Source organism: Apium graveolens, chromosome 10, assembly GCF_009905375.1.
Source record: "Apium graveolens cultivar Ventura chromosome 10, ASM990537v1, whole genome shotgun sequence".
In the NCBI taxonomy this organism is placed as follows: Eukaryota; Viridiplantae; Streptophyta; class Magnoliopsida; order Apiales; family Apiaceae; genus Apium; species Apium graveolens.
The window spans coordinates 55,982,994-56,055,082 of record NC_133656.1 but is presented as its reverse complement, the minus strand read 5'-3'; positions in this window follow the sequence as shown (position 1 = coordinate 56,055,082).

Below are 72,089 nucleotides of genomic sequence, written 5' to 3'. Positions count from 1 at the left end.
AGCTTGAATCATTGTCAAAAATGTTTGAACTTGTTTCTGCCCTTTAAACTCTACTTTATTTCCTTGAGGGGACTTAAGAATCACTTGCTTCTTCTTACAATCTATTTGAGCACCATGTTCTACTAACCAATCCATTCCTAATATAACATCATGTCTACTAGTTGAAAAGGTATAAGAGAAGCAAGGAAACTATACCCTGAAATCTCTACCTTACATAGGGGAAAATAATTTTAACAGATACTTGTTCTTGATTAGCCAAAATGATAGATAAGGGTTCAACTAACAGTTCAATTTCACAATTCAACTTGCCAACTAAAGATTCAGATATGAAAGATCTAGTAGCTCCGGACTCAAATAGCACTTTAGCATTGGTGTTGTTGACAGAAAGCGTACCTGCCACAACTTCAGAATTCCGAACAACATCCTTGATATTCATGTTGAATGTCCTGGCCTGAGCAGGATAGAAGGGAGGGAACACTGGAGTTGCAGATTCAGAAGTTTGATTTGAAGGTAGTTGAAGAATTGGAACAGAAGATGTCATTGCTTGATTGTAAGGGGCAGCAGTTAATTGCATCAACTTGTTGTTTCCGGGGGTCTTGCAATCCCTCAACATGTGACCGGTATTTCCACACTTGAAGCATGTAACAGAAGGCTACGGGTTTCGGCACTCATTCGCATAATGACCTTTTGAAATGCACTTGAAACAAACAATGTCAGCCTTATTCCAGTTACCCGTGTGTCTCTTGCTGCAGAATTTACACTCCGGAATTATTGCTTGCTGGGATCTTTAAGCACTTGGCCCTTGAGTCCTATTCTTCTGACTCTTATTATCACCCTTCTTAAAGCTTCGGGGTCCTCCTTGATCTAGAATCCAAACTTCTTAAAATTCTTTCCACTTTGGCTCCCTCGAGCCGATCCTTCACCATTGCTTCCAAACTTTCTTTTCTTACTCTCTTTCTCCTTCAAGTTTTGATCACTTTCTCCTTCGATTACCATCGCCTTCTGGAACACTTCAGCATATATGGTCAATTCAAAAGTAGCCACTCTGATTCGTAGCTAAGGCTTCAATCCTTGTTGAAATCTCGTCGCTCGCTTTTCATTCGTGTCCACATAATCTCCAGCAAACCTAGCCAATTCAGTGAATTTCTTCTCGTACTCTCGCACAATCATTCCTTCTTGTTTCAATTCAAAGAACTTCAATTCCATTTGAGTCTGCATATACAATGGGAAATACTTGTCTAAGAAAATCTTCTTGAATCTATCCCAAGTGATAACTTCTTCTTCTTCTAAAGCACGGGTCGACTCCCACCAATAGTTAGCTTCATCTTTCAGAAAATAAGACACATAGTCGACCTTCTTTTCTTCACTTACAACAGCTAGCGTGAAAGATTTCTCCATCTCTTTAAGCCAAGATTGGGCTTTTACAGGGTCTTGAGTTCCACAGAACTCCGGTGGTTTCACAGCTTGGAATGATGTGAAAGTTGTAGGGGTTGGTGGTAGTGGAGGTGGTTGTTGTTGAAGTTGTTGCTGAAGGAGTTGTTGTTGTTGAGCAAGGGTAACAGATTGTTGGTGAAGTATTTGCATAAGTTGAGCCAAGTTGGGTGGTGGATCTTCATTATCCCCGGTATTGGTGTTGCGAGCTCTACGAGGAGGCATGATTCTAAATGTAGACAAGAAAGGTTTATTCACAGTTCAATATTTGCATACACATGTTATAACAAGAGTAAATGTTAAGTAATGAGGTCTTATTCAAGGCATGTTCAATAAGGCAAAGGTCTATTATTATTATTCCATGATGAGGTGCAACTTATTAAGGTACAAGGTATCACAACTGATAGATGCAATTATATAAGCAAAGGTATATTCACGGAATATCTTAAGGAAAGCTTAAACATGATTAAGTTCTAAAGGGGTTAACAACAAAATTCTATCTAAGCAAGCATATAACATGGTAATGAGATGGCAATAAAGATAATCGAAGTGCGAAATTAACATTAGTTCGAATGAAAAGTGCGAATAAGGTACGAACAGGAAATAAAGTGCAAATAAAGTCTTCCCGAAACAATCCGGTACAAGGTACAAATGAAATCACAGTACTAATCAACAACGATAATGAAGATAGGTAGACTATATGATAGTCTAAGAGGAAGGTGGTGGGGGAACAGGGGCACGAAGACAGCTAATCACTCGGTGAAGCTCGTCGGTAATGGAGGTAAGAGTGACCTGACTCTCTCTCACGGTGTGGAATCATCAATGCCAAATGGTACTCAGCCATCTAGATGATCTCCTCAAGCCTGTCTATCAGTCGGGGTTGGTTGGGCTCTTCATCAGAGTTCTCGCGGTGCAGCTGGTCCACTCTACGTTGAAGATTTGCGTTCTCGCCTTCCAGTCGATCAACCATCATTACCATCTGCTCGTAAAGAGGGAATGGCACAGTAGTAGGGAATCCGGGAGTCGATGAGGACGATGCCTGCCAAACAGTTATATGTATATATACGCGGTTATAAATATAAGGGTTAAAAACCTATAGATTCTAACGTCCCAAAACCCAAATGATCTAAGTTCAACATATCCTCTAAATTCATATCTTATATTCATTTATCATATGTTGTTCAGTGACTCAAACCCGTGGCTCTAATACCAAAACTGTGATGGACCCACATTACTAACTAGCAGAAATATGCATAATATTGATTAAATAGTAAAGTATTATAAATAGTTAGAATATTAGGCTACAAGCCTTAACCACGATCCCCGAATACACAAATGAGTTTGAACACCTTCTAACATCTTTTAATATTACAGACCAAAAATATCTTAAGTCAAATTACTACCAAGTTTTAAACCCAAAGTTTATAACCCTTAGGGAACTACTAGTTCCCTACCTGCTCCAACATCTGACGGTAGGCATACCTTGAGTCCCCAGAAGTCTTACGCACGGTTTGCTTGAAATGAAGCATCTTCGGGTTTCACTGAATGGATAACATTAATAACAAAATTAATGAGCAAAACGCTCATCAAGTGTAAAACAGTGTATAACAATTTATCATAAGCTCGATAAATCAATAATAGAAGGTAAATCAACAATGAGAAATTTCAAATAAAAGTTCAAGTCCTAAGTAAGTGCATAGAATTGGAAAATATGCACGGCGCTATGAGCAATGAGGGGTGATCAGCCCAAATCAAGCTCCGAACCACATAGAAAGTGATTCATAACTATTGAGGATCCTCGCCACACATTGGCCATATAAACCATCAGGCTCCCCGCTACTGAGGTTTGTTTTAAAATTTTAACAGTGGCTGGCGCCTCAGCCTTATTAGAAAAAAAATACCATCCAATTCCTTTTATCAATTCATTTTAATTAAAAGGGTTCTTGATCAAGGACAAGATAAGAAGTGTATGTATTGTCAAAGTTCAAATGAGGGAATGTTATTAAGATCAAGGTTCCAAAAAGAAAAAAATTCAAATTTATGAGGGGTTTAGGATTCATTTGATATATTAAGGGACTAATGTAGGGAATTCATATGGGTATGAGCTAATATGTGATGAAAAGGGATCAATTTAATTATGAAAGCGATTAACTAAATTCAAGATCTAATCATTGAGTGATGTCAGGGACTATTTAATCTTGTTATCACTGTTGTCATGCATTCACAGGGTATTTAGTCTTAAAAAAAATTATGGAGGTAAGTTGAGAGTTCACTTTCCTGGACTACGCTTACTGAGTACTTGAATGGAATCGTCTATGGGCTCCTTTCTTGGCCTCCTACTTGAACCTATAATAAATAGTATCCTCGTCACAACACTTGCTAACTATCCTTTTGCGTAATATATATATATATATATATATATATATATATATTCATATAGATATATATATATATATATCTACCCATATATATACATTTAAACACAAATAATATATGCTTCACATAATCCACATAACACTTAGCAAGAAATAGCATGGCAATAGTACACTTAGATTTTACTACCCTAGTCACTTAAGCAATTAACCATATAACATATAATTATCTCGACTAATACTCCTAATACTTCTTTACAGACCTCATCTCAACCTTAATTTAGTAAGGCACAATTGTGAGTCAATTCAAATGACTCACAATTGCAATGCACACTACTTAACTTACTCGAATGTACACCTTGGCACCACTTGTGTGCCTTGGCAAAATATGAATTTCTACCTTGGGCCTTTGCTATATTCTGACTCTTATGACTTTAAACTAATGTTTGAAATTGGTTTGACATCAAGGCCTCACTTTAAAGACTCACAAATGCAATGCACTCCCCTAGGGTTTTCCAAAGCAACTCTAATGGTGACTCTCGGGCGTTTTGGTGGAAATAGGGTATCTCCACCTTAGACCTTCACTCCAAACCAAATCTCAAGGGTTACTAAGACTCTAAACTAACTCTCAAAGTTGGAATGACTCAAAGGCCTCACTCAGGCCTCCTTAGGCCTTAAGTGGAAGTTTATACAAAACTGCCTCCCCTCATTTTTGAACTGCCTTGTTTTTACCAACTTAAAACTAATTTAACTAGTTCAATTATCGGTTTTTATGACTCGTTAAGCTTTCTAAGACTTCATTACATATATTTAGACTAAGGCCCCATGAAGGCCTAACCTAAAACATAGTTATTAATGACCAACAGCCAAATCTACCCAACAATGCTCTGTTCTGAGCTGCTCTCGAGTTTCTGTGTGTGTGCCTAGCCAAATGCAAGTTTTTATTCAATCTAAAGCTACTGGACTCAAGTATGAACCAAGTCCCAATTCTATTGAGATTAGACCTACCAAGGCCTTGCTAAAAACGCACTTAAAATGACCTAAACGACTAGTGCAAATATCTGTCCAGCTATGACCAATGTGACTCCTTCCACCTTAACTCCCTTCTTCACAAAAAAACCAAATAACAATCGACAACTGTAATATCCGGGATGTTGCTTGTAATTATTTTTATCGATAAATGATTATTATGTTATTTTGGTGAATTATTTGATGATTGGTGTTGTTATGTGGATGTTGATATATGGTAAAGTATGAGTATGTTAATTTTATTATGTCCAGAATAAAATTTAGATAATTAAGGTATTTTTCTGGTAATTTTTGGAGTCTTATATGATTTTATATTTATTTATAAATTTCTTATTTATTTTCTGAATAATTACAAAACTATTTTATAAAGTCGGGAATCGTCCGACTTCAACCATTTTTACGTTTTTACAACCCGAAACTCTACCGAAAACTCCTTCCTAACCTAATCTGGTAATTTCGGACATTTTCCGTGCGCGGCCCGACGCAAAAGTTTTGATATGATAATCATTTTGGTGAATCAACAAAACCCGTATTCTCGAAAGACGGGATATTATTACATTATTTTTGTATAAAGTATTTAATAAAAAGCCCGGTTTAGATAATTATCCCATACGGGTATCAAATCAGATCGTTTTTGTAGTTACTTAGCGGGTAAACAACTAATTTATCGATCCAAAACAATCCAACACGAACCAATATTCCATAAATATATATAGCCCTTTTATTATTTCATTTTATTCATGTAATCATAATCGATCAGTAAAATATAGAAAATACAGAGAAAACCCCCTAAAAACGTTACGTTCTTGAGAATCAAACGCATGAACGAAGGCGTTATCGAACTCCGATTCAAGCGTGCAATATATCAAATCGAAGCTCTCGAAAAGACCTTTCTTAATCAACCATCACTTTTGGTGCATAAATCAAGGTTAATTTCTTATTTATTTATTTTAATTCGAATTATTTAATGATTAAAATAGGAATTTTTGTTCTTGATGTTATTTATGTGATTTGACGATTCCATGATGTAGAGCATGTTGTGCCATCCATTTTCATATATATTACTTCAAATTTGGAGCTCAGTAACATGTGTAAATCGTAGTTTAATTATTGATAATCCGAATTAGGGTTTATAAGAGTTCTTGAAGCTTTTTAATTGAAATTGGGGTTTTGGTTTTTACAAATTCTGGGTAGATATAAAGCATACTAGTAGGTAGATCGTGAATTTTGGGACAGATTCTTATGCTGAGAAGCCGTGTTGGAGGCCGATTGTGCCTCTCCGGAAACTCGCCGGCTGTTCTTCATTGTTGGCCGGAGGAATTGATTCTGGGACTGTATATGGTTGTTGTGGTGTTTTCTGAATTCCTGGAAGGATTTAAAATGATTCTGCATCAACAAACCTGTTCAAACGACCTTGTTGAGGGTCGAATCAATGCCGCCGGAATCCGGAAAGGGTCGCCGGATTCTGGGTTCGTCCGGTGTTCTTGGTGACCCGGCAACCTGTTTCCCGACCCGGTTCCTGACCCAGTTTTGATTCACCCGATTTCAAAATCAATTCTGAAATAATGTTTTTACAGATTAGTACCCAAAACTTCGGATTTTTACAAATTCAGGATTTCTCTTTTAAAAACTTACAATTTGACCCCTAATGTTTAAAATTATTTTAAAAAAGATTTGTTTACTACTTTAAAAATCAGAAAAATGTTTATTTAATTATTTTATATTGAGAAAATTGTATTAACTATTTACTTATTCAAAAATAAATCAAAATTATTTTATTAATTAATTTTAATTAATTTTAGTTATTTAATTAATCGATTAATTTAATATTAATTGATTAATTAATTTAATTAATTAAAAATTGATTTTAATTGATTTAATAATTAGCTTTAATTATTTATTTTTGATTTAAAAATCCTGAAAAGTAGTTTCGAGCTTTAAAATATTATTTAAAATTATTTTCAAGGCTCGATAATTATTATAAAATTATTTTAAAGTCAGATTCGGGTGTTCGAACCCTATTTATAAAATGATTCGGAGTCCCGTTTTAATTCGGAAAAATATTCAAAAATTCGTATTAAATACCTGGAAAATCATTTTGACTCCGAATCTTCTTTGAAAAATTATTTTGATCGAATATCTTGCATGCTATGTGCTACGTGCTATCTGATTGAAGTGTTATATGCCCATGTGGTTATTGTTTGACTGTTTTAATCATAACTTTCAATCCGTAAATCGGATTTGGGTGAAACAAATGGTAGATAAAAGTTTATGATGTCTATGTGATGATTAGAATGATATGAGATTGAGTATTGATAGATACTTGTGATGCCTAGCAGAGTAAGCGAGGCAGAGAAAAGAAGGCCAGTGATCAATAAATATACTGTAGTGTAGAAAAAGAAAGCAAGTGATTGATGAATAGAGGCAAGGCATAAAAAAAGAAGGAAAGTGATGGAAAAGTAAAACTGTTAAATGGGTACAAGCAAAGTTTGAAATCATCGGTGATAAGGCAAGTACTTCTGAACCTTCTGCAAGATATATTGCACATATTTTCGAACTTTCTCATAACATGTTGCTATTATTTGAAATAACTCTTGTTTTATATTGCAAGCGTTTTAAACTATTCAACCTTGAATCCTGATTCTTATTAATCTTGAGCCATAAGCCTTGTTCTTCATAAACCATTAATTTTTGAATTCTCAGATACGAGCCAAACATATACGATACTACTCCACAAATACATATCTACCACATACTGATTATTAATATTGAATTGCTTGATATACCAACCCTTATTCCTTGTTAACCAGAAGACCAGTCCTTGGAACCCTTGAACCCTTGGTCTTCTACTTTATGATTCATTCCTTGATTGAAAGCCAAACTTTTTGAATTCCTTGTTATACCTTCATGGTATTGTGAATCACCCTATGCTTTAAGATAAATGTTGTTTATGATTCAGCTTATTGAATTACATTGGTTGTCATATTAAATTGTTTTAGAATTGGATGGTTTTATAAATGTGGACCAGATTCGTGGTCATAATAGGCCAATGTGTGCCTTGGATCCAGTATATAGAGCAAAGCTAGGAGCCTTGCTCGGGGTTAGTGCGTGATTGATCAACAACCTAACCTTAGTTTTTAAAATAAAAAGTGAATATCCAATTTTAATCATTGTTTATTCAGAAACTTGATTCGTCTGAATCATTTCAATTGGTTATTGTTTAACCTCAGTTATTGCTATTATGACTTGCTGAGCTAGTTAGCTCACTCTTGCAAACCTTTTTATGTTTTCAACAGTTGAAAAGGAAATTATTGGTAACGAGGATTCCCAGTCCAGTGTGCAAGTTAGGACTCCAGGTTAAGTTAGATCGAGCTAGCAGGAGCTTTATATTTTAGACTAGTTATGCAAGATTATAAGAACGATATCATTATCAATTGTAAGTTGAACTAGTTGGGATTTGGTATGATGTAATAAAAGTTAATGTTGTGGCTTAATTTCATACTTCAAACTGTTGCGATCCGTGGTTGTGTACAGAAGGGTCAATGCATATAATATTTTCTATACAGGTTTATATATTTTGGTGTGTGTGTGTTGTAAGCCCCAAACTTCTGACCCGGGTTTGGAGGGCGTTACAGTTTTGGTATCAGAGCTACAGGTTATAAGTCACTGAAACAAGCCTAGATTATCGGGAATGGATAGAGGGTTAGGATTAGGATTAGGAAATAGAAAAATAGAGCATCGAGAGGTTGAGTGCGACCAAGTAGTAGGTTTTAGTGCGATCCGTAATGAGATTCGAGATCCTTATCTAGCGACGCGATTTTCAGATATCGGCAATGGCAGATTCTTTTATTTCGGTATCATCTGATCAATCGGAGCATTCAGTCGGAGAACCATTGAAAGGCATATGTCATAGCCTATTTGTTTATTCGAGGATTTAACTCAACTCAAATAAGAATGTAACAAGTAAATAGTGGATCTACCGTCAAAGAGATCTCACAAAGTAACATCTGTCAAAGGATTCAGAAACAATGTTCATCTACAGACTTGAGGAATTAATTCTTTGGAAGAAGTTCAAGAAATTGATCAAGCCTTAGTGATATAAATCAAGATTGTGGATTTAATCAAGTGTTAGAGATCTTGTCAGGGTATCAGATAATTACAGGGTTTTAATCTGAAGAAAATCAAGTTATCAAAGCCAAGACATGAAGAAAAGTCACGGAAGTTAGTCACTCATGAACCAGATAGTACATCGAGTGTCAACATTGAAGTGGTGGAATTGATTCATAATTTTCAGAAGATTTTCAGAAGAATGGTTGTTGTTCAAGAGTAGTATTAATTCTCTATTAATTAATTAAGTCATATAATTTAATTAAGAAAATAAATTATATCTGCAAAAATTAATTTATTGATTAATTGAATTAATTGATTAATTAATTCTGAATTAATATTATGAATTTTCAGAATTGATTTTAAATTTATATTCAATATTAATTCAGTAAGACAATCATTTGAACTGGTATGACAATCAATTGTCATACCGAAAGTCATGCCAGTTCAATCAATTGTCATGCCAATTGTCTTTCCAGTTCAATCAATTGTCATGCCGATTGTCTTACCAGTATAATCAATTGTCATGCCGATTGTCTTGCTAGATCAACGGATTGTCTCACCGATTGTCTTTCTAATTCACAGATTGTCTTGCCAGCTCAATTCAGTTCTATTGAGTGAATTATAAATGACAGCAGAAGCAGATCATTAATAGACATCATTCAATACATTTCAACCAACTCAAGAACAAAAGAAGCAGCAGCCGCAAAATTATTTTATCTCTCACCTGCATTTCAAGTTCATTAATTTCTAGTCATTTAAGTTAAATCCAAACCACTATAAATCATTCTTTTATTCTTGTGTAACTATCTAGCGGATCAAAATCCCTAGAACTTAATCTCAAATTGCTTCTAGCATTTGATCTTTTTATTGCAAAAATAGAAAAAGTTCATGTCGAATTTATTCTAGATTTGTGATAATTTATTTGAGATTAATCCCTTGTAAACGATACCGTTGTTGTAACACCTTTCAAGTTTAATAATAGTTTTATTTAACTTGAATTTTGTTTCACTTTTTTATTCCGCATTTAATTCGATTAAATGGTAAAGTTTGTATTTAATCCCCCTTCTACAAACATATTGAGACCTAAGAATTGGTATCAGAGCCTTCTGATTAACGAACAAATCAAGATCCTAGACTTTTGTGATTTTTCAACTCCTTGAATTTTTACTTATTCAAAAATTCATAATGACTTCACAAAAAGTTGGAACTGTTAAAATTCCACTGTTCGATAAAGAAAATTATATTATGTGGAAGAAGAAGATGCTCTTGTTCTTACAAGTTGCAAATCCCAAATATCTGGACGTGTTAAAGAAGGGTCCAAAAATTCCGATGGTTATTGAACCAGAGGTAATAGAAGATGATGTTGTAAATACCAAAGCTAGAACCTATGTAAAAGATCCTGATGATTTTTCTCCTGCTGAAAAGGAAGAAGCCTCCTTGGATGCCAGCCTTCAATTAATTTTAGTTGATTCCCTTGATCCCTTGATGAACAGACATGTGATGAACCGTAAAAATTCCAAACACATCTGGGAAACTATTGAGGTGAATAATGAAGGCATAGAGGAAGTTAGGGAGAACAAGTTAGAGATCCTAACCTCTGAGTATGAACATTTTAAATCCAATTCAGGAGAAGGAATCACTGAAGTGTTTGAGAGCTACAATGCATTGATCAACAACTTGAACATAAATGGAACATATTATTCAATCAGAGAGGTCAACAAAAAGTTCCTTTTAACACTGCCAACTCATCTTGAATATAGAATCACTGCCATAAGAGAAGCAAGAGATATGAGTGAGATTTCTTTGGAAAGGTTCTATGGTGTGTTAAAAACCTATGAGTTGGAGCAGATTCAGCAGAAGGAAGTCTACGGGAAAGGTATAGTGGTCAGCACGTCTACTGCTCTAGTAGCTGAACAACCACAACAACAACAACAATCTCAACAGTCAGAAAGAATGGTACAGTCTTCCAAAGCTGAGGAAAATGTGATAGTAGCAGAATTTGATCCTCCTACTACAAATCAATCAGGTGATGATTTTTACTCCTTGGAAGAGCTGGAGCAATTGGAAGATGAGTCAATGGCCCTGATTTTCAAGAGATTCTCCAATGTCAGATTCAAGAGGAATCCCAAGTTCAAGTACAAGTCCAACTACAACAGATTCTAGAAAGGTGGATCTTCATCCTCTAACACCAGCAGTGGTGGATACAAAACAGGGATGGTTGATCATAGCACCATTCGATGCTTTAACTGCAATGAGTTGGGACACTTTGCCACATAATGCAGGAAGCCAAAGCAAGTAAGGAAGAACTCTTATGATTCAAATCAGAAGAGTAAATCTGAAAGGGCTTACCTGGCAAAGGGAAGAAGCTGGGATGATACCGATAGTGAAGATGAAGAAGTTGGGAATCTTGCTCTTATGGCTATTGATGGAAATACTTCATCGTCAAGAAAAGAGGTAAAATTTACTGATGCTAAATTAGTTTATCATCTAGGAGGTTCCTTAGATTGTGCTCGTCGTGATAATGAAATGTTAATTCAAAAGGTCAAAGACCTTGCGAAAGAGGTCAATGAATTAAAACTTGTGCACATTAATCAAGAAAATTTAAAAGAACAAGTATTTTTTCTAGAGAATAGAGTTAACTGTTATAGACAACTCGAAACTATTCTCAAAGACAAGATCACCGGTCTTGAGACTAAGGTTAAAGCTTACTTTAATTCTTGTTCGAAGGCTAAACAACTCTACAATAAGCAAGCTATTAATCAAACATCTGGAATATGCTTTGACTACAATGTTGCTATTGAAGAATTAGGCATAAACTCCCCTCCTTATGTATGTGCTAAAGGTAGGGAAGTACCACATGTGCTTAAGGGTGTTGATAAACCCCTCTATAAAGAATCAATTGTTGAACCATTTGATGAGACCTCCTTTATTATTCAAGAAGAAATACGTGCTGAAGATCTTGCTAATGAGAAGTTTGTTTCCAAGCCAAGTGTGTCAAAAGTTCCAGTCAAAGTTGTGAAAGCAACTGAGACTAACTCAGACACACATGAGTTGGATAACAAAAATGCCATGTCTACCATGCATAATTTTCCTGTTATTAATCCCTCTCATAAAGTATGTGGTGTTCCTAATTGCATGTCTTGTGCTTTTAATTTGATGTATGCTTATTTTAATGGTAAGCATGTTTCTAGTGATAAGACTACACCTTATCAGCATGTGAATAATATGAAGCATAATAGGTCTAAGACTGCTAGTCCTCCTAAAGATAGAAAGGAGACATTTGTGCCTAAGCCTTAACAGAAATTTGTTAAGGCTGTTTATAAAGTCAAATGTCCAGTCATTGACAAAGTTGAGAACATAAAAGTTAAGAATGTTGTTTTGCCTGATAAAGGCCAATTCTACAAGTATGCCGGACCCAACCAAGTTTGGTTTCCGAAGAAGGTCTAATCTATTTGTATTGCAGGGCATTAAACAGGTGGAACCGTTAGTGTGGATTCTTAACAACAGAGCGTCAAGACATATGACCGGAGATAGAGCCCTGCTATCAAATGTGGTTGAGAAAGCTGGCCCAGTGGTTTCCTTTGGAGATAATAGCAAAGGTTTAACTGAGGGATATGGTTGTTTGCAAGCTGGAAATGTTATCATTGATGATGTGTATATTATGCAAGGACTTGAAGATAATCTGCTTAGTATCAGTCAGTTCGGTGATAAAGGCTATTATATTTTATTCAACAAGCTGAAGTGTCAAATCCTGCATAAGAAAAGTGAACAACCCTCCTTGATGGGAATCCGGAAAGGAAATCTGTTCGTAGCTGACATGAACTCTGGAAGCAATCCTGAAGTCAATTATTTCTATGCAAAGGCATCGTCAAACAAGAGTTGGCTATGGCACAAGAGACTTTCCCATCTCAATTTCAAAATAATGAATTCTCTTGTCAAGAGAGAATTAGTCAGAGGTCTACCTCAACTGGAATTCTCCCCAGAAGGACTGTGTGAGGCATGCCAGAAAGGAAGGTCAAAGAAAGCAAGTCACAAAGGCACTGACACATCCTCCATAACTGGTGTTCTTCAGTTATTGCACATGGATTTGTTTGGACCAGGTAATGTTCTTTCGATGTCAAAGAAATGTTACTGTCTTGTGATAGTTGATGACTATTCAAAGTATACGTGGGGTTTATTCCTTCACTCTAAGGATGAAACACCACAAGTTGTGATTGATCATATCAAGTTGATCGAGTTAGATTCTAATATCCCCGTTAGAGGAATAAGGTCAGATAATGGAATAGAATTCAAGAATTCACTTCTCAATGGATTTTGTACAGACAAAGGGATTACCAGACAATATTCAGCTCCTAGAACCCCTCAGCAGAATGGAGTGGTAGAAAGGAAGAATCGTACATTGATTGAAGCTGCAAGAACTATGTTAAGTGAATCAGGTCTTCCAATGTACTTTTGGGCTGAAGCTGTCAATACTGCATGTTATACTCAAAATCGAACTCTAATCAACAAGGACCTCATGAAGACTCCTTATGAGATTATGAATGAATAGAAACCTTCTATCAAATACTTTCATGTATTTGGTGCCAGATGCTTCGTGCTCAAGGATGGAGATGATCGTCATGGAAAATTCGAGGCAAAGGCAAATGAGAGTATTTTTGTTAGTTATGGAAGAAGATCATACATGGTGTAAATCATTGATCAACACAAAGTAACTGAAAGTGTCAATGTTACATTTGATGACACTAAACTCCCAAGTATACAAACTGAAGATCCTTCTAAGAAACTGAAGTTTGATGATATGTCAGATTCAAAATCAGAAAATGATCAAGAACCTGAGGTTGCTGCTGGTGAAGAACCTGTTAATCATGATGATACTCAAGGTAATGGTGATGGAAATATTGGCAACAATGGAGATACCACTGCTACTGACGGAAAATCATCAAGTCAACCTGACAACAACTCAGGGGGAGATGCTGAAGGATCAACTAGTAGGACACAACATCCCAATGTATTTCAAGGTGAATCATCAAGATTAAATCTTCCAAGATAGACTGTCTGGAATAAAGCTCATCCTTTTGAGTTAATTATTGGTGATCCAAATGTTGGGGTCAGAACTAGACGTGCTACTCAAAATGAATGTCTGTTCTCAGGATTTCTTTCTGAGATGGAACCTAAGAGGATTGAGGAAGCACTGACTGATCCGAATTGGGTGATTGCTATGCAAGATGAACTCAATAAGTTTGAACATCAACAAGTCTGGAAACTGGTACCTAGACCTACACACAAGAAAGCTATTGGTACTCGGTTGGTATTTAGGAATAAACTAGATGAAGATGGTGTGGTTACAAGAAACAAAGAAAGACTGGTAGCTAAAGGGTATTCTCAATCTGAAGGCATTGATTATGATGAAACCTACGCTCCAGTGGCTAGACTTGAGGCCATCAGGATATTTCTGGCATTTGCAGCATTCATGAACTTTAAAGTTTATCAAATGGATGTCAAGAGTGACTTTCTGAATGGAAAGCTGAATAAAGAGGTATATGTAGAGCAACCTCCTAGTTTTGAAGATCCAGATCATTTGGATTTTGTCTACTTTCTTTTCAAGGCTATCTATGGTCTCAAACAGTCTCCGAGAAAATGGTATGACACACTTTCTGAATTTCTTATTGAAAATGACTTTATTAGAGGTGTCATAGACAAAACTCTCTTTTCTAAAAAGCATAAGAATGATACTATATTAGTCCAAGTCTATGGGGATGATATAATATTTGGGTCTACTAATGATAGTCTCTGTAAGAGATTTGCTAAGTTAATGCACATCAAATTTGAAATGAGCGTGATGGGAGAGCTGATGTTCTTTCTGTATTACAAGTAAATCAAGGGTTAGATGGAATATTTATTTGTCAATCCAAGTATCTCAAGGAACTCCTCAAAAAGTACAATCTAGAGGATTCTGCATCAGCAAGGACTCCGTCATCTACAGCTGTCAAGCTTGGACCATGTGAAAACTCCATTAAGGTAGATGTCACAAGCTACAGAGGTATGATTGGCTCATTACTCTATCTTATTACAAGTAGACCAGATATCATGTATGTTACATGCTTATGTGCAAGGTTCCAAGTGGATCCTAGAGATATTCATCTCGTTATTGTAAAATGAATCTTGAGATATCTTAAGGGAACACCAAATCTAGGTATTTGGTACCCTAAAGAATCTGGTTTTAACCTTGTTGGATATACAGATTCAGATTACGCAGGAAGTGTTGTTGATAGGAAAAGAACCTCTGGGAGTTGTCAATTCCTAGGTAGCAGACTAGTCTCATGGTACAGCAAGAAACAACAAACAATTTCCAACTCAATGGTCGAGGCTGAATATATCGCTGCTGTGCTCAGATCTTGTGGATTAGGAACCAGCTACGGGACTATGGCTTTGTATTGAACAAAATTCCTATTCTGTGTGACAATACAAGTGCAATAGCCATCACCAACAACCCTGTACAGCACACAAGGACCAAGCACATCGACATTATGTATCATTTTATTAGAGAGCACGTCATGAATGATACTGTTGAACTATTTTTTTGTTCCAACAGAAGAACAAATAGAAGATATTTTCACTAAACCTCTTGATGAATCCACATTTACCAGATTAATTGGTAAATTGGATATTTTGAATAGTTTTAGTGATTAATCTAGTTAATATCTGAGATCTGTTCTTGAATGAATTTACAAATGAATTTTTTCATGATTGAAAAATTCATTCGCAAATTTATTGTATCATTTATACCATATTTCTTGCTTATTATATGTAATTTTGTTATCTTATCTTATTTATTTATTCATCTTGTTAATTTTAATATCTCAGAATATTTTATTTTCTCTAAAAATATTTTTCTATGAATTTTATTTGCTAAAATTCAAAAGAAATCTATTTTTGGACTAAAATATAGTTATTTCTGAATATTTTAATTTTGTAAATATTATTTTAAGTTATTTTTTGCATTTTTATTTTATTTTTAAAATCGTTTTTATGTTTTTATGTATATAACTGCAATGACAATCGACAAGACTATTGAAATTATCTTGCTAAAAGTCATTCCAGTTTAACTTTGTTTATTTTTATTTTCAGTATAGTTTTATACTGGCAAGACAATCGGTATAACAATCAATTGTTTTTCCAGTTATAAAACTTATGTTATATATATTTCTATTTTCATTTTGTACTAGAATGACAATCGGTATGACTATCGATTATCTTTCCAGTTTATTCATTTTAAATTCCTAGTTTTGCCTAGTATGACAATCGATATGACAATCCCGAATTTTCATACCAGTTGTACTACTTAGGCGGTTGTAATTTTTTTTGTTGTTTTGTTTTCTATCATATCTTCTCCCTGTTATTCTCTCCCGTGTTTAATCTAAACAGTCATCTGCTTCGTTTTTATCAACCTTCAATCGCCATTTTTGCTCGAGTTCTTACTCAGCACTCTTAATCGTTACTTTTGAGTATATACATACACGTGTATACATACAGAAGTGCTGCCCATTTTTTTTTAAAAAAAAATCAGTTCTTTCATTTGAAATTAGGTGTGTTTTTCATTTTGATCTTATATTCAAAACCCCAATTCATTTTTGGTACTCCATCTGGTATTATTTCTTGGGTTTGCAAAATCTGTTACTTCTACTGAGTTTGTGGGATAAAAATCAACAAGATACATTTTTTTTCTAAATTTTTTAGATATAATTGAATTAATTCGAATTATTAATTATTTTTTAATTCGAATTTTCTTAATTTAATTCTTAAAATTCTGAAAGTGTGTGTCTTATTGAATTTTTAAAATGGCTCTCGATTTCCATATTGTCTCGCATAATCATGTTGGGTTTTTTAATCCAGAAAATTGTAATGTTGAGAAATTTAAGCCATGGATTCGATTTTTAAACGATCATTCGATCGTTAGCTCCGCTATTAAATCAAATGTTCTATTAAATGTCGACTTGCTTAGACTGATTTGCACAACCTCTACTGTGGCCGGTGATTCTAACTCTTTTTCATTCACCGTGGCAAACACACAGTATGTAGTTGATGAAACAGTTATCAATAGAGCATTAAATTCTCCAATGGACAATTTTTTTAATTTACCCACTGATAATGAGATTTCAAACTTTTTCCATGCTATTAACTATCAGGGGGTGATTAATTTGACTAAGATGTCTAAGTCCAGTTTGGTCTCTAAATGGGATATTTTTTTCGATACACTTTCTAAAGTGTTTGCCAACTACACTAAATCCAATTTTCACAACATCACTTCCACTTTGCAGTATAGTGGTCTTGCGGTTGTTTTCAATCAAAGGATCAATTTTGGTAAATTACTTTTACCCATTATTCTGAGACGTCTCACTACAGCCAAGCGCGATCATTCTACGAATCATAGGGTTTCTTGCTACTACGCTCGATTTTTAATGCTTATAGCACAACATCTTCTGACCCCTGAGCATAAGGCTCTTTTTGCAAACTAATCAGTAGCTGAACCACCTCCTGTAAACAAAAAGATCTACACACAACAAGACACAACTTTTAAATTCATGCAAGTTCCAGTACTTGTATCTGCTTTCATGGCCGACTTCATTCCTTTACCAGTTTTTGCTCTTCCCGGTCATGAACAACAACCTCAACCTCCAGTGATACAAGCCACCCAGGAATAGACTTCAGATGTTCTTCCACTGCAGGTAATACTTCCTGAATCTCAAACTATTCCTACTTCTGATGTAAGACCCCCAGTGGTTGACAGGGCTGACCATGAAGTTGTAGAACCACAGCTTCAATCCCAGGTCATAGAGCCAAACACAAAGTCACAACCTATCTCAAACTCTCCCTCACTGTCAAAAATGTTACTGAGAAGGTTAGTTGGAAGTAGTGTGTTTTTAGATATGGATGAACCCTCAGCTCTTCCTCCTCCCAAGAAGAGAAGAACATATATTGAGGCATCTGAAAGCCCATCCTTGTCCTCCCAACAGGACATGGACTTTGAAATGGCCACTGAACAGTTACTAGAGCATCCTCTCAACAGGATGAATCTATTGAAATTCATCATCGAGCCATGGCATCTTGTACTGAGTCAAGCACCCTTCCATTACTCACAATGGAAGTAAACATACCAATAGATGACACTCAGGACACAGAGAGAGGAGTGCACATTGAGTCTATTATAGTGCCTGCCATAGTTACGGCATAAGAGCAGTCACATGCTTCAGAGGGAAAATATGACTCTCAGCCACCTCTAATAGAGTCATTTTCTCCCCTCCCAGATCCAACACCTCTGGCTCCCTCATGGGATTCTCCACTCGCAGATTTATCTGGAGAAAGTGGAGGGCAACTCGGTCAGTTTATCCCTGAAGCAATTCAGACATCTATTTTCCATGAAAAGATAGATTTGGCTGAGGATCGGGACTCGCGAATTCCCATTGCACCACCATTGACCTCTCTTGAAGAGGCTTGGGTGATTTCAATTACAGGTACAGAAGACCAGCAACAGGATGGCTCCTCACGAGCAGTTATACTGAGAGAAACACAAGCACGTGAGTTGAGTGAACCAAAAATAAGAGATACTTAGGTGAGCGCACACACAGAAACAAACATTAAAAACCTATTAGCTCAAATTGCTGCTCTGAAGGAACAACTTGCTAAAAGTCAGGCTGAAGCTCGAACATTCAAAGCACAAGTGGTTGAACGGTCTTCTTCTTCCACCTCTGTCAACAATCAGTTGGCACTCATCGGGAATGATATCTTAGATTTGAAGACCACTGTTGTACCCAAGCTCAACTCCATTCAGACATCTCCAACTTTAACAGCCGAAGACATTTCAAACTTCTGCTCTCTCCATACTAGAATGAATTCTTTTGAAGACCTGATTGAAATGAACCATTCACTGGACTCTTCCAGATTCTTGAAGATAGAAAAGGGAATGGAACATCTCAATGAAGGGATGAAGCACTTGTATTTCATGATAAAAAATTCTCATTGTCCCACTAAAGAGAAAATGACCTTCTTTGAAGGGCCGTCTGGTGGAGGCTCGGGATCTGGATGTAATGGAGGTCATGGAGGGTCTAAAGGGAAATCTGTAGAGGATTCCTCAACTAAGGGGGAGAAGCAAGGGATAAGTGGAAAAGGAAAAGAAAAAGATTCTTCTGCTGGAGAGACAAGGAAGGCTGATGATGTCTACTATAGTGGAGAGCAAGATGACTTCGATATTATTGATGTTCCCACTGAAATAGTCTTGGAAGATAAAGCTGGTATCTTTGAAGCTAAAGAGGAAAGTAATTTTGAAGACTTGGAAGAGGAAGTTCCAGTGGATCCTGTTTTTGAGAAAGAGTTCCAGAAGCAGCAGTTAGAGTTGATGAGAAAAGAAGTTGAACTTAAAAAGATATCTCAGATCATTGACATGAAGAAAGAAATCCAAAGAACAGAAACTCTTGAAAAGCAACATCTTCATGACATTAAAGCTGAAGAAAGAAGAAGAGATGTCAATCTGAAGATTGGTGTAAAATGGGATGAAGCAAGAAGAGTACTTGATATACCTCAGCTGAGCACAAACAATGATAGGGAGTTTCTACATCTTCTCGACAGGCTGGAAATTTCTAATCCAAACAATGACGTGTACATGAATGCTATCAAGACTGAAATCTCAAGGATCTCAGCTGCTTTTGACAGAACATTAAATGAAATGAGCATCTTTGTATATTGTCAGAGTGAAGGATCTTTTAAGGTATCACTTCACCTGTTTGAGAATCGTTCTTTATCTGAGATTTGTTCTTCTCAACAAAGTCAAAAGAAGCTCAGAATTGAATGAAGTCCTTCGTGAAAGGCTAAAAGAGTTTGCTAATAGGGCTAGTCCTCAAGTGGTCAACTTACCCTTTCAAGTAAGATTCTTTAAGTTTGACTGTCTTCAAATCTACCATCTCGATTCATAATCTCTTAAAGACTACTCTGCTATGCATCTTGTCTGGATGGAACATCATTTAAGAATTGTTGGATACTCATCTGAGTTGAAAACTCAAGCTGCTGATTTGATTCAAGCTTATTGTGAAAAGAACATCAAAAGGTATAATCAGTTTAAGAATAAGCTAAAATCAGTTAGGGTTCAACCAGTTAGACCAATCAGTTTCTCTTCAGAAAGGGATCGTGTCTATGACAAGGAGTTGCTGCAAGATTTGGAAGAAGATGAATTCAGAAGTGAAGACAACTGAATTCAAATAGCTCAAAACTTAATGTAATATGCTTAGAGCTTAATGAATCAAGATAGACAAATGTATTCATATGTTCAGTCTAGAGGAACATCTATCTTATATTCATTTGCTAATTTCTTTTGGAATCTGGAAAATGTTAAATATAATCCAGAACTTTTCTGCTATTTACTTTGCATTTCTGTTTACATCTTTTTCTTATTTGTTAGTTGAGTTATCCTCTAGGTATTTGTTGTTATTGTCTAACAAACAAATAGGGGGAGATTGAAAGGCATATGTCATAGCCTATTTGTTTATTCGAGTATTTAACTCAACTCAAGTAAGAATGTAACAAGTAAATAGTGGAACTACCGTCAAAGAGATCTCCCAAAGTAATATCTGTCAAAGGATTCAGAAACAATGTTCATCTACAGACTTGAGGAATTAATTCACTGGAAGAAGTTCAAGAAATTGATCAAGCCTCAGTGATATAATTCAAGATTGTGGATTTAATCAAGTGTCAGAGATCTTGTCAGGGTATCAGATAATTACAGGGTTTTAATCTGAAGAAAATCAAGTTATCAAAGCCAAGACATGAAGAAACGTCACGGAAGTTAGTCACTCATGAACCAGACAGTACATCGAGTGTCAACATTGAAGTGGTGGAATTGATTCATAATTTTCAGAAGATTTTTAGAAGAATGGTTGTTGTTCAAGAGTAGTATTAATTCTCTATTAATTAATTAAGTCATATAATTTAATTAAGAAAAAAAATTATATCTGCAAAGATTAATTTATTTATTAATTGAATTAATTGATTAATTAATTCTGAATTAATATTATGAATTTTCAGAATTGATTTTGAATTTATATTCAATATTAATTCAGCAAGACAATCATTTGAACTGGTATGACAATCAATTGTTATACCGAAAGTCATGCCAGTTCAATCAATCGTCATGCCGATTGTCTTGCCAGTTCAATCAATTGTCATGTTGATTGTCTTACTAGTATAATCAATTGTCATGCCGATTGTCTTGCTAGATCAACGGATTGTCTCTCTGATTGTCTTGCCAATTAACAGATTGTGTTGCCAGCTCAATTCAGTTCTATTAAGTGAATTATAAATGACAAGAGCAGCAGATCATTAATAGACATCATTCAATAGATTTCAACCAACTCAAGAACAAAAGAAGCAGCATATTGGGACCTAACAACCATCATCTGATTCACGCCTTGCTTGTCCACCGGTGTTAGCCATGTCACATCCTGTTGCAACGATTGCACCTTTTTAAATTATTATCTCATCCCATGATGCGAGGTTACCTATTCGAGAATCCCTCACAGGCTGATTCTGGTTCTACCAGATATTCAGTTGTGCGCGCATCTTTTCAGTCTACTCTACGCCTTATTCAATACCATCAGTTTAAAATCCGTCTTATGAAGTAACGACACCTACGAAGATGGATTCGAGAGCTACGGCATATGGTGAGTACACGATGTATTAAGAAGAGTGAGAAGCAACCTAGAGAGAAGATTCGTGTGTGCCAAAAAATGGATGCTACAGGTTATATGGAGCTACTAGTAGGTATGCCACCTATGATTATCTTGTAAAGTGAGCTAGAGGGATTTTAAAGAAGTTTGAAAAGATTGGAAATCGAGAATTTTCTTGGAAGTAGATCATGATATTATGACCAAACATGATGCGTATAGTAGTAATATGATGTGATATTAGTCAACCTTGTTTTATATAAAAAGATTTGATGATTATTGAATAAAACTGTTATACTTAGTAATCGTCAGAGATGGGGATGGGAATGTTACCAGTAGGGAAGACTAGAAGTGAAGTTATGAATAAGATAATATCCATCGGCAACTGAAGTTTTGTCGACCAATGAAGATAAAATGGACCCAATGAAGGGTAGAAGGTATATAGAAATGAATGAGTTCTTATCTGAAGTTTTTCCTAACTTGATACGCGGTAGTAGTTGAGAAGGATAACAACCAACTCATATAGTAATGACGACCAGGTGTATGATTATTTTTTTTAAATTTTAAACCATTTTTGAAAAGAGATTTTCTTAACAAAATAATTTCCTAAAAGTCCTTTAAACAAAGCAAGTTTTAAAACTTGGTTGTCCAATTACTCCTTGAGTTTCTCGATTGTTATAAGATCTGGATTATTTAGAAGAATACTTGTTCTAGAAGTTAGTATGGTTAATTTAGAAGGCCAAGTGGACCCGCTATTATGGAAAGGATTTTATTGTCCCTGACAGGATTACAAATATTGCTCGATAAGTTTAATGACAAAACCAATGTACGGAGAAATTATTCATCCAATTTTGAGACTATTAGAGTTTGAAGGGTACGTTGATCTAAAAGAAGCTGACTAGGATCAAAGAAGATTGAGAAATTTCCAGAATTTCCTAAAGGAAGAACGTTATTAGAAAAAGAGGCGATATGTTGAACGATCAACGACATAAGTGAAATTTGAAGTTATAAGTGTAAATCTCGTATGACTGCAAATAAAGTCGAATTATAAACATGGAAGCGCAACGCGAAAGATACAAGACCCAGTACATGGGAATTTATTCTAATGATCGATTTAAGAAAGCATTTCAGAGAACTTTCTAAAGTTAATATATGACTAGGAATGGGATCCATTGATCGGACAAGCGTTGAAGCTGTAAATAAATGTAATGTGGATGACGACTATTGATATCATTCTTTCCTATAATCCTTACAAATATCGAGTAAAGTGTGAACTTCTTTCATGATCAGCTCTATAAGGTTATTGTTGAATCCCTTTCAAATTGTTCTTTCTTCAAAATATTGTTTTCTAATTGGGACAAACAGTGTTATGGTGTGACGCTTTGTTGAAATAACAAAAAGTCTGGTGGGACGCCACTTAATCATATGCTGTGTGCCATATGGTATGAAAGACTGGCCATCTTGAGTACTAATATGGTTTTCTTATTCCTATTTAAATCCTTATTCATTGTTTCTTCTTCAATCATGATTAGTTGATTCATGAATCCTTCCGATTATTCCTTGTACTCTAATCCCTTACAAAAAGTTTCCAATCAGAATCATATACACAAATTCCTTCTTGTGTAAGATCTATTCTTTGTATATTTTAAAAGGAAATGAAATGAACCCGTATAGCAGAGGGAGTTATGTGGACAATTGCAAGCGAATAAATGATGGACATATACGTGCAGAGAAGAACCATTATACCAATGACGTGGTTGTTACGAGGATATCAAACTAGAGGCGGAAATTTGTATACATGATACATTCCAAGTCTGAGATTTTGGTGTAAATTGAAGTAGTTAGCAAACAGTATGAGGTAAATTAACTAGAGAAATAGGTTAGCAAAGTTGTGTATATCGGATAAGGCAAATGATTGATTGGACAATGGAAGCAAATGAAGAATTCTTAATAATAACCAGATAATCGATTAATACATTATGAAGATGAAGCATACCTCAATCATGTGGGAGATATTTATCATGACGATTCAAGATCGAAGAAATGCTAGCTACGAATAAACTTTGAGTGTGTTCATTAAGGAATGGTTGGGCTTTCCCACTCAAGTAAGTGAGTTATGGTAAATTCAATGCTTATAACTGGATCAGCAAAGATGGTTCAGTATGGAAAGACATAAGTAGAGATGAAGGTATGGTGGTTTAACTGCAACAAATTTTAAGAAGTGATGCTTTAAAACCAAAGGAATTCTTTCACAAGATTATGATAGTTGAGACCATGTGTTGGTTATCAAAAGTTGAACAAGTTAACTAATAAGAATAAGTGTATGTTTTCAAGGATAGATTAATCGTTAATTAGAGAGCTTGAAGTGAAACAAGAACCAGAAGAATTCTAGAATAATTTTATAATTGAGCTCAATAATGATAATCTGCTATAATCAGAAGATATGAGGAAATGTATGGTATAATAAGAATTGTTCGCGATAATTTTAAGTTGAGCTAAAAATATGGGTTATATTGGCTAGTAGTATATGTGGTGGTGAAATGATGAGTTAGAAGGTGGCAGTTGGTTGGTACACTTTTTGATGGAATGTGGGTTGTTTGGTTGATTTTTGGTGTCGGCTTGAGTCTGACTGGTAGTCAATAATATAAAGGAGATGCTACCCAAATTTTTCGGAAAATACCCTACTCTTAAAAATAGAAAGTATACTTCCATGTGTTATTGATATTCCTGTTGGTACTCCAAATAATTGTGATCTCGGTTTTTGAAAGTGGTTGTTACATCCAATCTAACTATATATAATTGCTCTTTGATTTCATTTAACTAGTCATCACTTGCTGCAATTGATCAATTAAGTGAGTTAATTGGCTAATTTTACCAATTAATGGTCAGTCAGATGGAGATCGATTCCAATTAGATTAAGTCAAATTTTGATGTGACTTTCAAATCCGGAATCAAAGCAATGAGGAATTTAGAAAGTAAGGACACCGGTAGAATTCAGAAATTGCTGCAAGTGAATGAGGCTTTACTTGGATGAATATGCCCTTCATAATGGACAAGAAAAATAAAAAGTTATTTGTATGGGCAATTGAGAAGAAGGTTTTCAAGAGCAAAAGAGTTAAGATAAAGCAACGAGAACGAAGGAAGAAAAGGAAGAAGGGAGATGGAATAAAACAGATTAATAACTACACCAATATGGATTTTATTAGATAGTCAAAGAGATTTTATCATCTGCAACAAAGTTTTATGAAAGGACGTCTTGTTTCTAAAATTTTTGATGATCATAAAATAAATGATTTACCAAGTATTTCTGTTTTGGATAAAGTGTGAGATACAGTTTTAATTCAGTTTCCGATTGATATTGATACTTAGGTTATTGTTAAATATCGAAAGTGGTATTTATATAGATGATTGATGTTTACTTCAGAATGAGATGTTGTGAGCATCAAAGTTCATATTAATATCTAATTTGATACGATAGCAAAATGAGTATTAATGTCAAGAGTTCGGTTTTGAATGAGCTATGAGAATGAAGAACAGAGAAGAGAAATCAAAAGGGTGATAAAGAAATTTTACAAGATGCCAAAGATATAGGTAAGATATGGGTAATATGAAAGACAGAAGTAAGGTGAATTTTTTTTATTTATTTGTAAATTGAGATAGGGAATGCATCCCAGGTGTACGATCAAGTACTGAGGGCTAAAGGAAAATATCTAGTGACCAGACGTGAAGAGAAAATGGGGGGAGAAATGTAAATGAATGTTATACCTACCCAAGAATTAGGGCGGAACATCAAAGGCTAGATGGATACTTTTCTCCAGGAGACATCGTAGTAAAATCACCTGAGGACTAAAGGTGAGGAAAGTGTTAATTGCATCATTATCGATAGGTTATCCAAACCTAATAATTCTCTTTTATTAATAAACAATTCGTCCAATAAGTGGGTTAGTTATTGCTTGAAGAAATGGGGGTACGTCATCAGATCCAAAAATTTATTGGCAATGATCAATATTATTTGATGTGAGATTTGACAGGAGTAATCAGAAGATGATGCATTATGTCGAACCAGAATAATATATATCACTCCTAGATGAACGTGCATTAAATAAGGCGAAACTAAAAGTTAGAAATTTGGCTAAACATCGATAACTCAAAGGATTCAGGCTACTCCGAAAATATGAAACGAGACATAGATGTCAAAGAAGACTTTCAGATAGCATGACATAAGGAAAGAATAAACGTTATATATGGCTAGACGTCAAGGAAAGCGTTGCAGTCAGTTCGTATGAGAACTTCTTAAAACCAAAATAATTGATAATATGGGTTAGATTATGCCAGTGATGCCTCCAGGTTAGTGTGTTTTCTTCAAAGTAGTAAGAGATGTTCGCTCGACGAATATACTCGATTGTGATTTAAAGAAATTAATATATGGTTATAAGTTTGTACGGCAATCATATCCAGTCAAGCTTTCTCGTTGATTCTTAATTCGAAAGTAATTTCGAGAACGTTAGAAATCGAATACACCATGGTTTCAGCATATCATTCGTAAAGGGACAAGAAGATTAAGGAAATGATTAAGGAGCCTCGAATGCGATTGGAAGCGAATACAACTAAGTTAATTGAACAAAGAAACATGTGGGAATGAGGTTCAATAACCAGTACCTGTTACAAACGTTCATGAGCATGAATTACTAGAATTAGTAAGAAAAGATAATTAGTATGCATTATGCTGGTCCTTTTGAGCCAGTAAAATAGTCAGGATAAGTGTAAGTAAGTTGGCTTCACCGCCACACGTTTAGCAGATTCATAAGGTATTTATATGTGTATATTCAGGAAGAGTAATTTAGCTCCATTATATATAAAATGGAGACTTGAGTTGAGTTATATAAGCAACAGATAGAATATGATGTCAGTAAGAGGTTGTTAGGTAAGGAGTGATGCTGTGAGTAAAATTAGGTTGTTAAGTAAGGAGTGATGCTGTGAGTAAAATTTACGAAAAGTTGTAAGGTTGAAGGATCAACCTGAGAAAATGAAAGTGAGATACTTGAATAAATCAGTATCTGATCCTTAGTGTGATTCTGAGGACAGAATCCTTTTAAGGGGAGGAGGATGTAATATCTGGGATATTGCATGTAATTATTTTTATCGATAAATGATTATTATGTGATTATTATGTGATTATTATGTGATTTTTGGTGAATTATTTGACGATTGGTGTTGTTATGTGGATGTTGATATATGATAAAGTATGAGTATGTTAATTTTATTATTTCAAGAATAAAATTTAGATAATTAAGGTATTTTTCTGGTAATTTTTGGAGTATTATATGATTTTATATTGATTTATGAATTTCTTATTTTTTTCTGAATAATTACAAAACTATTTTTTAAAGTCAGGAATCGTCCGACTTCAACCGTTCTTACGTTTTTACAACCCGAAACTCTTCCAAAAACTCCTTCCTAACCTAATCTGGTAATTTCGGACATTTTCCGTGTTTTGACTTTTTTGATCCGGATTACGGTTTGACCCGTGTGCGGCCCGACGCAAAATTTTTGATACGATAATCATTTCAGTGAATCAACAAAACCCGTATTCTCGAAAGACGGGATATTATTACATTATTTTTGAATAAAGTTTTTTATAAAAATTCCGGTTTGGATAATTATCCCATACGGGTATCAAATCGGATCGTTTTTACAGTTACTTAGTGGCTAAGAAACTAATTTATCGATCCAAAACGATCCAACACGAACCAATATTCCATAAATATATATAGCCCTTTTATTATTTCATTTTATTCATGTAATCATAATCGATCAGTAAAATCTAGAAAATACAGAGAAAACCCCCAAAAAATGTTACGTTCTTGAGAATCAAACGCATGAACAAAGGCGTTATCGAACTCCGATTCAAGCGTGCAATATATCAAATCGAAACTCTCGAAAAGACCTTTCTGAATCAACCATCATTTTTGGTGCAGAAATCAAGGTTAATTTCTTCTTTATTTATTTTAATTCAAATTATTTAATGATTAAAATAGGAATTTTTGTTCTTGATGTTATTTATGTGATTTCATGATCCATGATGTAGAGCATGTTTTGCCATTCATTTTCGTATATAATACTTCAAATTTGGAGCTCGGTAACATGTGTAAATCGTGGTTTAATTATTGATAATTCGAATTAGGGTTTATAGGAGTTCTTTAAGCTTTTTAATTGAAATTGTGGTTTGGTTTTTAAAGGTTCTGGGTAGATATAAAGCATACTAGTAGATAGATCGTGAATTTTGGGACAGATTCGTATGCTGAGAAGCCGTGTTGGAGGCCGATTGTGCCTCGCCGAAAACTTGCCGGCTATTGTTCATTGTTGGCCGGAGGAATTGATTTCGGGACTGTATATGGTTGTTGTGGTGTTTTCTGAATTCCTGGAAGGATTTAAAATGATTCCGCATCAACAAACCTATTCAAATGACCTTGTTGAGGGTCGAATTGAGGTCGCCGGAATTCGGAAAGGGTCGCCGGATTCCGGGTTCGTCCGGTGTTCTTGGTGACCTGGCAACCCGTTTCCTGACCCGGTTCCTGACCCGGTTTTGATTCACCTGATTTCAAAATCAATTTTGAAATAATGTTTTTACAGATTAGTACCTAAAACTTCTGAATTTTTACAAATTCAGGATTTCTCTTTTAAAAACTTACAATTTCACCCCTGTTGTTTAAAATTATTTTAAAATTGATTTATTTACTATTTAAAAATCAGAAAATTATTTATTTAATTATTTTAAATTGAGAAAATTGTTTTCACTATGTACTTATTCAAAAATAAATCAAAATTACTTTATTAATTAATTTTAATTAGCTTTTAATTATTTTAATTAATCGATTAATTTAATATTAATTGATTAATTAATTTAATTAATTATTAATTGATTTTAATTGATTTAATAATTTGATTTAATAATTTATTTTGATTTAAAAATCCTAAAAAATAGTTTCGAGCTTTAAAATATTATTTAAAATTATTTTCAAGGCTCGATAATTATTATAAAATTATTTTAAAGTCAGATTCGGGTGTTTGAACCCTATTATTTAATTATAAAATGATTCAGAGTCCCGTTTTAATTCCGAAAAATGTTCAAAAATTCGTATTAAATACGTGGAAAATTATTTTGACTCCAAATCTTGTTTGAAAAATTATTTTGATCGAATATCTTGCATGCTATGTGCTACGTGCTATCTGATTGATGTGTTATATGCCCATGTGGTTATTGTTTGACTGTTTTAGTCATAACTTTCAATCCGTAAATCGGATTTGGGTGAAACGTAGGGTAGATAAAAGTTTATGACGTCTATGTGGCAATTAGAATGATATGAGATTGAGTATTGATAGATACTTGTGATGCCTAGAAGAGTAAGCGAGGCATGGAAAAGAAGGCCAGTGATCAGTAAATATACTGAAGTGTAGAAAAAGAAAGCAAGTGATTAATGAAAGAGGCAAGGCATAAAAAAAGAAGGAAAGTGATGGAAAAGTAAAACTGTTAAATGGGTACAAGCAAAGTTGGAAATCATCGGTAATAGCCTTACTTCTGAACCTTCTTCAAGATATATTGCACATATTTTCGAACTTTCACATAACACGTTGCTATTATTTGAAATAACTCTTGTTTTATATCGCAAGCGCTTTAAACTATTCAACCTTGAACCTTGATTCTTATTGATCTTGAGCCATAAGCCTTGTTCTTCATAAACCATTGATTATTGAATTCTCAGATACGAGCCAAACACACACGATACTACTCCACAAATACATATCTACCACATACTGATTATTGATATTGAATTGCTTGATATACCAACCTTTATTCCTTGTTTAACAGAAGACCAATCCTTGGAACCCTTGAACCCTTGGTCTTCTACTTTCTAATTCTTTTCTTGATTGAAAGCCGAACTTTTTGAATTCCTTGTTATACCTTCATGGTATTGTGAATCACCCTATGCTTTAAGATAAATGTTGTTTATGATTCAGCTTATTGAATTACATTGGTTATCATATTAAATTGTTTTAGAATTGGATGGTTTTATAAATGTGGACCAGATTCGTGGTCGGACCAGATTCGTGATCATAATAGGCCAATGCGTGCCTTGGATCCAGTATATAGAGCAAAGCTGGGAGACTTGCTCGGGGTTAGTGCGTGACTGATCAGCAGCCTAACCTTAGTTTTTAAAATAAAAAGTGAATATCTAATTCTAATCATTGCTTATTCAGAAACTTGATTCTTCTGAATCATTTCAATTGGTTATTATTTAACCTCAGTTATTGCTATTATGACTTGCTGAGTTAGTTAGCTCACTCTTACAAACCTTTTTATGTTTTCAACAGTTGTAAAGGAAATTGTTGGTAATGAGGATTCCCAGTCCAGTGTGCAAGTTAGGAATCCAGGTTAAGTTGGATCGAGCTAGAAGGAGATTTATATTATAGATGAGTTATGCAAGATTGTAAGAACGATATCATTATCAATTGTAAGTTGAACTAGTTGGGATTTGGTACGATGTAATAAAAGTTAAGGTTATGGCTTGATTTCATACTTTAACCTGTTGTGATCTATGGTTGTGTAAAGAAGGGTCAATGCATATAATATTTTGTATACAAGTTTATATATTATGGTGTGTGTGTTGTGAGCCCCAAACTTCTGACCCGGGTTTGGAGGGCGTTACAACAACCAACAAAGGCAAGTCTTAAAGTACACTAACACCTATTGACTAACCTACATATAAGGTCTATTTGCAATTTATTTAGCATGAATATCAATTATAAAGACAAGCAAGGTAACACATCACAAGACAAGCCATCACTTAGCATTTTAAGCAAAAATTCGAAGTAAGGCCTCAACTTCGGCTTTACCAACATGCACACACAAAACTCATCTCTAAATGAAGATACTCCACTAGATGATGAAGTTCTTGGATTGCCTAGCTTGAGAAGTGAAAGAAAATGAAAAGAAGTGAAGAAAAATAACAAGAATGGGGTAGGGGTGAGCTTCGGCCGAGAGGGAAAGAAGAGAGGAGAGGGTGAGGTGTTTGAGTGGGTGTTTGAATGAAAATGAGAGTGTTCTTGTGTTTTTGTTATTAAAAATGGTAGTGGAATGGGGAATTTACACAAGTGTCCCTTTTGCTAGTTATGACAAAATTGCATGCAAGGCTAAAGAAGTAAACTAGCAAGTTAGTGGGGTTGGAATTGGCGGTCTTAGCCTTGGACCCTATTATAAACCAAAATGCATGCAAGGGTATACTAGTAATCTATTAATTAATAAAAGTATGATTAAAAGGAATGGATTTTGGTAAATAAAATACAACTCCATAAATCACAAAATTAATACCATAAAATACTATGAGATTTTAGAAGTTTTATAAAAAAAATTCAAAATTTTGAGCAAGAATACATTTTAAAAGAATTTTCTAAGATCAATTCCCTATTAAATAAGCCACAATAAATATAATAAAAATTCTAGGTCACATAATAATATTGCAAGTAATTTGATTTTAAGCCGAATGATAATATATCGTCTAGTCGCAACTATTACACTTATTATCTAATCATAATAACTCAAATATTATTTAATCGTGTAACGAAATTTGCTTGTGTACATTTAATTATACACTTATAAATAATCTAATAATATTCGCAATGCCACACAACAAAGCATATATACGAACAGATTAAATTCACATAATTTCTGACATCTAATACACAAAAAATTATATAGTGCACAAAACGGAATATTATATCAAATAATTATAGGCGTTACATTAACCCCAAGTTACAGGAAAAAAATAAAATAATTACATAAAATTAATAGAATGACAAATACAACTTTTATACACTGAGTGATTACATGAGTTCAATAAGTACATTCATCACATGAAATTCTCATAGCCTGATTGTTTTCTAATGAGGTCCTTTAGATTTACAAGTACTTGAAGTTGCTCTATGATTTTAGTCCCTCTTATAGCTTCCAAGCTTGAGCCAATCATCTAATGAATAACCATTCAAGTAACCTACTCTGAATCTTGAGAATCTGCCAACTTGTATGTTCAGAAAGTGTCCATCTTTAGAGATTCTACTCATCCTCTTTGCCTTGAGCTCATATGATCTTTGTTCAAACATAGAAATTTCTTCTACATACTTCATATCCCTTTCTTCCTTTGAAGCCCTTGCTTTTTCTTTTCTCCCATCGCTTACTCTCATAAACACATCAAAACCTTCCATGCCCTTGTACTTATTTCCTTGTCCTTCATTAAGCTAATCACTCTCTTAAATTATTTGGTTGAAAGTGTATCAATTAATTCCCTGCTAAGTAGAGTGAAAGAGACATCCTGATTGTAGAATCTGACTTCAATCAATGATACAACCCAAACTTTGACTATTTCTTCAGCTAGTTGTTTAAAGTAGTCATCATCTGTGATGCACCATTTTAAAGGTAGAAAATCAGTCTGATCAAAGTAATTCCAGATAACCCTCTTTCCAACTTGCAGCTTCTTTGGTTTTCTCCCAACATTCTTAAAATGAGTTTTGATTAGTGGCTTTAATGAAGGTAGGTTTGAGATTTTCTTTAAAGTGGTTTGACTAGAAATGATTGGTATTTTGAGTAAGGTGTTTGCAGTTTGTTTGTATAAAAGTTTAGGCTTAGAGGTTAAAGGTGGTTGAGTGTTTGAGCTTGCATGCTTAGTGGTTTGAGTTTATGAGATTTGAATTGGTAGGACATTTTTCTTGGTACCTTCACCATCTTCCCTCTTCTTCCTTCTCCTTTCATCTCCCCTCTTCTTATCATCCCATTTCTTCTCTTCTACTTTGCTTCCAGTTACCTTGGTAGATTGAATTGGATTTGAGCCATAAGGTTTTTGCTCATCATTCTTCTGCTCGTCATCATCCTTGTTATCTTTTGTGTTGAACTGTGTAGTTGGCAACATGTTCTTAGTATTTTGTAGGTATCTCCCCAATATTCGGATCATCTCCTCATTTTCAACTTTCTTGTTCTTCTTGGAATTGAGAACAATTTCCAAGGTCATAATTAATCTCAAATTTTTTCTCACATAATTTTTCGGAACTATGAAGTACTTGCACTTTTTGGTCTGTGAACAATTGTAGGCCACCCCTTGCTTGGATAGAGATATGCTTTAGGAAAAGCAGCTATCTAAGCTTTCTTGAGTTTATTTAGAAATTGGGTGTCCTCTGGAATTACTAGATTAATTCTATCAATAATTATATCCAGCTCAGATGCTCTCATGATTTGAAAATATGAGAGAGACACCTGTAGACACTTGTCCAAGCCACAGTCATTGACATTTGCAGCTATCCTTTTCTCCAGGAAGTCTCCATCTTTGACAATCACCACTATTAGGAAGTTGATGTTGTTGTCCAAGACTCATTTATAAGTTATGTAGTTGGTGTGAAGAGACATCCTTAGGAATTTTAATAGCTCATTGAACTCCTTGTCTTGAATGGGTCCTTCTACAACTTTTGGTAGTCTGTCTTTTCCAACACTTTGAGAGATTTGAATATATGTAGAGCTTTGACCATATTGAGTTGTCAATTTTCCATCCTCTTTGGATTAACCAGCTTCCTTGGACTGTTGAATCCTAGCTTCTATCTCCCCCTTAGTCTTGGTGGAAGGCAGGAGTAGTGAATTTAGAATTTCTGGCCTCACAGCTTCAGAAAAAGTAGGTAGTGGAACATTCAAGGCACCCATGATAGCTCCCAAGGAAACTGAATTCTGCATTTGAAGATGTTTGTGGGAGTTTACCAGGGTCTTAATGTCATTTTGTTGACTCTGCACTAGAGAAGTAAGAGCATTGACCTGAGCTGTGAGTGAGTCATTTGAATCTTGGAGATTGGAAACCTGTTGTTGAAGAGATTAAATTTTAAGATTTTTTGATGTAGAATGTGGTTGTTAGGAGCTTGAAGAGAGGGGAGTACCAAATATATCTTGAATTGACACCTTGATTCCTTCCATTAAAAGAGCTAAAGGTTCATACCTGGCTTGATGAAGTTGATCCAGTTTGACCCCTGTGTCATTGTTACTGGTGATGTGATTCTGGACAACTTCTTGTAGAGCCACAAATAATTGCCTTATATTTTTGATTCTCTGCTCCATACTGGTCATATCAAACCTTTCCATCTGATCAGCAAATTTTTGGAATTTATTCTTGATCTCTACTTGAGTTGGCACAAGGTCATCCAACTTGTCTTTCACCAACCTTCTTATCCTGTCTTGATTGTTGTCCAGAGTTTGTTGGAGTGCTTTACTTATAAGATGAAAAGATTTGAGTTGAGCATTGTAGACTTCTGTCACAGCATCATAGACTTCCTGTGAACTGAGAGCCTTGGCATTGCTTCCCAAGATAGTGACATATTCTTCTCTAAATCTTGCCAAGACCTCATCCATGCTCAAGCTAAAATCCTTGTCTAACTAAGCATCTACATTCTCATCCTGCTCAGCTTCATTCACAATCTTCTATTGTTATTTTTCAACATCTTCTTTGTATGACATCAATTTTCTAATAGTCTTGATTGGACAAGTCAGTTGTGAGAAGCTGTCGGGTAATGTTGGCAAGGCCAAAAAGTTGATCTACCAAAAGGTCATTCATTATTACTAGTTCAGCCTGAGCATCCTGTAGCCACTGGGAGATAAGGTGTGAGGGTTGTTGATAGGGGTTTAATGTTGAACGGATGTCTGATTTGTTTGATGTAAATGATAGAGAGAAGGTAGGTAACTTGTGATCGGAATCACAGTTGAACTCACAGTAGGTACTGTTGTTGTGGCAGTGTATTGTTCACCACTTGTGGGAACCTCCATTTGAATTGGAGAGATTTGTTCAGGAAACTGTCATGTACCATGACCTCAAACCCTTGCTCTTCTTGCAAAGAGCTGGCATTTGAATGTGCTAAGCTTGCCTCCCCTAAGATTGGATCATTGGCAATTGGACTCCTGGCTTCAATTGTTAAGGCAATCTCATCTAGGGTTTTGAGGGGAGTTGTCCCTTAATAAGGAACCTCCAATTAAATTGTATAGGATTTAGATAGCTCCCCCTCAGGAGTATCACCCTCAAACCTGTCAATATGTGAAGATTGATTTGCACATGAAGGTTCATTTGTGACAACTACAGGGTCTTCAGTTAAAACTTATGAAACCCCCGTGTTTTTGTTGGGGTCATCAAGGTCTACCCTAGAGTGTAGCCTCTCACCAACTAATTGTGGTTCCTGGGTGGTGAGCACAATTTCATGAACCATATCGCTTGATTTTGGTGACACTTGAGAAGTGGGTTAAAGTGTCTCATTGTATGAAGAAGAAATTTAGAAATAAAATTTGTAATTTTAGAATTGAGTGTTGACAACTCCCCCTGAATAGATGATGGAGCTTCAAAAGATATGCTCTCAGGTGTGCGCCATCCTTGTTTCTTCTTTGATACACTTGAATGTGTTCAAGTGATGGTGCAGACTCTTTACAGGATGCACTAGGGAGAATGCTCTTTTCAATAGAGACACCCTATTGAGAGGATGCCCCTAGAGTCTATTTTATTCCCTCTTTTTCAGCTACATCCTTTTGAGATGATGCAGAGGTAGCCAAATGAGTGGTCAACTCAGATTTTTTTGCCTTATTTGGTTTCTTGACCATGGTGGACTCTATTTGTGTTTGGTCCTCACCACTCTCATTTATCACAGTCAAGGGTGCCTATTTTCTCTTCTATTTACTCACTTCATCCTTTTGGGATGATGAAGTGGTAGGTTTCCTAGCTTTTAATGGTAAAAAAGGAAGGGTCTCCGTTTGGGAAGACCCGTATTGGTGTTCCTGTGTTTGTTCTTCCACGGGTACAGGAGCCATTACTGTACTATTTGTGACTATAGACCTCATGCCAGACATAGGGTAAAGGTAATTCCTGAATATCTACAACATAAATAGAGTGATTCTAAGACTTACAGGTACCATATTTTTTTGTAATAACTGAGCCAAATAGAACTTTGGACACTTGTTTACAATTTCCTATTTTTGTCCTATCTATACCATTAAGTAAATGAATGTCTTGCACTTTACGAATTAAAGCAGACATTATAAACCTAGAAAGAAATATTTCCTTACCTCTAGATGCCAAAGGCATTGTGAGCCTGGTGCTGAGCTCCTCCATTATTAAAATTCCTACATTGAGGTGTCCGTTGTGAGCCATAAAAAACACCAGCTTCTGAACAATACTTGAAATATTGTCATGCCATATCTTTCTACAAGTGAAGGCCCTCACAATTGAGTGAAACAGGAAAGACCATTCCCTCCTCAAATGCTTCTTGTTCAAGCTTTCCAAGTTGATCTTCTCACTGTAGTTGATGAAGTCCATCAGGTTGTCAGTAGGGATGCCCAAATCCATATTGACATCATTCTCAGAAAAGTCCACCTGTTGGCCTTTAATGGAGCAGTTAACCATCATGGATATAGCTTGGTTCTCATGCACTACTGTCCTCATCACACCTGAGTTCCAAAAATCACTGAGAACATCCAAATACAGAATTGGATTTGCAGTTAAAGCACCTACAAAGTATGTTTCAGAAAGGAACTTCACAAAGCTCTTGAAGCTATCAGGAGCTTGGTTAGCATCTGTACATGCAAGGTAGTTGGTGTCCTCCTTTGGGATAAAAGCTCTAACTGTGTTTGATGTCATTTTAAGTGTTTGAATCTCAGTGGGAAAGAAAAATTAGAGAGAAAAAGTTTGAAATGAGAGAAAACAGTTTGGATTTGTAGAAATTAGGTCACTTAGAGATATCGAAGGCGTAAAGAGGTGTATGTCGAGATGCCTGGGTATTTATGGTTAAAGGTAAATGATTTATCAAAAAGTAGAAATAAACGGTTGGGATTTACTTTTCTAGAAGTCACATGTGAGAATAGATACATATCAATATATCACTTTCCTGACTCTTATCGAGAACTAAAAAAATGAATTATCGAGGTGTCAAATAAATACCCAGTTTATCCTGAAAGAACTGAATTTTTCCAATTTTCATTTGAATAAATCAAATAAAATTAGAATTATTTTATGAAAAGTATTTTACCAAAATAATTTATTAAAATAAATTATCTCAGTTCTAAGTTGCTGATAAGTCTAAAATTTATACTTGTAGAGAACTTTGTGAATTAAAACTTATCAATATCTCTACAATGACTTATCAAGAATTCATAATAAGACTTGTCAAAATGTCCTTCGAGAAGTCAGGAAAATGACTTATCGAGAACTCACTCGAGGAGTCTCAAAATGGCTTGTCGAGAAGTCAGTTAGACTTATCGAGAACTCAGTTCTCTATATACTTTTGTTCATTTTGATTATGTCTTATGCTAATTTCATATATTAAAAATGTAAACTAAAATTTAAACAATATTCTCAGAATTGAAAAATTCCAAGATAAATTTTGAATTTTGAAAAATAAATATATAGAGATTTCTGAAATATTTATCTCAATATCCAGTTAATTTCCAATTAAATCAAATTAATTTTGATTTATTAGAAATCAATCTGCTGCAACACATTATCTGAGTTCTTGCCTTTAGGATAAAGAATTTAACATTCCAATTTCACCAACAAGTCTAGTGAAAGTTGCTTCATCCAAAGGTTTCATAAAAATGTCAGCTAATTGTTTTTCTGTTGGAAAAAATTTAGATCAGTAGTACATTTGCAGCATGTTCTCTAATAAAATGGTACCTAACATCAATGTGCTTTGTCTAGAATGATTAACTGGATTAGCCACAATAGAAATAGCACCAGTATTGTCATACGTAATTGGAATTTTCGGTAACACTAGGCTGTAGTCCATTAGCTGATTTCTAATCCAAAGCACTTGAGCACAATACCTTCCAGCAGCTATGTATTCAGCCTCAGTTATGGAAGGTGACACAGATTGTTGTTTCTTGCTATACTAGGATACAAGTGTTTTTCTAATAAATTGACAGCTTCCAGTTGTACTCTTCCCGTCAACCCTGTATCCAGCAAAATCTGCATATATATATCCAACAGCTTCAAATCTAGTTCTCTTAGGATATCATAATCCCTAGTTTGGAGTCCCCTTTAAGTATCTGAAAATTCTCTTCACATCCATCAAATGTGATTCCTTTGGATTGGATTGAAATATTGCACACAGACATGTTACAAACATAATGTCTGGTCTAATAGCAGTCAAGTACAGCAAAGATCCAATCATTCCTCTATAACCTGAAATTTCTATACTTTTTTCTTTCTTATCTTCGTCCAACTTTGTAGCTGTAGACATAGGTGTTGATACAGGTGAACAATCAATTATACTTTCTTCAATAAATCTTTAACATACTTGGTTTGGCTGATGAAAATTCCATCACTTCTTTGACTGACTTGAAGTCCAAGAAGGTAACTTAATTCTTCTATTATGCTCATTTAATATTCACTATGAATGATTTTTGAGAATCTTTGACACAACTTTTCATTAGTAGAACCAAAAATAATATCATCCACATAGATTTGAACTAGGATCATATCACCACCATGCTGCTTGTAGAAGAGAGTCTTGTCAATTGTTCCTCTAGTGAATCCAGGTTTTAGCAAAAATTCTGACAGTGTATCATACCAAGCTCTAGGTGCTTGCTTTAATCCATAGAGAACCTTAAGTAATTTGTATACAAAGTTTAGAAATTTTAGAACCTCAAAACCAGGTGGCTATTGCACATAAACTTCTTCCTCCAACTCACCATTTAGGAATGCACTCTTTACATCCATTTGATATACTTTAAAATTTGAGTGTGCAGAAAATGCAAGAAAGATCCTTATTGCTTCAAGTCTTGCAACTGGAGCAAAAGTTTCATCAAAATCAATTCATTCCTCCTGTGAGTAGCCTTTTGTAACCAACCTTGCTTTGTTCCTTATTACAATTCCATTTTCATCCATCTTGATCCTGTACACCCACTTTGTTCTAGTTATACTTATGTTCTTTGGCGTAGGAACCAACTTCCAAACTTTGTTTCTTTCAAATTAATTTAGCTCTTCTTGCATAGCAGATATCCAGTCATGATCAAGTAGAGATTCTTCAGTTTTCTTAAGCTCAATTTATGAAAGAAAGCATGCATGTAGACATTCATTAGCAGTTGCACTTCTAGTCCTCATACCAAATTTGGATCACCAATAATTGAATCTCTAGTGTGACTCCTATCGCACTTTCTGGTATGATTTTGTTGACTTAAGTTTCTGCATTTTCTTCACCATTGGCTTGACTTGCAGAACTTTCTTCTCTCCCCCCCTGAGTTTGTGCTATCAGTTCAGGTGTGTGAGATGAGCTTCCATTTTCATGATTCACTTACTCAGTTGACTCTTCATTCATTCTGTTGCTTGTTTTGACTTTAACTTCATCTTCGGAATCACTATCAATGTTGAGATTTTAAAACTTTACGGTTTTGACTTTATTTTCATCAAGGCATTCCAAGTCTGGACATGTATCATCGTCAAAAGTCACATATGTGCTTTCCATGATTTTCTTTTGTTCAAGCACATAGACTTTGTAGGCAGTTCTCTCCAATGAATATCCCAGAAAAATTGCTTCAAAAACTTTAGAGTCAAATTTTTCCACATTTTCAGAGTTGTCTTTTAGAACATATCACTTGCTTCCACACACATATAGATACTTCACAGTAGGCTTCGTTTTTTATAAGACTGGTTAAGGTGATTTGCCAAGATTTTTGTTGATGAATTATCTATTTTGAGTGTAGCATGCAATGTTGACAGCTTCTCCCAAAAACTTGTTGGCAATTTGGCATCTTACAACATTGTTCTAGAAGCCTCTACTAGAGTTCTATTCTTTCTCTCAACTACCCCATTTTGCTGAGGTGTTCTAGCTGCTGAGAATTCTTGAACAATGCCCTTGTCCTTGCAGAATTCAGTTAAGGTTGCATTTCTGAATTCTGTGCCATTGTCACTCCTCAATCTTTTTACATAATTCTGATCTTTAGCCTGCTTCTCAATCTTCTTAATGTGTTCAATAATGATGTGTGGAGTTTCATCCTTAGAATGCATAAAATCTATCCATGTGTAACTTGAGTAGTCATCCACCATCACAAGTGCATATTTCTTTCTTAAAATTGATAAGACATTAATTGGTCCAAATAAGTCCATGTGAATAAGTTGCAAAGGTGCACTTATGGAATTCACAGTTTTACTCTTATAACACGACTTCTTCATTTTGCCTTTTTGACCAGCCTCACAAACTTCATTTTGAGCAAACTCCAAATTTGGCATGTCTCTCACTAACTCCTTTTTCACCGGGGTATTGATTGCCTTGTAATTCCGATAAGAGAGATTCTTGTTCCACAATTTTCTTTGCTCAATAGATGCCTTGATGTAGAAGCAACATATGCCATCCTTGTTTGCTAAGTAAAGATCTACAACAAATAGGCTTCCCTTTCATGCGTCTTTCAAAGCAATTTCACTAGTCTATTTTCTAACTATTGAACAATCTCCTTTGTCAAATGAAACATTGAATCCTCTATCTATGAATTGACTGACACTCAGAAGATTCACTTATAAACCAGCCACCAGTGCTACATCTTCAATGACAATATTTCCATAAATTAACTTGCCATATCCCATTGTAAATCCTTTGTTGTTGTCTCCAAAAGTCACCAATGGGCCAACCATCTCCTCAAATTGTGATAACAGGGCCTTATCACCTGTCATATGCCTGGAGCATCCACTTTCTATGATCCATATGACCTTCTTCTCTTTGCCCTGCACACAATGAAGATTAAGTATGTTTAGCTACCCAAGCAATATTGGGTATTTTCTTCTTGTTAACAGAATGTGTAGACGTAGAATTTGATGATTCCGAAAGAATAGTGTTCAAATTTTGCTTTGCAGTTTCCTTCTTAGCTGTACACTCAACTTTTGCCTCTTTGAGATTCATTCTCAGTCTGTAACAGCTTGTCATTATTATCATGTTGCAAGGAATGCAATAAAGTTTGTCACAGAAGGAATAGGGGTCTTCATCTTTTGCTTCATTGTATTTGTAGGCTCCCAATGTTGGCTCACTAACAGCCTTTTTGCAAAGGTGAGTTAGATGACTTGTAGAGCCACTTTTTTTATATTGCTTTCTGAGAGCATCTGCAACAAATGCAAAATTGTTGCTCTTGTTCACTCAATTTTTTCCATTCCTATTCTTCTTCTCTTTCCTGAATTTTCAGTCTTGATTTCCTTGATTGGCTTCTCAGAAACTTAATTCACCATGAGCTTCTTTTCAGTTTTAGGAGTTTGATTATTTCTGCGCATTTCGTTTCTTTGTCCTCATCTGCAAGCTCTTGCTTGATCACCAACTCTTCCTCACTAAAATTGACTTCACATGCCTTGAACAAAGGTGCATCAACTTTCCTCAGCATCAATGGGACATCTTGATTTTCAATTGCTTTGCCTTTGTCACCATTACTTTTCCTATTGTTGTTCAAAGCATCATAGTCCAAACTAATAGCTATGTTAGCACCTGGTTTGTTCTTCTCATGAAACTGACCAACCAGTTCAAATGAATTCTTGAATGACTTCAATTTCACTTCATTTTTCTCTAGTTTTTCCTCCCAACACAGCTTCAATTTCACTAGCACTGTAACGACCGAGAAATTATGGCTGTTTTATATGATATTACATGAATAATTATGTGATTTATGATACTATAAATTATGAATGATCATAAAAGATTATTTGTTATGTAATATATGTGTTCAGTGTGGTTCGGGATATTTTTCGGGTATTTTATTACGTGTTAAATGCGATTTATTTTAAAAGTTATACTATCTGGGTTTCGTTTTAATAGCTGATAGTTCGTAGATAATAATTGGCTTTATTTTGCATCATATGACATATACCATATTGATTTTCCGAACATCCAGTTAATTTAGAGAATGTTTTGTTTCGTGAAAAATGATCTTTCCGGGCCCCTTATCGGGACGTCAAAACCCACAAAAATCGTATCTTTATTTTTATAAAATTGTGGGACTTTCAAATATTCAATATTTTTGCATATTTCAATTATTCGTAATTTTTGGAAAATTTTGACATAAATTTTGTATTTATTGGATAAAAAAAATATTCCCCGTTAATTATTAATTTTGAGCTAATTATTTTTATTAAGTGATATAATTAGGCCCCAAATTATTTTGGGGGGGCATTGTTTCTATATCTATAAATACAGTTTAATTATTATGTAATTATTAATTAATTATATAAAAATTAGAAAAATATTAAAAAAATTCAGTTTATTCTTTCAAATAATTAAGGTTAGGGTTTATGTGTTCTTGGCAATCAAATGCAGATTTGAAGGTGATATGGGACTCCAAATCACAAGTATAAATAGCCGTTTTGAAGCACTTGATCCCCTCTATCATATTCTGCAATCAAAATTATCAAATGAGGTATCGATTTTGAAAGTCAATTTTTGGATTTAATTTTTGAATTGGGGGTTTCTTGATTGTTACTCGTTCATTGATTGGGTGAGGTCATTGAGAATTTGTTCGGGTTATTAGGATTGAACTGCATCTAAAATCGAGTGCAGAAACCGGGGTTTTGACCCTCGCCGGCGATGGCCGAAAACTGGGTTCAACCGCCGGTGTTCATCCCAACCCGGATGGGTGGGGGTGACCCGGTGGCGCCCCGTTTGACTTTTGTCCTTGACCTGGTTTCAATCTTCTTCGACTCGAATTGGATTTCAAAATTATGTTTGTGAATTTTATTTTAAAATAAATTAAAAATCAGTTTATTTATTAAAGTAAATTGATTGATTAATTTATTTTATAAATAAATCTGAATTATTTTAATCATTTTCCAAAATTCAAAATTTATTTATTTATTGATAATAATTATTTATTTATACTGATTAATTATTTTGATAATTAATCACTTTATTTAAATAATTTATTTTAAATTCGATTAATTTCCAAAAATTATGGAAAAATCATTTTTAATTCTTATTTTTCCTAAATAATGATTTAAATATCATTTTAAAGTTTTAAAAATTATAGAAAGGTATTCAAAATTTAATTAATTTTATTATCAATTGAATTATTTTTATTTTATTCATAATAAATAGACCGTTCGTCTGTTTAATATGAAACGAACCCGTCTAGAATGAGAAAAATATTTTGCTTCTATTAAAAATACTTTCGAGACCTAAAATCTTCCGTTTCGAAAGGTCGCTTGATTTTGTAAATATTTCAGAGTCACGTAATTATTAAAAATTCGTATTTTGACTCGATTTCAATTTTAAACGCAGCGAGTCGAATGTTTTGACGAACTAAATCATATGTTACATGAATTATGTGATACGTATCTTATGTCTTTACGTGTTGTATGCATTATGAGTCCATGTGTGTTTTTAAACACTATCTGATTAAAATATGGTTTTTATCTATTATTATCGAGTGGGTAGACGATAAGGATAAACATATAATAGGAATTATATAGATTGTCATATAATTGAAATGGTATCTTTTATGATAGATACACATAGATTGAAGCGTTCAAAGCTAGACAGAGAGATTTAAAAGTAAAGCTTGTCTATATGAAATACATGAGACATACAGAGATAAGATAAACATAAGATGGTGATTGACAAGAAGGGTCAGATAGCCTGTCGATGGAAACACATATATACCAGAACTGAGTGATATGGCGGATAGTTAAAGATCAGAGGGCTATCAATTGAGGCAAGTATTCCTAACCTTTCTTCTAAAATACTGCAAATATTTCTTCATTCCTATTCTAAGTTCAGAATAGTTAAATGTTTTTATGTTTCGCTGTAATTACTCTTATTTATGTCAGTGCCCTTTTGATCTTGTTCCTTGATTATCGATTGATCTCTTGAGCAAGTACCCATTCTTTCGGGTTATTTGTGAACCCTGAATCGGGATGTTTTGAAATCAAAATAATTTGACATCAAAATACTCCAATTCTAAATATGCTTTATCCTTCTTTACAATGGAAGACTGTCCATTGTTCTTAAATTTTTTTAGCTTTTTGACCTTGATGTTAGAAACTTTTCTAGCCAGGTATGCCATAGATTGGTCTATCTCATCTAACTCATCAAGGGTTTAGTACTCATCTTCCTCTAGCTCCAAAAATAACTTATTTTTGGGGTCCTTTGTTTTTTTTGCTCCATAGCTTGAATAATTGGAGTCAGTATATCTTGTTCATCTTCACCTGCTTCACTGTCCTTGACAACCAATGCACTTGATCCATCAACTATATGTCCTTGGTTTGACCTTAATGACTTTTTTGTAACATTTCAAGTTCATATGTCTTCAAGATTCCATATAGCACATCCAATGTCATTCTGCTCAAATCCCTTCCTTTTTTAATGGCTGATATCTTCTGTTCAAGGTGGTCAGGAAGAGATAGCAAGAAATTTAGGTTCACCTCCTCAGCTTCATAATATTTGTCATGTAGCTGCAAGTCTTTTATTAATTTATTGAACCTCTCAAAAACCTCAGTAATTCCTTCTTTAGGCTTTGCCATGAATCCATCATACTGAGACACTAGTATTCTCCTTTGGTTGGATCTAACTTCCTCTGTACCTTCACACAAAATCTATATATTCTCCCAGATCTATTTAGCTGTGTCACAGTTGACAATGTTGTTGTACATGACATTGTCAAGTGAGTCTATTAGAATTAATTACAGTCCACTATCTAGAGAGACTTTCTCCTTCTCAGATTCAGTGTATTTTGAAGGGTCCTTAGGTGTAAAATGAGCTGGGATGACCACGTCTCCATCTGTAGATTCATCAACCCTTTCCATTGGCGTGAAAAGGCCATTCTTGAGAATCTGGATATATAATGGATTGTCATCCTTATAAACAACATCATTTTCTTTTTCCAAATTGTATAGTTAATTCTAGCAAAGGCTGATATCTTGATACTGCTTATCTTCTGTGCACTCATACTTCCAAGATCTTTATATATTTTCTTTCAGATTTTACTCTTATACCACTCATTAGATATTAAGTACAAAATATGGGGGTGAATGTGTTTTCTTGATTTTTAACCTTTTAAAACTTATTTGGATAGGTGATGAACAAAGAAGTTTAATCATAGAGATAATATATTAGCAGCATTAATAGAACATGCACAACAAACATAGTATTTCAAAACTCACTTAATTTTATATTAAAATTAAGTTAGGTCTTGCTACAATTTCTAGGTTCTTAAGAATGTAAGAACTCAGCTTCTTTCTTGAGAGAGTACAAGAAAATTTAGATCTGTTTGTTACCTCTAAAAACAAAGGACCAATGTTTACTTTATAGATTAGTAAAATACTGGTTTGCACATCATGCAATAAGATGTACTAAACCCTTTTCTATGCTAACTCTGAATCTTTCTATTTCTGGATTAATAAATCTTTTGCAAATTTTGTAGGCCTGTGACCATCATTTGTTAGTTAATCTTGGCCCTTGATCTTGCACTCTTCAAGCTGCTTTTATAGACTTTTCAATCTAAGTAATTAGAACATTTGTTGATGGATAATCTTGAATATTTAAGTTGTCTGCATTTTGTACTTGAGGTTCATATCGAGATCTCCAGTTTGTTCTATAGAGAACTGACATCTCGATAAGTATACTGCCTTATCGAGATCTCTGAGTTCTCTATAAGTATCTTTGACTTGTCGAGGTCTTTGAGTTCTCTATAAGTGAACTTGACTTATTGAGGTCTCCAAATTTCTGCATGTGGAAATGACTTGTCGATATCTCTGAGATCTCTATATATATTTTGACTTGTCGATATCGCTGAGATCTCTAATGAGAATTTGACATGTCGATATCTCCAATCTTCATATCTTTATTTTAACTTCTCTATATGAAGAAATGACTTGTCGATATCTCTGAGATCTCTATATACATTTTAACTTGTAGATATCTCTGAGATCTCTAATGATAAATTGACTTGTCGATATCTCCAATCTTCACATCTTCATTTGACTTGTCAATATCTTCGAGACTTCTCTATAAGCCATTTTGGACTTCTCGATAGGTCATTCTGGAGTTCTTGAATGACTTTTCTATATGACTTGATCTGTGACTTGTAGATATCTTGACTTAGAACATTATTCATAAAACATATTCATTGAACTCCAAGCTTCTTCATCTTTTCTCTAAGGCATGATCTTTGCTTGATCTTCTTCCAGAGTTTATTCTTAGGCTTGAGACTTTTTATAGAAAATTACTCTAGTATAATCTTTAACCTTTTTACAGACTCAAGTAATATAATACATAATACAGATTTAGCCTATCATGCAACTAAATCTCAGGGCTATCAATTTGACTTAGTCTTGTTATTTGTTTATGCATGTCGTCCACAACAAGGTTTGGACTTAAATCTTGTGCACAAACAAGTTGCATACATAATATTTGGTCTACTAGCAGTTAGATATAATAGTGAGCTTATCAGACCTCTGTAAGCAGTGATATCAACCTCATTACCTTGATCAGGATCCAACTTAGTAGCATTGGCCATTGGAGTTGTAGATGTAGTACTTTCCTATATATTGAATCTAGTCAATAGATTCTTTGTATACTTAGACTGATTAATGAAAATTCCTTCATCAGTTTGTCTTAATTATATTCCAAGAAACTAACTCAGTTCCCCCATCATGCTCATTTGATACCTTGACTTCATAAGATCAGAAAATTTCTTGCACGTCTTGTTATTTGTAGACCCAAAAATTATGTCATCAACATATATTTATACCAAAAGCAAATCACTACCCTTATTAATGTAAAACAAGGTTTTGTCAATTGTACATCTTTTAAAACCACTTTCAATCAGAAATTTGGCAAGTGTTTCATACCAGGCCCTTGGTGTGGGTTTGAGTCCATATAATGCTTTATCAAGTATGTACATATGGTTTGGAAATTTTGGATCAATGAAACCAGGTGGTTGCACACCTCCTCTTTTAACTCTCCATTCAGAAAAGCACTCTTGACATCCATCTAAAAGACCTTAAATTTCTTGTGTGCAACATATGCCAAGAAAATCCTGATAGCTTCCAGTCTTTCGACAGGACAAATGTTTCATCATAATCAATGCCCTTTTGCTGTGAATAACCCTTTGCAACAAGTTTGGATTTGTCCCTGATTATAGTGCCATATGAATTTTTCTTATTTCTAAAAAACCATTTAGTGTCAACTACTGATTTGTTCTTTGGCCTTGGAACAAGTTTCCATACTTCATTCCTTTCAAACTCATTCAACTCTTCCTGCATTGCTTGAATCCAATCAGCATATTTGAGTGCATCTCCACTTTATTTGGTTCCTCCTTAGAAAGAAAGTTGTGATAGAGGCATTCATGTTCGGTTACACTCCTTGTTTGAACACTAGCATCAGGATCTCCAATGATAAGATCAGGTGTATGATCTTTTGTCCATTTAACAGCCCTTGGCAGTTCAGTCCTATTTTTTGATGCCCCCCCTGCATTGGATGCATCATTTCCTGATTGAGAAGAACTTCCATTTGTGGACTATTCACCAAATTAATCTTGATGCTCAGTTGGATGATCTTCTCATGATGATTTATCATTAGTTAAACTAGAAGAATTTCCAGTTAATTCAGTGTTTCATGATTCATCAGTATCATTAGGATTTGATTCATTAGAGTTGTGACTATCTTGATGTTGCTCCCCCTCAACATGCACATCTTCAATAATAAACTCTAGATCAAGATCAGTATCATCATCAGTATTGGACTCATTGTCAGGATTTGACTTGTCAGTAAGATTTGACTCATCATCAGGATTTGATGAGTCATCAAGATTTAGATCTTTTCTTGACTTGAGTTTTTTATTGGCAAATACAAGTTCCTCATGAATGTCTTCTTCAATTCCAGGAAGCTTCTTATCATTGAAGGAAATATGGATTGATTCAACAATTGTTCTTGTTCTCAGATTGAATACTTTATAGGCTTTGGAAGAAGGGTGTCTAACAAAAATAACCTCATCAGCTTTTTTGTCAAACTTTCCAAGCATTTCAGGATAATTTCTTAGAACAAAGCATTTACATCCAAAAATGTGAAGATGCTTTAAGCTTGGCTTCTTTTCCCTAATTATTTGATAAGGACTTAGTCCATGTCTGTTAATCAGAGTCATCAAGATTTAGATCTTTTCCTGACTTGAGTTTTTTATTGGCAAATACAAGTTCCTCATGAGTGCCTTTTTCAATTCCACGATCCTTCTTATCATCAAAGGTAACATGGATAGATTCAACAATTGTTCTTGTTATCAGATTGAATACTTTATAGGCTTTAGAAGAAGAGTATCCAACAAAAAACCCTCATCCGCTTTTCTGTCAAACTTTCCAAGCATTTCAGAATAAGTTCTTGGAAAAAAGCTTTGATCTCCAAAATGTGAAGATGCTTTAATTCTTTAATCATTTGATAAGGACTTAGTCCATGTCTGTTAATCAGAGTCAGGTTCTGAGTATAATAGGAAGTGTTAATAGCTTCAGCCCAAATGTAAGATGGTAGATTTTCTTTCACAAGCATTGTTCTTCCAGTTTCGATCAATGTCCTATTCTTTCATTCTACAGCACCATTTTGCTGAGGTGTGCCAGGAGCTGAGAATTGTTGAGAAATTCCTTTGTATCTGGATAGCTCATCCATCTTGCTGTTCTTGAACTCGGTACCATTATCACTCCTGAGTATTTACACTTTGTGCTTGGAACTATTCTCAATTAATCTTAGATGAACCAAAAAAACATTTGGAGTTTGATCTTTGTTGTGCAAAAAAAGCACCCATGTAAATCTGGTGTACTCATCAACAACGACTAAAGTGTACCTTTTCTTTTTGATTGATGTAATATTGACGGGACCAAAGAGATCCAGATGTAACATTTGATATGGTTTCTTGATGGATGATTCCGATTTGCTCTTGAAAGAGGTTATTTGTTTAGCTTGTTGACATGCATCCCACAAACCATCAAGGGAGTACACATATTTGGTAGACCTCTAACTAAATATTTCTTCACTAACTCATTAAGATTATTGTAATTAAGATGAGAAAGCTTCTTATTCCAGTTCCAACTTTCATCTACTGATGCCTTGCTAATCAAGCAAGTTTCAGGTCCATCAGTATTTGCATAAAGTTTAGCTTCATAGATATTTCCATGTATGTATCTCTTGAAAACAACCTTCGTTGTTACTTTATGAACTACTTTACAGTGAGTGTCATAAAATACAACAAAGTATCCTCTGCCATTAATTTGACTGATGTTCAACAGATTGTGCTTCAGTCTCTCTACCAGAGCCACAATTTGAATGATGACATTTCCAATGATTATGTTGCCATATCCCAGTACTTTTCCTACATTGACATCACCATAGAAAACCATTGGGCCAGCCTTCTCCTCATATTCTGATAAACGGGACTTATTTCTAGTCATATGTGTAGAGCAACCAATATCCTGTACTAGCACACTTTTCTGTTACCCTGCAATCAGAAATATGGAAACCAATTAGAATTTTTAAGAACCCACACTTGTTGGGTCCTATTTAACATCTTATGTTTTACAACAGAAGACTTCCTATCAGAATTTGATCCATCAAAAATTGCTCCATCAGGATCTGATCCGTCAGGATTTGTCCTATGAGGTTTAATTCTATAAGATGCATGATCATTCAATTTGGTAGATTTGGTAGAATTAACTCTTTTATTGAACTTGGGTAAGGGATCATAATTATTGTGATACAGACTATGATAATCCTTACAAGCATAAATAGGATGTCAAATACTACCAACGTGTAAATAAGGGTTATATTGTGACGCCCACCAAACCCGGGTCAAAAGTTTGGGCTTCACAACACACACACACCATTTATAAAACTATTTATGAAAATAATAATATACAATGACCCTACTTACCATAATCCAAGGATCGCAACAGGTTAAATTATGCACACAAGCCACAACCACAGTTATATTACAAATGTACCAAATCTTAACTAGATAACTTACAACTGAATAGTAAACATTCTTACAAACTTTCAAACTTAAACTAAAACAAAAGTCTCCAGCTAGCTTATTCCATCTCAACCTGGAATCATAGCTCGCACACTTGACTGGGGATCCTCGCTACCAACAGGTCCCTTCTTAACTGGAAAAGAACATAAACAGAATCACAAAGGTGAGCCAACTAGCTCAGCAAGTCACAGTGACAATACTGAGATTAAACAATGATCAAATGAAATGATTTAGGCTATCAAGTTTCTTTATAAGCAATGATTAGAATTGGATATTCAATTTTTATTTTAAAAACCAAGGTTAGGAAGCTGATCAGTCACGCAATAACCCCGAGCAAGGCACATGGATTTGCTCTATATACTGGATCTAAGGCACACATTGACCTAACATGACCACCAATCTGGTCTGACCACGAATCTAGTCCATATTTATAATATAATCCAATTATATAGCAATGACAAAATAAAAAATGTAAATCAATAAACAGAATCATAAACAACATTTATCTTCAAGCATAAGGTGATTTGCAATCATCAAAAGGGTATAACAAGGTAAATACAAAGATTGGCTATCAGCTGGTAAAAGAAAAAGATGACTAAAGAATCAAGGTTTCCTGGTTATAAGGATTAGTCTTCTAATGTATAAGGTATGAAGGTTTGTATGTTAAACAAATCCGGTTCAGTGCTCGGTATGTGGTTTTTATGTATTTGTGGAGTAGTATCCTATATTTGCGGTTCGTATCTGAGGGTTCAATAATCAATAATTTACAAAGAATAAGGCTTACAACTCAAAGATTAATAACTGGAATCAGGGTTTAAGGGTAATTACTTCAAAGCACTGGCAATATAAAATAGAACTATTCCAAACACATAAGATAGTTTAGGAATCACTTGCCTTATCTCAATATGCTATGCTTCACTGATCTCGTTCACCGACTCCTAATCACTGACTATCTGCTGCCCCTTTCTACGCCTTGCTTTCTCTGCTAGACATCACAAGTATCTATCAATACTCATTATCACTTTATTCTATTTGTTACAAGCTTGTATCTACCCTACGTTTCACATTAATCTGACTTACGGATTGAAAGTTACGATACAAACAGTTAAACAATATACAAATAAGCTGATTACACGTCAATCAGATCATACATAGCACGTAAGATATTTGTCAAAAATAATTTTTCCAAGAAGATTCGGGATTTAAATGATTTTCCAGGTATTTTATACGAATTTTTGAACATTTTTTCGGAATTAAAACGGGTATACGAATCATTTATACGCAATTAAAAGGGTTCGAATACCCGAATCTAACTTTAAAATAATTCTATAATAATTATCGAGCCTTAAAAAAAATTTAAAATAATATTTTGAAACTCCAAACTATTTTTCAAAAATTTTAAATCAAGAGAAATAATTAAATCTAATTAAATAATCAATTAAAATTAATTACTAATTAATTAAATCAATTAATCAATTAATTAATTAATCAATTAATATTTCAATTAATTCACCAATTAAATAATTAACTATTAACTAAAATTAATTAACTAAATAATTCAGATTTATTTTTGAATTAAAAATAATTTTCGGAATTAATAATGATTTTTAGAATTTTTAATAATTAAAAACGAATTTCTAAAATTAAAATAAATAAAAAATATGATTTTTATAAATTTTCTAAACAGGAATCCTATTTTTGCAAATTTTAAAAACTACAGGGACTAAACTTCACCATATTCAAAACTATAGGGACTAAACTGCAAACTTTGCATACCGTCGCCGGAAAATACCCTGTCTCGCTGGAGTCGGCGATACAGGTACAGTTAGGCCACGAAAAGCTCTAGATCACATCTTCTAATCACCAAGAATCTATTCGTACAATCAAAATAACTTAATAACCCCCGAGTTGGCCGGAAAAGTTTGAAGAAAACTCGCCGGACGGCGAGTTCTTCTTTACTCCGGCCAGCTCGATTCTAGTATCGTATGTTTATGAGACCACCACCAATCAATTCCTCTTTTCAAACTCTAAACATTTGTATCAATCAATCAACCTAATAACCCCTAGATCAAAAATCCCTAATTTTCAATTGAAAATATTAATATGGGTTATAAACCCTAATTTTGAAATTTGAAAATCAAACACAGATTTGGACATGTTATTGAACTCCAAATTCAACATATGACATACCAAAATGATCAGAATCAAATTATCTACAACATGCAATAATCAAATCATACAAATAACAACAAAATCAAAAATTCATAATTAATCCCAAAATAATTCCAATTTAAATAAAATTATAGAAAATTACCAGTTGATTCTGCAGTATTATAGATAGAAGAATCTGATAATACTCTTCAATACCTTTGTTTTGGTTACTAGAACTCCAAAATCGGATATCGATGTTTTCAAGAACACTATGAATTTAGGGTTTTTCTCTGAAAATTTATATATTTTACTGTTTGGAAATGATTATCTGTATAAAATAAGATACGTTAAAGGCTATTTATATTTACGAAATATTGGTACCCCGTTGGATCATATCGGATATAAAAATAGAATACTTAATCGCTAAGTATTAATAAAACATATCCAATTCGGTACCGGTTTTAGGATAAATATCAAAACCAGGCTTTTTGTAAATAAAGACTTGGTCTCAACGCTTTGGTTACATGAATTACGAGAAGATAATATAATTGTTTAATCAAACTATCCCGTTTCTCGAAAATACGAGTTTTATCGATTTAACGTAACGAATATTGTATCGTAAATTTTGCGCCGGGACCCGCACAGGCAAAACCGTACTCCGGATCAAAAAAGTCAAAACATGGAAAATGCTCAAAATATTCAAATTAGGTTAGAAAGGAGTTTTCCCAAGAATTCCGGGTTGTAAAAACGTAAAAATGATTGAAGTCGATCGATTCCCGATTATACCAAATATTTTATAAATACTCGGAAAAATAATTTATTCAATCCATAAATCTTTTATAAAATTATATAACAACATAAAACTTAATAAAAAATATTAAAATTATCTATACTTTATTTTGGACATATAACAATTAAAATACTCAAATTTTAACACATTTAAACATCCAAACACAGATACCACTTAACAGATAATTCACCAAAATTCATATAATAAACACTGATTATTTATTTATTGACAAAAATAATTACATGATATATCCCGGATATTACATATGTGGTTTATAAAATACTGATCTCCCACTAATATCAGACTCGGGAATAATAATAGTTTTTTTATACTCTTCCTGCAATCAATAGCAATATGATTAGTACTTTCACAGTTAAAACAAATTTTCCTAAGAGCATCAGGAATGTATTTATAATTGCTTGCCTTATTTATACTCCGTTTACCATTTTTACCTCCTTTTACACTTGATTTGTGTTATTCCCAAACAATCTAACAATAGAATAACATAAGGGGGGAGGGGGGTTGAATGTAATTCTTTGTTTCTTTTGGAAATTAAGAAAACTCTTTACCAAAATATATATGTGTTTGAATATGCAAGTGTGCAGAAATGAAATATATATGTATTCAAGACACAAAGTAATTAAACACAAAGATTTAAAATCTTTCTGGTGGATTGATATTTTCCACTAGAGATATATATTGATTGAGAACTCTATGATGCAAGAATGCACATAACTGCTTACAAGTAAAGTTACAAAGAAAGAACAGAGAAATTTCTTACAGATGTTACTTTTTCTGTTTCTCAGTTCAATCGATAATTGATCTACTTACTACTCTTGGTTTTTATATCCAAGTTACATATGAAACAGAAAAATAATAAAAACAAAATGTCTAAGACTAATCACATGTTTCTTCGACTCTCTCTCCAGCATCTTTGTATTTCTTCAAGTAAGCATGGAAATGGAAATGGTTCTTTGTTCTCATAATCCTGCAAATAGGCTGCCACATTCCTTTTGTATACAATCAAACCATATGAATGTCAAGTCACTATCAACTGATATTTGAATTTGTTATCCGCCGAGACCTTGTAGATTATCCGTTGAGTCTCTATTGGATCATCCATTGAGAGTATCTTAAGTCATCCGTCGAAGCCTTGTAGAATCATCCATTGAAAGTATTTCCATAGCAGTTGACAAAATTTCATTTATGTAAAATTACAAGGCATCTAATATTTACAATTAGCCAACCTATTTTGCATATCATTCTAGTTGTCAGCATGAATTAGAATATCGTGCAACCTCTAATTCTCTAAGACATTACAATATAAAGGAATATGCTAAAAAATCTTATTTAAACATAAGCTACTATTTCAATGGATGATAAAGTAAGATTATCCGTTGAAAGTTACAAACACACTTAACTGAATCTACTAAGGTATTTTGGTGAAATATCATCAAGCCTACAACATATTCCTAACAATTTCTGAGGCCTAGCAGTTGCTTCACAAATCTTCTTTTCTAGTTCACCTTTAGAGATAAGACCTATATTTATATCCTTCTTTTTCTTGACCTTAAATTCAACTTTGTTTTTATTAGGAACTCTAGAGGTAGAACCTACTTCATATACTAACTTGACTCCATTTTCATCAGTACTGACAAATTTAATAGATGTAATATTGGTTATAATCTTATTAATATTTTTTCTCAGTGAATTTATTATATCTAAAAAACTATTTCCAGTTTTTGTCATTTATGATGTTGTGAACCTTTCTACCTAAAGTCATCCTTGTTTTAAACACTTCTCTTTCCTTCTCAAGTACTTCCTCTAGCAAGGCATATTTAATATGCATCTAAGCTTCATTGTGTGTGGACTTTTTACATGCTTTTTCATTTTCATGCATACATACAAGCTCAACTTCTAAATGGCCATTTCTCTTTGTAAGTTCTTTATTCTCATCAATTAAACTATCATTTTCAATTGACTTGCTCTTAAAACTAGCACGCAGAGAATATAAAAATCTTTCTAATTTAAACATGCTATTAGTATCACTAGGGAAAATAGTCATTTGTACCTTATTAGTGGAAGACACGTCCTCTCCAATAGTAGTTATCAAAGCATAGCATTCATCATCATTTTCAGAGCCTAATGAGACCATCCAATCTTTGTTGGAGCTTGAAGTGAACAATGTCTTTCCAGTTGACTTAGGGCATTCAGTAGCCAAATGTGCTCTTTCAATGCAGTTGTAAAAAGTCACCTTGGTCTTGTCAAACTTCCTTCCCTTAAAATACTGACCATCATTCTTCTTGAACTTGCCCTTGCCATCAACAGATTAATTCTTGTTAAATCTACCTTTTCTTTGTGACATTCCAAACCTCATTCTTCTAAATCCTTTCACCAACATGGCAACCATCTGAACAACTTGATGATCATTCAGTTCAATGTCAGAATTTTTATCAGTATCTTTTTCGGACTCTGATGACTTAGTGTCAGGATCTGACTCCTCAATTACCTTCCTTCTTCTTGAGCAATTCCTCTCATAAAATGGAACCTAATAAATTGGATGAGGCACTTGAAGATCCATATTGGGTTATTGTTATACAAGAAGAACTCAATCAGTTTGAAAGGTAGAAGGTATGAAAGCTGGTACCCTGACTAAAAGACAAGTTAGGGATTGGCACCAAGTGGGTATTCCGTAATAAGTTAGATGAAGATGGAATATTAACGAGAAACAAGTCTAGAATGGTAGCTAAAGGTTACTCTCAAGAAGAGAGGATAGATTATGATGAAACCTATGCTCCAGTACCTTGGCTTGAGGCAATTGGGATGTTTCTGGTATTCACAGCATATTCAGACTTTAAAGTTTATCAAATGGATGTGAAAAGTGCATTCTTGAATGGGGAGTTAGAAGAAGAAATGTATGTGAAACAACCTAGAGATTTTGAAAATCCAAATTTGGTAGATTTTGTATACTTTCTATTTAAAACTCTCTATGGACTCAAGCAAGCACCAAGGACATGGTATGATACTCTCTCGGAATTTTTACTTGAATATGGTTTTACTGGAGGTGTTGTAGAAAAAAATATGTTTCATAAAATTCATAAAACTGATATGATATTAGTGTAAGTATATGTTGATGATATTACAGTTGGCTTTACTAATGATGATCTTTACAAGAGATTTTCTTAGCTAATGCAGAGTAAGTATGAAACAAGCATGATGGGAGAGTTGAACTACTTTTTTGGAGTACAAGTGAGTCAAAGGAAAGATGGTATATTCATTTGTCAATCCAAGTACATCAGAGAACTTCTCAAGAAGTATAATCTGGAAGATTCAACTCCGGTAAAGACTCCAATGCCAACAGCTTCTAAGCTTGATCAAGACAAAACCGGTAAGAAGGTTGACTTCACAAGCTATAGAGGTATGATCGGATCATTATTAAATCTTATAGCAAGTAGGCAAGATTTAATGTTTGCAACATGCTTATGTGCTAGATTTCAAGCTGACCCTAAAGAGTATCATCTTATAGCTGTTAAATGAATTTTTAGGTATCTTAAAGGAACTCCAAAAATGGAATTTGGTACCCTAAAGGTACATGTTTTGACCTTGTTGGCTATACAAATTCAGATTTTGCAGGTTGTAAGATTGATCGGAAAAGTACTTAGGAAGCTGTCAGTTTTTTGGAAGAAGGTTGGTATCCCGGCATAGCAAGAAGCAACACTTAGTATCCATATCAACCGCTGAAGCTGAATACATTGCTTTTGGAAGTTATTGTGCTCAAATCTTGTGGATGACGAACCAACTCCGTAATTATGGTATGTTGATGTCAATAATTCCAATATCCCGCGAAAACACTAGTGCAATAACAATCTCCAACAACCCGGTTCAACAATCAATGACGAAGATTGATATCAGGTATCACTTTATAAGAGAGCATGTCACAAAGAGCATTGTGCAATTATATTTCGTACCCACAGAGAATCAAATTGCAGACATCTTTACAAAACCACTTGATGAAAATACTTTCTCTAAGCTGGTTAGTGAACTTGGGATGTTAAATCTTTCTAATTGAATAAATTAAAAATCAACAACTGTATTTTATTCCATATAATTTATTTGTTAATTAATGTCAATATTTTTAGGACATTGAATATATTTGCCATTATTTATTTCTCGTAATTCAAATATATATGTGCTTGTATCTAAATGATAAATATTTAAGCACATTTATATTGTCAAAATATTTGAAAATAATTTAGTTATTATTGATTAAATTGTGGGTAAAATAATTGCAGCATAATTTTGATACAAACAATTGTGATATTATCAATTTAATGATAATTGTTGTAATTTTGTAATCAAAGTTATGATTTATTGATTCTGGTGGAATTTAAATAATTTAATATTTAAAGGAGTTCACTAAAATTGAAATGAAGTTAGCAGCATAAACTGTTATGATAATTTACTAACAAATATCAATTTATGATATAATTTTCAGCAAATTACAAAATAACATTTTTGAATCACTTAGAAAAATTTTCTAAGTACTAAGTAAGTTTCCCCTTCGTGCAAGTCTGATATTTAATTACTTTTAGAACTCCACTTGAGCCAAGGGTGTACATGGGTCGCAAGTGGGATCTTCATTTAGATTTTTTTTTCTGTATAAGCCAATGGTGATTTAGCACTATAAATACAGGAAATTCCCTTATAGTTGCAAGTGGGTATACATATAATTTTCTAAGTAACAAGCTCACTGTATGCTCAACTAAGGAAATACCCTGTAGTCACAACTCATCTCGGGAGTCTGTAGTCCCTGTATTCGCAACTCAGGACTTAGAATTTTTTTCTCTTCTTGGATGTGTAAACATATAAATACTCTTCTTAATTCCATTTAAAATATATTTATATACACACAGAAACTTTAGAGGCGCAACTGCGAACTTGGATTCTATTTTTTAATTGATCAAAACTCTGCCAAAATTTAGTTTGATCACATATTATTGTCTCCCAGAACACAAGCTTTATTTCGATAGTAATTTATGTTAATTTCAACAAGGATTAAACAAATCCAAATTTAGTGGCTCTCCTTGGCTAATGCATTGTTTGGTTAATGATTAATTATAAGTTATTGGATTTAATTCGAATTGTCATCTCTACAGATTAACCTATCATTTGTTCCATAATTTATGTGTGTTATTAATTCAAGTTTTACATTAAAGTGCACAATTTAATTTATTTTAAAATCAAAATTTTATTCTCATTTTTAATTTAAATGGTGAATAGTATTAAGATTTCAAAAACAAATTGTGTTTCAATTATAGAACGCGATCCAGTAAAAATGGGTATTTTTGAAAAATTGATTTATTTTCTGAACAAACACTCAATTGTGCGCTATGCATTAACTACTAACGTCAAATTGAATGTTGAGCTCCTCGGATATGTTTACACAACAACTGAAGACACATCAGATGACAATCAGTTTGATTTCTCTTTCTTAATTGGTCACGAAACAATCAGCATCACTGAGGGTGATTTAAATGAAAATCCTCAACTTCCTCGTAATCATTTTGATGACTTATTAAAAAGATGGGAACTTCTGAATTTTTTAGAGCCATAAATTGCACAATGGACAATGACAACTATCCTAAACATTTCATCAAGACTCATTTACTAAAGGAATGACATATATTTTTCAACATACTGTCATATCATCTAGCTCCAAAGACCAATGGATTTCCTAGGTAGACCAAGTTCAATCAACTCGTTGGAGTAGTTGTTGCTGAAAATCTCAGAATAAACGTTGGACGTATGTTCATGGAAGAAATCTTAGAGAATCAGTCTCATTATCAAGATCACATCTTGTATCCTAGGTTCCTTGAGATAGTACTAGATGCAAAGATGACAGAAGAACAAAAGGCCTTAGTTCGAAGTGATCACTTGGAAAAACCTCATGTGTTGTCAGAAACCATGGTTTTCAAGTTGCTCAAACAAAGTTCTTATCCCAAAAACAACCCAATATCACTAATAGATCACATCAGAGAGTACTATTCTACCATTACTCAACAACCTGAAGCCGCACATCAAGCTAAAGCAGGTACAAATCACCAAATTGATGCACAACCTGAAGCTGAAGCTCAACCATTGGAAATTGATCAAGAATATATTGCTGCTGAACAACAAGAAAAATCTGTGACAGAATAATGAGAAGGAGATGTCTACCGACCAGACTTTTCAGGTATGAATATATCTTCACTTAGTCAAACATTTGAAGACTTTCCTGACTTAATTGACTTTGAATCATTAAACATGGATAACTTTCACACACAGATCCTTGAGGATCAAGTAAGTAAAAGAGGAAGTGAATTTGTTTTCCCACAAATTCATAACCACCCTCTAAAGCCTATACAACAATCTCAAAGTCTCTTAACCAAATTCATGGAGTATAAGGATCCACTAAGTAAATAGGGAGAAACTGGACTATTTGTAGAAAATAAGGAAGGTACATTGAGAGATCCCACAACTCTGTCTCCTCAGAAGTATAGTCATATCCAAACTAAGGTGTTACCCAAAATATGATAATTATTTAAGGGGGTTGGATGTAGTTATCAAATAAATCAATTATCAAAGAAGTATAGTAAGAACAATAAAGATCAAATAAAAGTTTATTGAAATAAAGATTATCAAATAGACTGTTACAGAAATCTCTCAAAAACAGAATTCTCAAGAGCTGGTAGGTTATGAATATTAATCGAGATATGTACCAACAGTAACCTAATCTATGTTTATGTATCACACAGCTACAAAATTAATCCCTATCAAGTACAAGATATGTTATATTATGATATATCTAGTTTCTATACATATCTAATCAATAGCTGTCTTTCCATAAGTCAGGAACCGACAATACAAAACTCCTCCAATACTGGGACTGTATTAATTAAACAGATTCTGACTTATCATATAGTACAGTCATATCCTGACAGTGTCATATCCCGATGCATGCAGATACTGACAACTGATCAGATCCTGACGCTTTGACAAATCCTTACTGACATATGCAGATCCTGATTGACTCCAGCTAATTCTGATCCTGATACAAGCAAATCCTGATTTCTTATTTAGACATTTTCTAACAAAGGCAATAAAATAGTTCCTAGATCAATCTTCTCAACAATATGTGTCTATTAAAATTCTCCCGTCCGCCACAACATCTTGTATATAGTAAAAAAAAATTGCTGATACCCAAGCTCTTGAAGTTCTAAATGTATCAATCAGATGAGAGGTATTTGGTGAGGAAAAATTGACAGAAACAGAACATTTAACCATATTACGGTTATAATATCATATTCAAGGTCCTTCAATAGATCAACTACCTTCACAGGTGTTAGGAGAGAGTGTTGTAGTCGCTGCCACATCTAGCACAACACTTACCTCCCCAGGACTAATAAACTTGGATGCATCTACGGATAGGGATCTGACATAGGTGCGGGTCGGCAACCCATTGGATGTGAACCAGATTCACCTGATGAGACTAAGGGAAAAGTGTTTGCACTGACACTTGAGAGCGCCGAGGATCAGATGCCAAATATGACGACCTCAGTGGTTCTCCCGGAGATTCAAACTCTGGAAAAGTCATCCCAGAATTACTTGTAACTTGTCTTGTACAAGGAAAGGGATTCGCAAACTCTCATTGCACCACTGCTGACCTCCTCAAGGATGGCTACAGTATTTTCTGCAGGTAACTGTAGAACTCGGAGCTTTATGTGGCGTATGTCCATAAGGATTAGTGAAACACAACACCCTGAGCCGAGTGACATAGTGCAAAGTAAAACACCTTGAGAAACCATTGAGACACCCACCATCCAAACTACACTAATAGACATGTCATAGTTCATTACAAAGGAATATATTAAAAAATAGTTGGCATTCAAAGATGAATACCTCAAAGAACAATTGACTCTAAAATATCAATTACTCAAGGATGAACTGTCTGTTAAGGATCACCAAATTGCACGTCTTTCCGGACAACTAGAAGCTAAACAAGTATCGTTTGTAAGCTTACGGGAATTCGTGGAGCAATCACTATTTCATTCCATAAAGGGAAAGACAATTGCCAATATTTAGCCAAAGATCCCAGTTAGCAAGAAAGCGCCAATTCCTACACTAGATTAGTTCTTGCCAATACTGATCCAATGACCTCAGTCAGCAAGGAAGTATCTATTCCAGAACCACTTATTCTGAATATCCCTGACTTGATCTTGACTACTTAATCAACACCAGCTTTGAAGGATAACACAACTGAGGGGGAGAAAAAGGTAGAACAAGAAAAAGTAGATGCCATTGTAGAATTAATTTAAGATGCATTTCAAGTAGCTGGCTCAGAATATGATGAGTTTGGTGATGAAATGGAAGAAGAGAGGGGTGAAGAAAGAATAGATAAAATGGTTCTTATTAGATCCCGAGCAAGTAAGAAGAGTCCTACAACTCAAGGGGAGCAATCAATATCAAAACAAGATCTTCTAAGTCAAGTTATAAAAGCTCAGAGGAATCTTCTATCAGAAGTATATACTTCGAGGCCCTTATTCACATAACTTGAGGATGAAGGATTGAAAGAAGGGGAGATTGATGAAAGGGATGTTCATGAAGGGTTTGAACCTGTGTTTGAAGAATTGGAGATAGAAGAAATGAAGAAGATCTCTGAAGATGAAAACTATGAGGACGAAGATGCTTTCACGGATGATTCCCTATTCTATGCAGCTACTGAAGAATATAAACTATCATATGAAGGAATTCAAGATGAGATATAAAGATTAAGATCAAGATTTCAGAGAGACTTTCAAAAAGAACAAGCTAGAGAAGCTATAGAATCATATCTTCAAAGAACCAGAAGAGGAAACCAGTGGGATGAAGTGAAAAGAAAAATGGACAAACTGGAACCTATCTGAAGATAGACACTGATAACAGAAAGCTCCTAAATGTTATGGAAAAATTCAGGGAACACTTTGTGAACATTCATGTTTTCTTTCACGAGTTCACTCAGATAATCACTGGTGAATACTTTAAATAATGGGTGGAGAATTTATGTTATTCATATTGACCGGATCCAAATGAAATATCCACCAGTGTGCTGAGAAAACTAAACACCGTTGAACTGTTTGTCCTAAATACAAAAAATCCATGGTTGACCTCTTTGACAAATGAATACTTTAGAGAAAAGCTTCATAAGATGATGATAGATGTGTCTCCTCAAGCATTCCTTAAACCATTTATGATCAAGAGTGTTAGGAATATGTTGTAGTCTTGATGATAACTTACCAAAATACCTTAAGTAAAATTGTTAAGTGTCATTTAGAATCCTTCAACGGATTACCGCATTCTGTCTATCCGTTGAAGGAGTATCTTATATATATAAGTGTGTAGCACATTCTGTACACTATGATAGCTGAGGGATTTGGGAGTTATAATGATTTCTAAGTCATGTTGAGTACTAGAAAGATATACAAAATAGGTGGGCTAAGTGTGGATATAAAATCACTAGTAATTTTATATAAGTGAAAGAGTATCAACTGCTAAGGAAACATCTTCAACGACTAAACTACAAGCTTCGATGGATGACTCAATATGCCTTCTACAGATAATCTAGTCAAGAGGTCTTCAACTGATATCAAATAAAGCTTCAATGAATGCTAACAAGAAAGCTTTAACGGATGACTCTAGTATTGTGTCAACGGATGACAACAATGAAGCTTCAATGGATGATCAACAAGATAGCAGTTTATAGTAACTTGACAGAGGCTAACAGAGTCACATGAGTTAATAGTGCATAAAAGAAATATAGTAGCCTGCTTATAGTCTTTAGAACAAAGTGAAGCATTTCTATTTCCATGCAAAACAAGATCGTTCAAAGATGCTATATCTTAATTGGATTGCATTGGATAGAGATATGAAGAAGCATGTGCATGGACCTAGCTGTTAGGACTTTTATTCTTCTGTATTGCACATGTAAACTTGGTTCAATATAATTCAAGTGTGGCAAGTATTTAGAAAAACAATTAAGAACTCAAGAGTTTAGCAAGCTGTATCTTTAGAAAATACTCTCAACTTCAAAGTTGTAAGAAAATAATTGTAAGCAGCTGTGTGCAAATTACATCACAGAGATTTTTTTATATATACATCTCAAGTGGAAAGATAAATCCAAAAGAAAGTTTTTAAACATTATGTTTATTTACTTTGTTTGAGTAAAAACTTCAAAAGCTTTATATACATTCTAGCTTATTTAAAAATACAATTGTATACTCTATAAAGAGTTTTTCAGAATAGAAAAAGAAACCAGAATTCCATTCAACCCCCCTTCTGTAATTCTGTTGTTGTATTATTGGGAAATAACCATTGGTATTAGAGCACGCTCTTAATATACAAAGAGTTTAAAGATCAAAGCAATCAAACAACATGAGCAAGAAGGATGTTGGAGTGAAGATTCCAATTATGGACAAAGACAACTATCATCACTGGAAAATGAAGATGCACCTTTATCTACTCTCCCAAGATGATTGTTATGTCAACTGCATAGAAAATGGACCTCATATTCCTCTCAAGGTTGCAACATATGTTGTTGATGCTACTGGAAATAAGCAAAGTATCCCAAAGCCTAAAACATAATGGACTCATAAAGATATTTCCAAAAAGAGAAAAGGCCATGAACATATTATTCAATGGTCTTGATCAAGATTATAACACCCCCAAATCCGGGGTCGGGGATCTGGGTTGTCACGAGTTCCATTTTCCTTAACAACACTTAATCTAAATAAACACCCAATTACTGCGTACTGTGACCCCACAATACACACACACACACCACAAGTTATAGTCTCAAAGATGAATACCAAAATAACACAAGTCATTTTATTCCACAAATATAAGTCATTACACCTCAAAAGGGGTTTCTGAATAAATTTACATATTCTTTTCCATTATTATAATTCATAATATACATAAGTCTGGAACATCAACAGTTGAAAACCTAGCCTATTGGTAGTTCCTACCTCAGCTATAACGGCATCAATGCCTACAGGAAACTGCGGAACATTTCCTATCCGCTTGCGAATTGGGAGCTTGGTCCTGTTCATCTTGTCTATCTGTTGTTGTGTGATGAAAGAAGAAAGCAAGGGTGATCAACAAGCCCACCGAAATAATATGTATAATAATTAACAATAAATGAGTATTCTCATAGTACTCAAGAAAGTCTTGGTCAAGAAGAAATGAACCAAGTTTGATATCTTAATGGGATGAAGTCGCAATATACTTCTTAAAATCTTTGAAATCCTCTTCCATGCATAATATACACAGAGTTCCAGTTTATAACTGTATAAAAAATATCGTTGCAAGGTGATCTCATATATCTAATCTTGTCCCAACATTTTTCTGAAAATCTTTGTCATGCATAAGATAATCATTAACTAGATATAAGTTGAAAAGATGAAGTTACGAGATACTTCAATATACTTATAACTTTTTCGAATACTACTTACCATTGTTCAAGGTATAAATAGTTAATCCCATAGATGAAGCTACAAGACAAAACTTGTCTAGAATCAATCTTTGAAATATCATCAAAATGAAACGAAGTTACGAGATACTTCATTTGATGAAAACATCATTTTAAAAACTCGACCCTGCCAACACTCAACAATCGCCCAATCGTAGCCTTTCTATCGAAGTGCTCTAGGTAGTGTTGCAGAAATATCCAACTGGATGATAAACTCAATACGGGAGTTTGCCGCGCCAGGAAGACCACTCACGATGATCAGTCGAAGTAGTGCAACCCCACAATTTTTTACATGTAGAGGAGAAGAGTCGGATTTACTTATCGACCGAACGTTGGACTCCTAAGGAATGGACCGTCTTAGGGGAACTTCCGGGCCATTTGGGCCAATAAACAAGGCTGGGCCGGCGCCACTCGACAACTTACGCCACTCCTAGTTTAGATGAAATCCATGACTCTGAAATGTAAAGTTCGTCTCCCATTTCCCCAAGTAGGAACTTGTTGATACGACTCTACCAAGAAGTCGCATCTAGTTGGAAAGAAAAACTCACCGATATTTCCCAGGAGATGCCTGTTAGTGGATTAACTTATTCCAAGAATTTTACTTCTCGAATGTTGGGTAAGTAATCAAAAACTCTTTTATCAAAACAGAAACCTTGTTGCCAATATACAAATACATCACGACGCCGGATCCCTCGGATTTTTGAGCGAGTATTTAAATCCCCTTCGAAAGGAAGATCTTAAATTTGAAAACGAGTTTTGGGATCCGCTCTAACTTTCAAAAATAGTTTTGATAAAGTTTGAAAATAATCTCTGGAAATATTTAAAGTAAGAATGATTTGATAGTATCAATCATTTTCCGAATACTTGGCGAATATTGAAATATTATTCTTTAAGAAAATAAAGAATATTTTTTAATAAAATAAGCGGAGTCATAAGTCCTTGAATGAATATTCAAACTAATATTCATTAATATAAAATAAGCGGAGTCATAAGTCCTCGAATGAATATTCAGACTAATATTCATTAAATAAAATAAGCGGAGTCATAAGTCCTCGAATGAATATTCAGACTAATATTCGTTAAATAAAATAAGCGGAGTCATAAGTCCTCTTATGAAATATTCAGACTAATATACATTTATTAATAAAAATAAAATAAGTCTCGTAAGTAGAAACTCTATTCAAATAATTAAACTAGTATTTGATCGTAATAGGAATCTTAAATGAATATTATAAAAAATAATATTCACTTATAATATAAAACTATCGAATAAACATTATTCAATTAATAGTTTTGAAAACTATTTATATATATATGTATAATATACTCGGGAACATCGCCTCCTGGTTTAGAAAAATGTTCATCTCTGGGTCCCCTATACTAAGGGTATACGCAAGTACTGCTTGTCTCTAGCATAGGTATTATGCAGTTTATAATCAATTGAATCAACAATGAGATATCAAGATTACGAAACAGGCATGTATATATATATATCATATCAACATGCTCCAATATATCGCAAGACTTGCTAATAACAACCATGCACTTATCACAAGATAATGCATATACAAATATATACATCACAACAACAGTATAACGGGTAGAAAACTTGCCTGAGCGTTCCGGGGTAGACTTAAGCTTAGAGTGGGTCCGGTAACCTATGAATAACAACATAAGCCGGAATTAGACCACGATCGCTTAAGAAACTAGTCAAAACTCACTCATACCCTAATGGTCGCTTATGGTCGCTTATACGCTTAACGATTTGTGTTAATCGCTCACGTACCCTCGGCTCCACTAATTTTAATAAATTAACCGTTACGAATTTTAAGGCGACTCTTTCGCGAAATTTTACTAACTGCCTTATTCACTTGACATAATTCTCTCATGTTTCGTTTAATCATTTAAGGGTCTCAATTATGGTCTCAAAGTTGCTCGAGGTTTCGGGGTTCGCTCGCGAAATGCCTATACTTAAAATGGTCATTTCTCATCGCTCGTAACTCGGATTTAGGCGAACGACGTATCAAAACGAAGCTCGTAACATGAACTATCTAAATATGGCAAAGGTCAGAATATTACAGTGAGTTCACGGGTCCTAAAGTTAAGAACAAAACAGTCAAAGGTAAATCGGGCATTACGACGGCTATGTTTACGTGATTTCCCAAAATTTTACCAAATTAATTCAACACCAAACCAACATCAATCAATCCCAATACAACCATATGACGTCACTCATCGACCAACATTAAACCATTAAACTAAACCCAAATGTTACCAAGAATCATCAAGAACAACTAGTGCTACTCTTAACTCCCAAAATCATCAAAAACACTTAACAACTAAGATCTCAACATGACAAAACAACTACTACACTTGATCTATCACTCCATCATCATAACCATTTATACCAAACAACTTAATACTAAGATCATGAAGAGTTATACCTTCCTTGAAGCTTTTAACCAATGAAAGATCCTTGGAAAGTCTACGGGAGACTAGATCCACCTTTAAACAACCTTGATCTTTTAATCAAAATCAAGAAACACAAAGTTAGATTTTAAAGTTTCTATTTACCCTAAACTTTTAGAAATTGTTTAACTAGGTAAACCTTGGAATCTTGGATCCAAACTTACAGCATAACTAAGTTATGAATTTGGAAGCTAAGGAAACAAACCTTATAATTTTTCAAGGTGTGTAGCTTGAGTTTAAAAAATCCCTCCTTGTTTTAAGAAGAAAGGTCGAAGCAAATGAAGGAGAAGAAGAAGAAGAAAAATCTTCTTTGATGCTTGCTTGGTTGAATTGTGATTTGAAATGAAATGCTTGGTTAAAAATTAACCTTTCAAAATATCTTTGTTTTTGCTTTAATAAAGTGATGATCTCACCTTGATTACATCATCACAAGGACATTTGTTCAATCCTTATGGTTGGATGATGTCATCCTCCCCTAATCCCTTCGATTAGTGCTTAATTACTTGGCTAATGACCGCTTATTTGTTATACGGTTCGCTTAACTTTCGTTCTCTTTTGTCGTTTGAGGGATCGTATCCGGGATCTTATTACTTGGGTTTCCCTAAACCTTTCTCAATATTTTATATTCCTTTTATGTTCCTCTCTTATAATCCTTGAATTTAAATCCTTTTAATCATGTTACCTTATACTTAATTCTTTCGGTACCTGGTGGATTTTTGAGAAAAATCAAAGTGTTCGAATTTTGATTCTGATGATCTTTACATACACTCATATATTCTACGGAGTACTAATAAGAACTCAGAATATAAATAAAAGAACCCCTACATAGTGTGGCATGATAAATTTCCTTAATCAGCATAATCAGCAAATCTTTAAAAGGATTTGCTGATTACAGTCTCCCCTCATTAAAAGGATTCCGTCCCAGAATCAGATAGAAAACAGTTGGGGATACTTTTATTCCCTAACAATACAACAAGAATTACAGATGGGGGGTTGAATGTAATTATGGCTTCTTTTTGAGATTTATGAAAAATGGTTCTAACTCAATTTATATCTAACTGTTTGATTTGCTAAGTGCGGAATACAGAGTCAAGTTAATCAAACATAAAGTAATAAAAACTCAGATCTTTAAAACTTTCTAGTGGATTTGAATGTATCCACCAGATATATATATATATATATATATATATATATATATATATATATATATATATCAAGAGAACCCTGTGAAGCTTGAATAGCTCACAGCTGCTTTACAAGTGAACAACTAAACTTGCAGAGAAATGCTACAGACAGCTTACAAATGTTTCTCTGAAAATGTGTTTTGCTTAGTCTGTTGTTATTGTTCTACTTGCTACACTTGGTTTATATATCACCAAGTTTACATAGAATAAGACAAGATAATAAAACAAAACCTATCAAGTCTAGCTTCATGCTGCTTCATGACTATATTCCAGCACCTTTGAAAATCTTCACAATTTGCATGGAAATAGTAATGCTTCTTTGTTCTTAAAACCCTGATAAATAGGCTGCCATATTCCTTTTGCAAACACTCGATGCATGTGACTGTGTTGTCACTGTCAAGAGATATTTGAATTGTTCATCCGTCAGGTACATGCTTGTTATCCGTCGGGTAGCCTTGTTGATCATTTGTCAGGTAGCTTTGTTGATCATGCGTCGGGTAGCCATTTATCACTTGACTCTATTTCATTTGTGCAGAATTACAAGACATCTTATATTTACATTTAATCAACCTATTCTGCACATCTACTAGCAGTCTATATGATTCATAAGCTACTACAGAATCTATACAAAGTTGTTTGCAGAAATGTGCTACATTACTTATTGTTACATAAGCTACTCGCCCGATGGATATCAATTAGTCATCCGTCGGGACTATATTGAATCATCCGTCGGGACTATAATTGATCATGCTTCGGGTGCTACAAAATTAACTAAGTAAAATCTACTAATGTGTTTTGTTTAGCTTATTATCAAGTACACAACATATTCCTAACAATCTCCCCCAATTTATGTCTACTGGAATTGTAGCCATAAATTAAGAGAGACGTGATGATAACAAAACAGCCTAAAGATACATATTGAAAAATAGTAGATAAAACTGATAAGTGCTACAAGTTGTTAAAAGTTGAACAATACAAAGTACACAAAGAAATTGCTCATAATTGTTATCAAGATGCTCCTCTAGTCTGAGCAGATAGATCTATTTCCTTGATTGTCGGGATTTCTTCCCAAGCCTTCTGGTGTTTTCTTCAATTTGATTCTGAAGTTGTTTGTGGAATTCAAGTTCATCAGCTTCTGAGAGATTTAGCATTTCCTGCATTTCCAAAAGAGTCTCATTGCTAGAGATACTCAATTGGTCCTTCAATCTGAAAAATCTTCTAACACCTTTGTCATTCATGAACTCCATCAGCCAATAGGGCCTTAGATGCACTATCTTTCCTGTAAAGGGAATAGATAGAGTTTTTGGAAGTGCATCTTTGGCTCTAATACTCCTTAGTTCCTCAATCCTCTTTAGAACTATTCTTTTTGCAGTCACATTGTACCCAAAGTTCTTTTTGAAGGATGAGTAGACTTTATTCAGAACAGATTGGCTTTCGTGGAGAATCCTGTGAAGAGGCCATGTCATCTCTTTCCCTCCCTTGTATCTAAATACCAGTCTTTCAGGAAGATGTCTGTAAGCATCAATTCCTCTTACTTCTTCCAGTTCATCCAAGTAGAGATTCAAGTCTGAAAATTCCTTGATATCACAAATGTATATGAGATCTCTCTTGTTGACTGTGGGTTGGGATTTGGTTAGAGATTTGGATTTGAGAGATACAAGCTTCAAATACCACTGAGGGTTTTGATGTCTGAGTTGTAGTTATAGGCTTTTTGGGAAATTGTTCTTCCAATTCCTCATCTTTAAAGTTCACTTTCCTCTTGGAATGAAGTTTGTATCTAAATCTTCTTTTCTGCTGTGATTCTTCTTGCATTTTCAGATCCTTAGGTTCAGTAATTTCAGTTGGTTGTATAGGAAGCTCTGTTGTGGTTTTTACAGCTTGAAGCTTGGCCAAGATAGCAGCTTGTTCTTTCTTTTGCTTTTGCTTCTTAGCATCCAAAGCAGCTTGCTTCTTTTCTAGCCTGATTCTTTCTTTCTCCTCCTTAGCTTCCACAAACAGTGGGTGTCCAACCACCACACAAATCTCCTTACCATTTCTGTAAATTTTGGCAGTTCTTCTTTTCAATGCTGAATCAGCTGGATCCTTGTAGAATGCAATAGATCTTGACAACAGTTTCTTTTCATCTGGCTTTGGTGTCTCAAACACTGCATCCATAGGATTCTTGTCTGAAAACTTAGGATAATTCCATTTGGCCTTCATGATGAGATCTTTCTTTGGAGATTTGCTACAGGAAGTTTGACCCCTTTGCAGATAGTTCATACTTATATCATTCACAGAGATTTTCATGACTTTAGAGTGATTATTGAAAACTTTGTCTGGCTTCTGTGTAGGGCCAAATATCTTCTGGATGTTCTCATCAATTTTCTTCCAATTGATTGGACTCAATTGCTTCTTCTCAGCTGCTCTCAAATTGGCTGCTGCTTCTTGGATTAGATCAATGCTATCTTTAGCAGGTGACTTTGTGAAAACAATTATTAGCACAATTGCTTTACTTGAATATTGAGCACTTTCTGCTCCCCCTCACTATTTGATTCCCCTTGACTGAATAAGACAATTGAGCTTTCTTTCTCCCCCTTAGAAGAGGTTTCTTTCTCCCCCTTTTTGTTATCAACAAATTGAGTAGAAGAGGAGGTTTGTGCTGCCACTAGCCTTTGAAGCAAGTCTGTTTGTTGTGCTTGGTGTAGATGAATTACTGTTAGAGAGGCTTCCATTGCTGTCATTTTGGTATCTAAGGAATCTATCTTTTCGGCAAGATAAGAATTCTTCCTGAGTTATCTCTTAATGTCAAGCATTGTAGATTCTGGAAGTTTGGAATCCAACCTGTAAGAAATGTCCATTTTCATTTGATCAATTTCACCTTTGAGAGAGGTGACATCTTGAGTATGTTGAAAACCTTGGATTTGTTGTAATTGTAGAGAAGCAAGATGTGCTTGCAGAAGCTTCTTGGTGCTGGCATTTGTTGTTGATTGAAGAGCAGAGTGTGTTTGAATGATAAGTTGGATGAGTGTGGTCTTGAAATGGTGTTCATCACATTTCTTGGAGAAGGCCCATAATGGCATTCCTGATCTAGAACTAGGGTCGACTTCCCCCCATGTCCAATGGCTCTTCTTCACTTTCTGCATCCTCGCCACTAAAGAAATCTTCTGAACCACCAGTCTCATAGTCAATATCACCAGCTGTAGAGGGCAGAGCTGTGATTGCATCCTTTTCTCTTTGCATAGACTGTGTGGTGTGCACCAAATTGAGCATCCTTTCTGCATTGTCATTGCCCTGTCCAGCTAGAAGTTGATATGCTGGAACAGGGTGAGTAAATGTCTAAGCATCTAAGGAAGTAGAATCTATAACAGCTTGACTTTGCTGAAATAGTCCCTCCCTGTTTGCATCCTGGACATTCATTAACTTACTTTCAATGACATCCATCCTTATATCTTCTGTACCTGCATTTCTCTCATTATCTCTATTTTCTTGCATCAAGGTCTCACCTTGGATCCCCACTCTCACACCCTCACCTTCACCATCTAAGGTGGGACTCCTCTCACTCAGTTTTTCCAGTCCTGAAGAAATGGACTGTATTTGATCACTCTTTTCCTCTCCTTTTTCCTGGGAGCAACCCATACTCTCACTCAAATCACTCCCTTCCCTCAGTCCTAAGAGTGATTGCACTACTAAGTCCTCTGTACTTGTAAGAATTGATGAAATTTGAAGCTATGCAGAGACACCCGATGGATGAGGAATATCCATCGGGTTAGCAATTTGACTATGCGACGGATGACTGTTGTTAAGCTTATTGTTAGGGCGAAATCACGCACTAATATTCACGCAAGTATACGCGTTCGCAAGTAATATAGAATACTTTCTAGTTCGTTCCCTCAGAGACTCAGACTAAGTTATTGTCTAATTAAACTCACTCACCAATGTATGATTACTTCTCAATGTTAAGGTAACACTTAAAATTGTTGATTAAATATTAACTATAATTAACTACTTAATTAACCACTTAACTAACACTTCAATTTATCAATAATAAAACACTCATGAGATCACAACTTCATTATTACTTCCTTCTATAGCCATTGTTATTACCTTTAGCATGTGACAGTGATGATATTAATCGAATAACACGAAACTGATAAAAGCCAACTTTCATTGTACTAATACCATTCTACCAAACATCCACAATTAAGATAGAAGTTGAATAGTCATCAATCATGTTGAGTTCCTATATGTCTACAGAAATTGACAACACAACGATTTAAGCACAAGTTATTCCT